The 68,194-nt window shown below is 34.5% G+C and overlaps 7 protein-coding genes across 10 annotated transcripts; 5 read left to right on the top strand and 2 right to left on the bottom strand.

The window, feature by feature from the left end:
* The first annotated feature begins 16,150 nt into the window (after window positions 1-16,150).
* On the top strand, window positions 16,151-17,874 carry LOC144565628 (ephrin-A3 protein). Its single transcript, XM_078315437.1, has 2 exons — window positions 16,151-16,369; window positions 17,393-17,874. Exon 2 carries the CDS (start codon window positions 17,401-17,403, stop codon window positions 17,689-17,691), a length of 291 nt encoding a protein of 96 aa, XP_078171563.1. The 5' UTR covers window positions 16,151-16,369; window positions 17,393-17,400; the 3' UTR covers window positions 17,692-17,874.
* Window positions 17,875-20,030: 2,156 nt separating this feature from the next.
* Window positions 20,031-23,949, top strand: LOC144565626 (nuclear protein). Of its 2 annotated transcripts, none has more exons than XM_078315435.1 (5): window positions 20,031-20,450; window positions 20,857-21,074; window positions 21,912-22,040; window positions 22,422-22,553; window positions 23,539-23,949. In XM_078315435.1, the coding sequence occupies exons 1-5, from the start codon at window positions 20,117-20,119 to the stop codon at window positions 23,650-23,652; spliced, it is 927 nt and encodes a 308-aa protein (XP_078171561.1). In that variant the 5' UTR covers window positions 20,031-20,116; the 3' UTR covers window positions 23,653-23,949. The 2 variants fall into 2 exon arrangements, with proteins under 2 accessions (XP_078171561.1, XP_078171562.1); XM_078315436.1 differs by having other exon boundaries at window positions 20,114-20,450; window positions 20,874-21,074.
* A 746-nt stretch (window positions 23,950-24,695) lies between these two features.
* LOC144565259 (uncharacterized) lies at window positions 24,696-25,419 on the bottom strand. The gene has a single exon (XM_078314968.1). The coding sequence runs from the start codon at window positions 25,354-25,356 to the stop codon at window positions 24,835-24,837; it is 522 nt and encodes a 173-aa protein (XP_078171094.1). The 5' UTR covers window positions 25,357-25,419; the 3' UTR covers window positions 24,696-24,834.
* A 1,798-nt stretch (window positions 25,420-27,217) lies between these two features.
* Window positions 27,218-33,363, top strand: LOC144565023 (sister chromatid cohesion 1 protein 3-like). Its single transcript, XM_078314632.1, has 14 exons — window positions 27,218-27,341; window positions 27,668-27,929; window positions 28,553-28,599; window positions 28,785-28,834; window positions 28,954-29,009; window positions 29,402-29,964; window positions 30,065-30,170; window positions 30,268-30,410; window positions 30,747-31,381; window positions 31,872-31,965; window positions 32,089-32,131; window positions 32,349-32,484; window positions 32,745-32,884; window positions 33,002-33,363. Exons 1-13 carry the CDS (start codon window positions 27,218-27,220, stop codon window positions 32,841-32,843), a joined length of 2,358 nt encoding a protein of 785 aa, XP_078170758.1. The 3' UTR covers window positions 32,844-32,884; window positions 33,002-33,363.
* A 103-nt stretch (window positions 33,364-33,466) lies between these two features.
* On the bottom strand, window positions 33,467-36,907 carry LOC144565623 (aspartyl protease family protein At5g10770-like). Its single transcript, XM_078315426.1, has 3 exons — window positions 36,549-36,907; window positions 34,983-35,284; window positions 33,467-34,637 (listed from the first exon to the last, which is right to left on the bottom strand). Exons 1-3 carry the CDS (start codon window positions 36,730-36,732, stop codon window positions 33,660-33,662), a joined length of 1,464 nt encoding a protein of 487 aa, XP_078171552.1. The 5' UTR covers window positions 36,733-36,907; the 3' UTR covers window positions 33,467-33,659.
* A 10,394-nt stretch (window positions 36,908-47,301) lies between these two features.
* LOC144565152 (uncharacterized) lies at window positions 47,302-51,386 on the top strand. Of its 3 annotated transcripts, XR_013514847.1 has the most exons (7): window positions 47,302-47,538; window positions 48,054-48,329; window positions 48,731-48,904; window positions 49,152-49,258; window positions 49,537-49,865; window positions 50,217-50,655; window positions 50,744-50,925. XR_013514847.1 is itself a non-coding variant. In XM_078314817.1 (6 exons), exons 1-6 carry the CDS (start codon window positions 47,422-47,424, stop codon window positions 50,270-50,272), a joined length of 1,059 nt encoding a protein of 352 aa, XP_078170943.1. In that variant the 5' UTR covers window positions 47,302-47,421; the 3' UTR covers window positions 50,273-50,925. The 3 variants fall into 3 exon arrangements, 2 of the variants coding, with proteins under 2 accessions (XP_078170943.1, XP_078170942.1); XM_078314817.1 differs by having other exon boundaries at window positions 50,217-50,925; XM_078314816.1 differs by lacking the exon at window positions 50,217-50,655 and having other exon boundaries at window positions 47,309-47,538; window positions 50,744-51,386.
* A 1,407-nt stretch (window positions 51,387-52,793) lies between these two features.
* LOC144565275 (uncharacterized) lies at window positions 52,794-61,143 on the top strand. The gene is made up of 15 exons (XM_078314987.1): window positions 52,794-53,251; window positions 53,644-53,712; window positions 53,793-53,900; window positions 54,436-54,501; window positions 54,606-54,743; window positions 55,968-56,015; window positions 56,355-56,464; window positions 56,603-56,674; window positions 56,771-56,822; window positions 57,656-57,999; window positions 58,416-58,691; window positions 59,510-59,716; window positions 60,215-60,332; window positions 60,521-60,622; window positions 60,850-61,143. The coding sequence occupies exons 1-14, from the start codon at window positions 52,901-52,903 to the stop codon at window positions 60,581-60,583; spliced, it is 2,022 nt and encodes a 673-aa protein (XP_078171113.1). The 5' UTR covers window positions 52,794-52,900; the 3' UTR covers window positions 60,584-60,622; window positions 60,850-61,143.
* The last annotated feature ends 7,051 nt before the right edge of the window (window positions 61,144-68,194 follow it).

The following is a 68,194-nucleotide window of genomic DNA, read 5'->3' as shown; positions in this document are numbered from 1 at the left end:
ATCCGAGTGCCAGTTGCCAAGGAAGGAAGCTTCTAGCTAGTGCTAGCTAGCAATTATAGCACAGATGAGTTTCAATTGTTCAAGAAATCATGAAATTATGTAAGAGGAGCATGAAGATCGAGTACGAAGGATTTTTCAAGAATTTTCTTTAAGCTACAATTAATTGGTGGAGTGGATTATGAAGTGGATCCACTTTTCATCTATATTTTTTTTTTCAGAATGTAGTAGATTTAGCGTTAAGTAGATATATGGGTTGGAAATCAATTCATGCCTCATGCGCGCTAAAATTAATTATTTCAGACTAGTATATGTTTTCAGAATGTAGTAGATAGGCTACATGGATTTTGTTTTGAGCATTTACGTAACTTGGTTCTTTATGGCACCATTTTGGTTTTTCTTTTATTTTTTGTTGATAGCTAGGATCCCTTTTTAATTTGTATGAAAGGAAAATAAAAAAAAAAGTCTGCTTAGTTTTGTCTCTGAGATGTCTTTGATAAATTAATTAACCATAATTAATATTAATTTTCATCATGTGATCATATATATGCGACGACTTGCCGGCCGGTTAAGATGGCATGTGGTGTGTGTGTGTGTGTCCGCGCGCACACCATTACAATTGAACTTTGTTTATTGTTTTTTGAGTGTGTGTGTGTGTGTTCATAGCAAGGATTGATCCGTGCTACGGTCAATAGAACAATTTTTAAAGGTTAAGCGGTCAGTTTAAACTGTTCAACATAGTCTTCATATGAAAATATACTTGCAAACAAAATTTTATATTTTTTAGAATTATTTTACTTTTTTTAGATAGATAAAAAATCACTTTATCTAAAAATCTAGATCAGTGATTTTTATCAATGTAAATAATAGTAAACAAAATATAAAAAATATAATATCTGTTCTTCAAGTATATTTTTATATGGAGATCGTGTTTAATGGTTCAGATTAACTATTTAGATTTTGAAAACGAAAATAATGATCTATAATATGAATTAATCCGTACTATGTATAGTACCCAGATAGCCTAACAAAGGGAACCTCCTTGGATAACCCCGAAAAGACGAGTTAATTAAGGCTTTTTTTGGGAGTTCCACACTAAAGCTCATAATCTATTATGTACAAACCTTATAAATAAACTATATTTTTTATTTCGCTTCAAAAAAATATTTTGCATGCATCTAGAAAATTTTAGATACATATAAACATTTTTTTTCTGGTATATATTAAAGACTAATAAACAACATGATTAATTGAGAAGTAAAAAATAGAATACCATAAAAAAAAATTTACTATTTTAAAAATTACATGCATCTTAAACATATTAAATGTATACATTTTAAATAAGAAAATAAGCACGACATAAGAGCACCAGTTAATTTTTGTCTACTTCACCTATAAATCACCAACCGCACTCAATGCAGCCATCATATTACTGTAGAACTGTCAACTTCATTTGTGTGTGCATGCATGTGTGTGATCCACAATAAATATGTATGTGCATAGATTGACTAAGTGTAAATTTATGCTGTACCACATGTCAAGCATTTCACAACATTAATGTTTTTGTGTACGTCAATCCAATTAGTCGCACATGGTCGACCTATGTATATATGTATATACTTACAGTAAACTGTCACTCGCCTAAGGACACGTTTGACTTACAATAATAATAGGCTTCGTTTTTTTCTTATGGAGGGACCGTGTTTAATTATCAAACAAATATTTAAAAAATATATATTCAAATTAACAGGAACTCTTATTAAAATATATATATATATATATACATACACAATTAGTTATACAAGAATTTTAACATTCGGTCCAGTAGCTTAGCCCATTTTGTAAAAATATCGAACCACGGCGTGGCCTGATAACAGATAACTGCATCTATCGGGCTTTTTAAAGAGATCCAAAATTGAACCCTTCGTCCAATATTTACTATCCAGTAAGAATCAAGTTTGGATTATTGGCAGTTATGAAAAGGCCGTTTAGAACTGATCCAGACTGTCCAAGCTAATTATTTTTTAAAATTATTTACTTTTTGTTAACATCAAGACAGTAGATTTATTTATTATGGGTGAAAAGCTGCAAGCGATTGCATTGATCCAACAATCGCTTGCATTGATCCAACAATTTTATAAGATAATTATTACATAAGTTTTTATTTTAAAATTAAAAAGTATGAAAATTTACTAGTAAAATCGTCTAATTTACTGTGTCAGAAAATAATACATATGTGAAACTAGAGAATACGAATTGATTTATTTGCGTCCGATTAGAAAGTAGGTGGGTTTACTGAATTTCTTCTGAGAATGTACACACAACATTATTTTTTTCGAGTTACATAGCGGTGGACTGCACCGTATCAAATCTTTTTCCTTGAGGACAGAACGTTTTCTTTTTTTTTCAAAATCAACGTCACCCAGAGGAATGCACAGTCAAGAGACACTGAATTAAATAGGACTATGACAGTCATTATTCAACTGAAAAAAACCAGTATCAAACAAGATCCAAAACTGAATCAACCGAACAAAAACAATCGCCACAAAGAGAAAAAGAAAAGAAATAAAAAAAAGAGAGAAAAGAGAAAGAAGAAGACAATTCTTTACCTTCTCATTATCGACAACAATCAAAAAAATACATAACTTATTTACATGTAGTTTCAAACTATTGTAGATCTAGCATACGCGGATTTAGGCCTGTCAACGGATGTCTAATTGGATGATTCGTTTTAAATTTGTATGCTTGGAGCTGCTTTTTGAGAGGAGTTTTGGATCTTGATTCTTGAACATGAACCTGCGGCTATTTTTTTTAATACCCAAAAAAAAGAAGGATTTTACAAAAGTGCCTTCAATGTCGGTTTTTCTTTAAATCTACCCAGACCGCTAGGGGCATGGCCGGTCCAGTTTTTTAGCTGACCGTCCATAGGCCGGACAGTCCTCTATTTTTATTTTTATTTTTATTTTTATTTTAGAGAGAGATCTTAATATTTTCATGTTTTCTTATTTAGGGTATATGTCAAAAAATAAGACATTTGATATAATTATGAGTGAGATGTCGTAACTCTTTATAACTTTGATTTGATTTGTCAGTTGGATATCACAAGTCTAAAGATAATACTAGTTAAGGACTTGGCATTGATTCAAAATTTTCCAAATTCTGATAGCTTGTTGATATTTCAAAAAAATTGATCAAATGATATCTTGGAGCTTTGATCTTCTTCTCTTTATTTCTGATAATAAAACAGTAGTTTAGAGCTACTAAAATATGTTCAAACCTCAAATTAGATCTCTGTCCATGCACAAAGCACCCTAGACTGATCTCTGGTATGGTACCAAGTCCAAACTCAGTAGCCAAGCACTAAGCAAAGACCACTGGTAAGTGCAATGCACTAAAAATATCAAATTTGATCTCTGCTGGTAAATCAGCAAGCCTGGACTGATACAGGTACCAAACTGCAAAAGTGATTACACCAGGATGTAGAGCATTCAAAAATACACATAATTGACACAAATTTCAATTTATTTGAATTTTTCTACAGTTAGTTATGAATTTTCAAAGTTCAGTTTTCGAAAAAACTATTAATAAATCTCCACTCTATTGGTTCTAGTGTTTGAATTTTGAAAGCTTATACGGTCGGAAATAATGAACTTTGGGAGCAAAGGTCAGATCCCAACTGATTTTCTTTAGGTTAACTTAGAGATTGGCTATGGTGAGTTGCGAAGTAAAGATTTTGTTTTACTTCATGCTTGTATTTATGTTTTCAAATATCAAACAAGCGATCCAAAGAGCTCAATAAGATAACCATATTAAAATGTACTTGGAGACCAAATTTAATATTTTTTGAAAAAAAAAATTACTATTTTTTTTAAATATTTCAAAATAATTGTTTTTGATGGTCCGAAACCATTAAAAACAACAGTTTTCTACCTATCTAAAAAAAATAAAAAAAAATGTAATATTTAGTCTCCAAGCACACTTCAATATGGATATCTTGCTGAGCGGTTCAAATCGACTGTTTGGTCTTTGAAAACATAAATTATAAACGTGAAGTAAAATGAGATCCTTACTTCGCAACTCACCGTAGCCCATCTCATAAACGTATATGTTGTTTCCACATAACTATAATCTTACTTTATACAATTTTCAAAAATCGTAGTTATAGTGTAAATTAGATTGGAAATCAGCTATAATAATAGAATGAAATGTAATATGTATTTTAAGATTTATATTTTTAAAATCCAACCATTAAAATGCAATATATTTTTTGACATTTATATTTTTAAAATTTAAAATCCAGCCATTAAAAGGCAATATATATATTTTATCCAAATCATATAAATGAAATGATGAAATTTTATGCAAATTCCATTATTAATATCATTCGTAGTTGTCCAATTTAATATCATTTGATAGAACATAAAATGATATTTAAATTGCATGAAAATTGATACACAACAAATCTATAATGAAAATAAATAAAAATGTCTATAAAAAAATTTGCTATTTTTTAAACTGTATTCAGTCTGTTTTGGAAACGTTTGTTAACATAAGTCGTTGTCAGCATAAAAGAAATATATCTTCATTTAGATGTCACCTCATTGGATCGAAATCACACATTTGGATCCATATTGTTTTCAATAAATTGTTTTTTTTTTAGATAAAGATTAGGGTGAAGTCTCTCAATTTTAAATATTTATTAAAATTCTTTATTCAATTTTGAAATCTACGGATTTTCACACAGAAACATTGTCTCGATTACTTGACTAAAGATTGATTATTTCAATAAACCGTAACTTGGTTACAGAACTTGTTCAACATAACTATACAGAGTGAAACTGATAACTTATTGATTTTAAATGTATATCAATAGAATTATATCCAAAACTCCAATATAAACAAAAAAAAAAAATCTGAATAAAACAACAGAAGAAAAAAAAAACAGCATATAATATTTGAGAGCGCGGAGCCTTGGCCTTTGAGAAGAATTTTTTTTAGAAACCATAAATGAAAAAATAAATTTTATGAAACCAACTCAATTGTTTTTTTTTTTACAAAAATTATAAGAACCGAGATGCTATTTCGGTCCCCCATTTTTTTTTAGGGAGTGCTATACTAAGTGCACAAATTGTGATTTTGAGAGTTGAGATAATTTTTTACACTACAATACCCAATTTACCCTTAGTTTTTCAATTCTTAATAATCTCACATCTTTTTAATTCTATATATGTCTTCATTCATTAATACTTACAAGTATGCATGAAAGGAAGCGATTAAATTCATTTATATACTAATAAGGAAGTTTAATTCACAATTTTTTTTAACCCGCTGAAATAGTGAAATGATTACACAAGGATATTAACTTTAAATCTTTTTGGGGACCGAAATGTCATTTTGGTCTCATACATTTTCATAGATTTCGAAAAAAAAATATGTTGAAAATTATAAAAACACGTGGGACCGAATTAGCATTTCGGTCCTTATGATTTTTGTAAAAAAAAAAAGTAATCATGTTGGTTTCATAATAATATTTTTTCTAATTATGGTTTATAAAAAAAATTCCTTTGAGAATGTATGTTTTATCCGGCTTTATGAATAGTACCAATCTTGAAGCAAAAGCTAGCCTAGTAAAGATTTCCAGATAGATACACACTTGATAGGCTGTGCAAAGATGCTATGATGGGAGTGTGGGATCCACTGTTCACACACTAAATAGGCAAGGCATAATTTTAATTTTAAGACAGATGGAATTAGGTGGTTCATCAAATACTAATGGCCTGAACTAACTTTGCAGGTACAGTTGTAGTCAAAGAGAGATAAAGTAGAATAATATCTGCACAAGGAGCTCAGTCTGTAAATCATAACCTCTCCACCGTTCAGCCGTTGGATCTTATCATGGCACGTGGTCAAATTGTCAATGATATCCATTGAATGTACCACTGTGGAGTGTGGAGGCGTGGAGCATCATTATTAATTTGGGGTAGCAGCACAGGAGCACAGCGGTTGAACTTGAACTTGACGAATATTGCGGCGAAGTCACGGAAAAACAGTAAACAGTGTATTTAAGCAACTGGGAGTAAAATAACGACTAGGGCCGGCGCCACATATTGTTGAATTCACATCTCCTCAGGTTATCTGACTGAGTACAATTGAATCGGACAGTCTGAAATTGGAATTTTTAAATTGATACGAATCTCAAAGCACAAATAATACTCCCCCCCCCTAACGCCATCCAGAGCACCCACCGAAAGGATACAGATCCATATATTATTTCCATCTGCTTATTATTTTTGTTATTAAATGTTTTGTGTTTTATACGTTATAGGCAAAATTATATATTGTGTTTTGATCAACTTTTATTTTTTTCAGTGTTTACTGTTATTTAATGCATCGATTACTATTATTGATTGTATGTTAATTTATATTAATACAGAAAATTTTATCTTGCTACTTTATGTATAAGAGGAACAAACTGAAATTTAGGCAGTTGAACTGACTTTTCTTGTAAAATTTAACATAGATTTTGCCATTTTGGTCTAAATGCCAACTGTAGTTACTGGCTAGTGGCTACTGCCGACTAAATTCAGAGGAACAAATTGGAACGAGTGCATTATTTAGTTTTAAATACAATTAGATCAGATTTGAAGTTCAATAATTAAGCATTGCTAGATGCAGTGCGTATCCAGGCAGAGACGGTCACCTCATTTTCCCATCTAATTCTCCATTATCTTATCCATGTTGATTAATTGAGACACTCTGGACTCTGGAGTGTCCTCCCCGGGACCATTATTTAATTGGACGTCAAAGTATGAAAACGATATATGGCCCCCACAATTGACACTTCAAACCCCACCTCAACTGAAAATGAATGAAAATAAAGATCTGTTGTTCTTACATTAATAAACTTGAGCAAAAAGGATGGCGACGCAGGCGAATAGAGAGGCGACGCAGGCTAATAGAGAGGCGAATAGAGAGGCGACGCAGGTGAATAGAGAGGCGATTTTCAACGACAAGTGGAAAAGAAGGCGTATTCCCAGAAAGCAACAACCACGTTTGCATCCTTCATTAGCTAGAAACCAACAGTTTGGTGAAATCAAGGGAAGCATTCAAGAGGGTGCTAATGGAGAAGGGGAATGGCAGACAGTGGGACCCAGAAGGGGCCAAAGGGAGCATCGAGACTACAAAACTCGCAGCAATAACTACAGAGAGGAAGGCAAAAATCTGGTTAAGAGAATGTTCTCATCAAAGGAAACTGAACAGGCGTATGCAAAAGCATTTAATGAAAGAAGGTGCCTTAGATGTTTGGCAAAAGATCACAAAAGATCTCAGTGCAGGGAGCCGATCAGGTGCTTTAAATGCAAGAAATTGGGGCATAACTCTGGTAGGTGCTTTCTAGAGGAAGGGAACAAAGAAAATGTGGGGGTTATAAAAGAAGGGGAACCCAAAGAATTGAATAAAGCAGTTGAGAAAGAAAGAACTTACGCTGGAGCTGTAACATCTCAGAAAATACACACAAAAGGGGAAGAAAAAGAGGTTGAGATCAGACAACCACAGTCTGATAATAGAAATCCAATGGAGCCTTTTATGGATGTTAGGCCAGAAGAGGTTCATGTGTACATGCCTTATAGACAAGGCATCCCACCACAAAATGAGTATCTCTACAGGACAGGGATGGTGTATATGGTGGAAGGACAACCAACGGCAGATACGCCGGCTAGGTTGGCAAGGGAACTGGCAAGGGTAGTGGGATGGCGACCTGAAGACTACCAAGTACTAGAGATAGACCCAACACATGGAGCTCACTTTCAGCTCATATGCCCAGGTGAGACTTGTCTCAGAAACACGGTGTGGAATAGTCCATACGACATTATACCGGGTGTCCAGGTAGGCATTGATGCCTGGGATTTAGACTATGGCACGCACTATGATCCACCGCCGTTCCAGGCATGGGTAAGACTGTACAACCTACCACAACATGCGTGGAATGATTCAGATATCAAGAAGGTAGCCATACCACTGGGCAGGGTAACCGGCATTGCACCTTATGGTAGGCAAGCACAGCACTTCAAACACATTACGGTAAGATTAGCATGTCAGGATCCAGAGCAGTTGGCAAAGAATGTGCAGTATCACGATGGAGTCAGAGCAACCAGGGTTAGGGTTCAATTGTTGGGTTGGAGGCAGTGGCAGCAGGGACCATACCCGGTCCCACAGCCGGGAGGGGGAGAGGATCAACCACCAGTGCAACCTGAGCAACCACCAGTTCAACCTGAGCAACAACCATTGCAACAAAGTTCAGAATCTGAGACAACCCAAACCAACAATACCCATCCAGGAAATAGTAGTACTGGAGGTTCAAATAACGTCCATGCCTCACCACGAGGGGGAAGGCAGAGGGTGTGCTATATCAAACAAAAACTCAGGCAGTCTTGGAAGGAAAGGAGGAAGGAAGAACGAGCACGAAAGGTTACACAGGAAAGGCCGCAGGGATCTATTCAGGGTGCACAGGAGGGGCCACAGGAAAGGCCACAATTCATATTTCAAGAGTGCAAAAAGAATTTACAAATTCTCTCTGCAGGGCGTGCAGTAGGAACGGTAACAATAGAGTTGACAGAAGCTCAGATATCGTCTCAGTTGTTCGGCGCTCTTAAATGTGCTGTACTACAAGGTGTGTTTTCCAAAGAGGAAAGTCAGAACGAAAAGGAAGTGCAGATGCAGATGGGTATTTATGATGACAGCGACATGGATGACAAGGACATGAGGGCACGTAATAGGGAAGTGCATATGGATCTCACAAAGGACATGGAAACAGAGGAAAGCCCAAATAAGGGCCCGACAGAAGAATTATTGAGCCAGGAAGGCCCAAATAAGGGCTCGTCAGATGAATTATTGAGCCAAGAAAATCAGGCCACTGAAGAAAGCTTGAATGAAGTGGGCCAGGGCGAAAATAATCAGAATGATAAAGTGTTAGATCATCCACCGGGCTTTCCAATACCAAAGTATAAGAAGAAGAACATACCGCTAGTGTTCAACCATGCAAGGCAAAAGAGAAGCCAAGGGCCCATTAGGAAAAGTCCAAGGCTTACAACACGAAAGACTTATGCGGCGCAGAGGAAGCCAAGGGAAGAGAAGATGAAAATTGAATTCAAGGGCAGGAAAGAGAAGATAGGAGCAGAGCTGGCAATGGAGATTATCAAAAACTCGGGTGTCAAGCTAACTGAAGAGGTGGTAAGGATGTTCAAAGAGGCTGAGGAGAAGGAATCAGTCACGCTCAAGCAGGCATCAGGCAAAAATACTGAATTAAATGCGGAGGCAGGAGGTGTGGTCATACTGGCCAGCACTTCCACGCAGACGGGCAACACTACTGATGTCTAAAAGGCAGAGGAGGCAAGGTACGGGTGTACCAAGGAGGGAGGGTGTATCTTCAACAATGGTTGTATGCAGAAGTAGGGATTGTGTAAGGTCTTCTAAGTTGAATTTTATAGCAAGGAAGGGGGGTTTTTTTGTAGTACGCTGTGCGTGGAAGCACATAGGGAACCACTCTATATTTTTCCTTTTCTTTCTTTTGGATGTGTTTGATGTTTTTTACTTTCAGCAGCCTGCTTGTGTACGTGGGTATGGCACAGCAGGCTTGCTTAGCCAACTGGGAAAGAGTTACCTTCAGAAAAAGGAACTCTTGTTTTGGAAAGATGTAATCCCAGGTTATTAATGAATGCATTAAGAGCTTATAAGTTTTTGTCTTGGAATGTTAGAGGGTTAAATGAGAAAAATAAAAGATCCTTAGTGAAACAACAAATAAAGGCAGAATTCCCGGCAGGTAGTATGCTTACAAGAAACAAAATGGGATGTAGAAAACAGGGCTTACATCAAAGAAACAACAGGAGGCAGATTGGATGAGTATCTACTTCTGCCAGCGAACCACACGGCGGGAGGAATTTTAGTGGCATGGGATAGTCGAACTTTCACAAGAATTGACCATGTAATTGGTACATACTGTGTAACAGTGGATCTGGTAGTTAATCTGGATAATTCGATCTTTAGATTTACAGGGGTATATGGACCATCCACATACACACAAAAGAGGGTTTTTTTTGGGGAGCTCTCTCAATCAAAGCATGCACTGCCGATACCCTGGATCGTAGCTGGGGACTTCAATGTTACTTTGAACAGTACTGATAGATCCAACGCACAATACCCAGTGCAGCAGATGAATCAGTTTCGAGAATTGGTTAATAGGCTGCAGCTTATAGACATGGAATTGCAAGGGAGGCAGTACACATGGTCAGGTACACGAGACAGTCACCAAACACATGTCAGGTTGGACAGATTTCTTGTCACGCCTGAATGGATACAAGTATTCCCAAATACCATACAGAGAGCGGTTGCAGCTACCGTATCAGATCATTGCCCAATTGTCTGTATTAGTCAAACCAAGTTCCCAACACCAAATGTTTTTAGAGTGGAGAACACATGGATAAAGAAAGCACAATTTCAAGAAGTTGTACGTAATAGTTGGCACGCACAAGAGACAGCAAAGGATCCATATCAGCTGAGTGAGAAGTTCAAAAAGCTGACAAAGCAAATCATCGTATGGAAAAAGCAGTTCATAGAAATGACAAATTATCAAAAAAAATTATGCTTGGAATGCATAAATTGGCTACAAGAACAGGCAGAGAGAAGAGAGATTACACAGGTGGAACAACTGTTGCAAGAAGAGATGAAAAAAAGATTTGCAGAGATAGTGTTAGACCAAGAGGAAAAATGGCGACAGAGATCCAAACAAACATGGATAAAGGCAGGGGACAAGAACACTAGATTTTTTTCACCAAATGGCATCAATGAGGAAAAGATCGAATAGCATAGATGTCATAATGCAAGGGGATATACAGGTACTGGATCACAACCAAAAGGCAAAAGTTCTTTTCCAACACTTTGTAAAACTCATAGGATCACACCAAGAGCATAGTATGTCTTTCGATTACCCGACATTATACGAGAATCAGCATCAGCTCATGGGCCAATTGGAGATAGAAATCACAGCCGCAGAGATAGAAGCAGTAATACAACACCTACCATGCAATAAATCCCCGGGCCCAGATGGATATACAGGCGAATTTTTCAAAAAATTTGGAGACCTCATACTACCAGATTTGTTGGCAACGTATAAAGCAGTCATGCTGCAGCAGGAGCCAAGTTTGCATCCGTTGAACGACTCATTCATAGCGCTCATTCCAAAGAAGACAGGATCCTGTACAGCAAATGACTTCAGGCCTATAAGCCTTATTAACTCAGTGCAAAAAAATTTCTCTAAGTTAATGGCAAATAGACTGAAAGGCATTATGCAGGACCTGATTTTGCCAAACCAGACAGGATTCATGCAGGGAAGGCACATTAATGAAGGTTTCCTGTATGCTCAGGAGGTGGTCACAATGGCCACAAGGCAAAAAACGCAAATAGGGTTATTCAAAGCAGACATTTACAAAGCTTTCGATACCCTTTCATGGCAATTTCTAGTGCAAATTATGCAAGTGCGGGGATTTTCAGCAAGATGGATTGGTTGGGTGGAAGGGGCGATACTAAACGGGCATTCCCAAGTGTTGCTAAACTCAGTAGCCGGGAAAAAGATAATACTAAAAAGGGGGCTGAGACAAGGTGACCCAATCTCGCCGCATCTGTTCATATTGGCCATGGATTTCCTAGCAAGATGGACTACTAAACTAGCTCAAATGGAACTGTTAGAGCAACCATTCCCAAATTGTCAATCATGCCTATTATTTGCGGATGATACCCTATTCATGGTACAACCAACACAGCAGCAAATGGAATTTCTCAAAATAGTGCTCAAAATCTTTGCAGGGCTATCAGGATTAAACGTCAATTTGCACAAGTCGGAATTCTTGGTCACATGTATGGATGAAGAGCGAATAGCGCAGTTAGCCCTGATCATGGGATGTGGCAAAGCAAAGTTCCCCATGCAATATCTGGGGATGCCACTCTCTAATAAGAAACTGACAAGAGCTCAGTACACGCCACTGATACAGAAAATTGCAAGCAAACTGACGATATGGAAGGCATCTATGTTATCAGTTGGAGGAAGAGTCACGCTGCTAAATGCCACATTAACAGCCATGCCAGTTTACATGATGCAAACCTTCTTATTGCCAAAATGGGTAATCCAAAAGATAGATAGGATACGGAGGAAATTTCTATGGCATGGCCATAAAGAACCAGAAGCAAAATACATGAGCCCTGTCTCTTGGGAAAAGGTCATAACCACAAAAGAAATGGGAGGCTTAGGGGTAAGAAACTTATGTACTTTCAATCAGGCACTCCTGGCTAAAGTTATGTGGGGATGGATCTCTACTCAGCAGCCGGCATGGATGCAGATAATAAATCTGACAAATAGGGCAATGAAGCCATGGGATAACACAGCGTCAACTCAATTTTGGAGAAGCCTCAAGAAAATGGGAGATTTTTTCAGAATCTCAGTTATGTATAATCTGGGCCAAGGGCATTCGATAAGTTTCTGGAATGACATCTGGATGGATACAGCACTCAGAAACAGCTACCCCAACTTATACGAGTGCATCACACAAAAGGATATATCGGTGAGGCAGGCGATGCAGCAACAAGTATGGAATTTGAATGTGCACGGCCTGTCAGAGATAGTGCAAGAGGAGCAACAGAATTTAATAGTGCAACTAGAGAGCCGGAACTTTCAATGGCAAGAGAACCGAGATGTGCCAGAATGGAAATGGACAAGGGAGGGGCAATACACGGTCAGGTCGTTCTACTATGCCATACAGTCAACACCCACGATTTTGACAGAACAATCAAGAATCTGGAAGATTAAAGGACCTACAAGGGTAATGGTATTTATCTGGTTAATGTTAAATAACAAGATTCTTACCGTAGATAATTTAGTGAAAAGAGGATGGACCATGGTCAATAGATGCATATTGTGCAAAAGTCAGGCGGAAACAGTGATGCATCTCTTCACAAACTGTCAGTATACTCATAGAGTGAGGCAACAAGCAATGCAATTGGTCCAACAAGTGCAATGGGATGATAAGTTCATCAGAGGGGATTACAAAAATGTCATAATTAAGGAAGGAAACAACAAACAAAGGGAATTTCAAGTAACATTGTGCTTTGTAATTTGGAGAGAGAGATGCAAACAGATTTTTGCAGAAGAAAGAAAGTCGCCAATGATATTGGCAAGAACAGTTAAGGATGAATTCCAAAACTGGTTTCACAGTAGCCAGCTGGGTGAACAGGCATAGCACAACATAAAGAAGAAACAGGGAAAGGGAGGCGGTGCATTGATTCGCTGAGGTTTTTAGGATATTGGCTAATAGTGCAAATCAATGCTCAATTTTAAATTCACGTTTTGTAATTTATTTTCCACTTCTTTATTTTCCATTTAAACTGTAGTTGTAACTTTATGACACCTCTGGTGTCGATGAATGGAATCTGGGAGCATGACTCTCAAATTTCTTTTTCAAAAAAAAAAAAGATCTGTTGTTCTTTACGCAACTTAGCATTTCAAGTGCATATCATTTTGATAGCTGCTATCAGTTTTTCAAAAAAAAAAGTGCATATCATTTTTATTATAGTACTTCTTTAAATAAAATGTATGTTATATCACAAATCTTAGTAATATTTTGAGGTTATTTGATGCTTTTCAGGTAGAGGGGAAACAGAGCGAATAATGTTAATATTAATTTTGTATTTGCCTATCACTGAGGGGATATAAATACAAACACACATGATAAATAGATGTCAAAATTTAAAACAAAATCCTCTTAAATAGATACGAATACAAATACAAATACAAAATGGACAATTCACAAATACATATACTAACGAATAATTATCAGATAATTGAGTTAATATGACAACAAATATTAACTCTAAGAATAACATATCAAAATTCGGATAATTTAATAATACTTAGGAGCATGACAATATTTCATAAAACTTTCAAAGTCCAAAAATAACTAGTAGGTACATTACATATTGGTCCAAATTCCTTGAGTTGAATTGGCAACAACAACAATCAAACTTTTGGTCTCAAACAAGTTTGAGATGGGCTAAAAATGAAATTCAATCATAATCATAAAATCAAGATAGATAGATAGTAATGAAATAATAATAAAGAAAATAATAGTAATACTAATACTAATAATGGTATTAATAATAATAATAATAATAATAATAATACCGATACTAACTATGTTATCTAAACTATAGATCATAGGGATCAAAGTCCCAAGCTGAATTGACATTTAGCAATAATATGAACTGAGTTCGCATAAATTTTAGTAGGAGCGTCCGATATTATCAATGTTTCTTTAGTTCCATATTTACAAAATAAAAGAAAGACCGCTCGGGAGTCTATATTAAAGAAGCGAGGACTATTGAAAAAAAAATACTTAATTGGACAAAGTCTGAATGAGTATTCGGAATTGAGTTCTGAATAATCCAATCTATTTTTCCATTAATAAAATTATCTGGATTAGAAACAAATTCGGATCTTAATTCGCAAAATTATTCATTTTATTTATCCATATTCAAATCAAAAGCGAATTCAGATAGATAAAATCTGGGGAGCAGATCACCTGCCCCCCGGGGTGCAGGATTTTCCTGCCCCCTCAGTCACTGTGGGGGTGGGGTCGGGTTTAGGGTGGGTGGGGCCGGGTTTAGGGTTTAGAGTTTAGGGGGCCCATTAACAGTGACTCTGGGGGCAGGAGATTCGATCCCTAAAATCTGACCTATTATTAGTCATATTTTTGGGGTTAGTTTAATCATTGCTTTTTAAATAAAATATATGTTGTAGCACAAGATTTTTTTTATATTCACTTTGTAACCTCATTCAATGCATATTTTGTTCTAACCGGAATTTAAACATATAATCTCACTACATGAATTCATACATAGTTTACACGATGAAATAGTGACAAATAAATAATTAAATTGTACAAAGTTTATCAAATTACTAAATAGTGCAAAGTCTGACAAAACATTACATAGTTTACCAAGTCAATGAGTCAACTGAGTTGAGGCAACTTGGATTCAACTCACGAGACAACCGAGTCTATAACTCGAATCAGTTTCAACTCAAATTATTGGCGAGTTAAATCCAAATTAATTCCGAACAAATTACGAGTCATGAGTTTTTTGTACACTCCTACATTATACATATATATCTACAATATCTACTTCCAAACAATAAAAAAGTAAATATAGATTATAGAGTTTGGCTAGTATAACATTAGTGTCATTTCAACCTATATAACACCAACTTTAAAACCTATCAAATCGGCTTCAAATGGTGAATCCAAATCGTTCAAACCGATCTACTTCATTAGTTGTGCATTTACATGCAAAGTTTATAACTTTTCGAATTTATTTAGTATTAAGTCAAGTGGTCAAATGTGTGACTTTTTAAGTATTTTTACCGCTTGATTTGATACTAAAATAACTCGAAAATATAAAAAAAATTGTATGTAAACACATCACTCATAATGTAAATCGGTTTGAACGGATTGAATTAGTTGTTCAAAGCCAATTTGATAGGTTTTAGAGTTGGTGTTATATAGGCTAAAATGACACTGATGTTATATTAGCCAAACTCTAGATTATAGACTTGTCAAACAAATATTTCATATGAGCTATAGATTGAATGTCAAATAACTCTGGCAAATCGCATCCATACGACCATACCGATTAGATAAGATACTATTTTACTTGATATTTCTTTGGCAAACAAAAAAAATCAATAATTATACAAAAAGAACCTAAAAAGGGGAATCACAAGGGGGTGAAAATGTGTATCCTTAACAAAATTACTCTCTCCCAAAACAGGAGACAATAATAAGTGGCACTATACCTTCCATAAACATAAACTTACTGAGATTCCCAATGGAACATATAGACACATTTAACGTGTCATTCTCCACTGACTATTTGGTCCCACAAAGTAAAATGCTTAAATGCATATATAAAGAAGTAAAGCAAGAATAAATTATCTGTCAGTTGAACAACGATACATTAATCTGACTGTATGTGCCACAGACAAACAATAATAGTTTATGCCGCGTTTTATAATTGTTGGTTCCGCTCCTCAGGCCTCAGCCTCTGATCCTCTCTCTCTCTCTCTCTCTCTCTCTCTCTCTCTCTCTCTCTCCAGAATCCAGATGCGTCGTTTCTCTATCGACAGATCCATTTTCTCTCCTTAATTAACGAAACACGCATCACCTTATTCCCAAACACCTCTTCCGATCATCAATCGACCAGATCCACCTTTTCTTTTGCCTTGAAGAACCGATAAAAGATAACATCTGAAGAATAGGCGTCACTCGGACATAAGGTGAGTCTCTTCCGATTTAAGCGTATTTTTCGCCTAAACCGCTTTGGTTTGGAAAATCGTCAAATTATCGGATGGATCGTGGGCTGCTGATAGATAAATTTTCCAAACCATGGTAGCAACGCAACAATGGAATGACCATTGCTCGCTATGGTAGAAGGTCCTAAGTTTAAGGGTTGTACTTTACAAAACAATAGATCTGAGGTTTGGCAAGTAGTACTCATTTTCAGAGGAATTATTTTTGTAAATTTCAAATCAACCTCTAATAATTTAAAAAAATTTATAATCAGAAAACTGAAAAGTAATGGAGTCCAGAAGTGTCTGATTTCGTAATTGTCAAGTGGTTCAAATGATTTTTTTTTACTTTTTACATATAATGTATCTCCATAAGTTTGAACAGATTTTATATTCTTTCAATTATATTAATTGCGTACGATATATTAATTTTAAAATTTTAGAATAGAACGGTCCTCACTCCTCATTTTGTTTCCACATTATTGTCACACTCACTGACTAGTCCATGTGATATGTATTCTGGTACTTCATGTAGAAAGTGTGATAAGTAAAGCATTTAAGGCATTAGGCATGACCTGGTTTAACTGTTTCTAGTATATACATGTCTTTCTCAATATTGCCTTTCTGATCTTCTCTCTTCTATAGTGCTAATTAAAAATGTAATGCTCTGATGAACAGTTAGTATACTGCAAGTTTTATACACATCACCTAACCGGGTTATACCACATTTATGCCAACTCCAAATCTACTAACAATAAAACACAACTTAAGCCAAGAAATTAACACCTTATTCAAAAAAGATAACAATACCAGAGTATATATTTTTTTTAATAATGAAGGTACTGGTAGTGGGATACAACCTAACTGCTATGGTGAAAATCAGTACAGTATAACAAATGCACCTAGAGAAAAAAAAAAACAGAAATCTCGAAGCAGAAAAAGTCTGCATTCTTTTCTAGTTTTTTTATGACCACTCTATGAGCTTATAAGATATTTTATTCTGTTACGCAGATTGAAAAATGGTGCTCGATTCGCTTTCTTCTCCACACAGGAGAAACCAGAACACGTTTTTCTCATCGCTACCAAAGAAACAATCTTCACGAGATGAGGCCGGCACTTGGGTAGCTCTTCTTGAGAGACACCGATTTCTTCTGACGATGCTTGTTGTCTTGGTATTCTTATGCACTGTATACCTCTATTTTGCAGTCACTCTAGGGGCAAATAACAGCTGCTCAGGCTTATCTGGTACTCAGAGAACCATTTGTGAAGCCAAATCCTCTTTAGGAAATGGAAAATTGAAATTTCTCTAGAATTGAATTGACAAGTTCTAAAATGGACAGTTAGATATCATATCTTTGGATTGGTTATTTTTTGTTGATTCTTCTACAATTGAGTATACATGTAATTTTGCAACGTGTCATGTAAGGCATGGATGGACCTTGTTAACTGTGGATATGTTTCACGAAGAATTATTAATTGGTACAATATGTCTATATTTTCTTTCCAATCTTTATGCTTAGTAAACTGATTTTGCGTCAACGTTTATTGGGAGGCATTGTTTCATTCTATATTCCTATTTGATGGCCATATCCCCATCTGGGATCTAATGGCTGCTGATTGCAAATAGCCAAATACAGATCTGTTTGGGAAGAGTCAATCTGTAACTAGTTTTCAGTGTTGAAATTTTAGAATTTAAGTGATCTCGTTGTTTGTTCTTTTAGAAGGAAGTGCAAACTATATTTTTTTAAGTGAGTGCACTCTAGGTTTTGTACAAATCGAATGATTAAAATAGGTCATTTCTTGTTATGATTGACGACAATACGGTTCGTTCTTTGATTACATAACATCTTTATTGCATCTATCACTGACAACATCTTAGGTAGAATGTAATCATTTTTATTTCTAGCACTTGCACTATTAGTGAATTTTCATTGTATCTATTCAATATAGATTTAACTTCACCTTCAAGAATTAATTTACTAGTCTTATTTTTCAAGTTCCAAGTATTGATGGATTTTAACTTTAAGTCTGCTAGTTGGCGGCTCTGCCGCACACTTGTATGTAAAAAAATAAGTGAGAGGCAGTGATAAACTGCATCTGTGAGATGCATCATGCATCTATATCTTTAATCCTTGTACATAGATTTTAGATGTACGAGTCTATGGTACTATGCATATTACGATTTGGCACCGTTCTATGGCTCTATATTCGAGTTTTCAAATCCTAACGGTCGATCCGAACCGTTCATCTTGTTCTCCATATTAATATGTGTTTGGAGACCAAATTTTATATTTTTTGAAATTTTTTTACTATTTTTTTAGATTTATTGAAAATCTCTGTTTTTGGATGGTCCAGAATTTTCAGATCAAGTGATTTTCTAAATATCTAAAAAAATAGTAAAAAAAATTTCAAAAAATGTAAAATTTGGTCTCCAAACATATATTAATATGGAGAACAAGATGAACGGTTCGGATCGGCCGTTAGGATTTGAAAACTCGAATATAGAGCCGTAGCACAGTAACAACCCGTGATATGCATAGTACCATAGACTCTTAGTTTTTTACAAAAATATTTGTACTCGATTATAAGTTTGTTTATCTGGTGTCAATAGAAATATAAACCTTGAAAGTTCTACTTATTCACCAAGTTGTTTGGCTCAAGTTTTCTTATGATCATTCTGATAAAAATGATTATGAACATTTTACATACTTACTGCAACAAATATAAATTTAAATGTGAATAACTTATATGTTAAGCATAAATATTTCTTTGGTATAGATAAGCATTGCAATTAAGATGTCAGAAAATTAATTCATATAGTAGAAAATAAACCAAATAAAAGCCACAAAATCAGAAAACTATGCTTGGTAAGAACAAATAGACATTGACAAAGAACTCTAACAAGTAAATTTTATGAAAAGACGCACTGAATTATAATTTAGCTATGTCGTGATTTTGTGATAAGAACTATTAAAAAAAAAAAAAAAAACATTTCGTCCTGCAAGGGCATCTTCATTACACTGCATTGGAAATATTGTTATGACATTTTAAAACAAATCGACGAGTGTACAACATTTCTATTATTGTAAAAGATTCATTTCTTTGTTAATTTTAAAAATTATTTCTGTTTGTGATGCAAGTGAAATTCAATTTGGAGGATTGAAAATTTTCTGTAATTAATGTGAAAAAAAATACTACGTTCTTTGTGACAAATTTTTTTTCATATTTACAATCGCAGGATGGAGATGCGCTAATTTGAAAAGGCATTGTAGTCTGTACATAGTAGATACTAGAACGACCGAATCAAATACCAGTTCTGGAAAAAAAAAATTAATAACTGTGACTTCTGCGGAAAGATTAAAAGCAAATTATTGTGAAGTTAGAACACAACTCACAAGTAAAATCTCAACTAGTAGAGGTGAAAATTGGTAAGATACGTATCAGACGGCAATAAAATTATATTGGTATCCGTTTTAATTTTTACAAAACATATACCGATAGATAGGATATTAATCAGATATTGATATGATATACTTCGAATATGGAAATAAAACTATCTTAAATTTTATAAAATACATTGAATTTATTATATATATATATTTTTAAACAAATACTAAATATTACAAAATTAAAACGATAATCGATAAACCCTGTACAAAATGAGTGGCTGTCATTTAACGGTCTCCGTTACATAACGCCGTAAATCAGCTGATCTCCAGTACCCACTCACTCCCAATGGCAGCCACTGCACTTGCCTTCTCCGCCTCTCATATCCCTCGTCTCCGATACTCTTCTAGAAGGTTTTCTCCTAGGATTAGGGTTTGTGCTACCATGTCGTCAGACGCTACAGCGGCCTCTATGTCTGCAACCTCCACGGCCGTTGCTCCGGCGGTGATTGTCGGAGGTGGCCGGGTGGGGCGCATGCTGATGTCATTGGGTTCAGGCGGAGATGTGCTCGTCGGTCGCGGCCAACAGGTACCGGCCGAACCGGCTGGACCGATATTGGTTTGTACCAGGAATGATGATCTGGATGCGGTTCTCGATGCCACTCCTCCATCACGCTGGAGCGGTACAAATCTATATACTTTTGTCTTTTCCTTTTCGATTTCATACTTATCCACGCATTTTTACGGTTGCCTTGCGTGCAAATGGTAAAAGGTGATAAATCCCAATTCTAACAACTAATACATTATCGTAGTTATCTTACCATCTTAGTTGATCAGGTCCCTATTCACTCCTATAGTCTTAAGAGGTTTTGAAGACATCTTTTGTGCGTATGAGATTTGGTTTTGAGCATTATCCATATCTGCAACTGCATTACCCAGCAATTAGTAATTAAGTATTATATTTTTGTTTCCGGAGTTTATGTTTGTGTGTATAAATCTGCATTAAGTAAAGGAAGTAACAGTTGGATCTAGATAACCATTGATCTGACACTTGGCATTTCACAAAAAACTAAGTTAACAATAGAGCAGACTTGGTTTTTTTCCAGAATGGGATGCTGGAACCATGGTTCGAAAGCAAGGGTTTGGTGGATGCAAATCAAGTTTTGGCATATTTTGCTGTGTCTAAACTCGGTGAACCGCCTGTGGATGGGAAGACAGACACAAATCCTGAGGGCCTGACAGCAGCATTTGGCAATTGGGCCCCATTAGTGGCTGCTCGCCTCCACAATGGCGGCCTTTCTTGCAAGGTAAACTTGTCATAAGCAAAGTATTTCTCTTCCCCTTTCTCCCATATGTATTTTGATTTTGTATCCAAAAACAATGATAACTGGTACCAGTACATGTCTACCATTGTACTGGTTGCGGCTCATATGTGTTTTTTTTTTCCGTAAAAGATCAGGTATTCTTATTGTTACAGTATTGGAAAGTATCAAATGCAGTTTTGGGTCTATAGTTAGGAGTCCTTAATTTATTTGAAAGGAAATGATTATCGTGTCAGAACAGGAAAACATGCTAGTAGGTCCAGCACGTTATTGTGCTTCAGTAGAGATGCATCTTTTTCAATGTCTTAGTTTTATTGAAAGAGCTATTTTAAAGTAATAAGACATTTTCTATTCCTTCGTTATTTGTTTCTATAATGCTCATTTCGAACTTTTATAGGGAAATACTGAGTTTAAGGGTTTATGGAAATTTATACATTGTATTTCAGAAAATAAAAGTATACATTTTTTTCCTTTTAATCCTTTAATCAAAAATTCAAAATATTTGGATAGTAAAAGGCTCTGAAGCCTAGAAGCTAGGAGCTGCAAGAATTGGAACACATATATGAGCATCATCTTCTTTTCTTTTAAATAATTGAGACAGCTCAGAAGTCCCACGTTCATATATAGACCTAGAACTTAGAAGCCTTGAACCCATGACCTCTGGAGGCAGAGGTGTGAATCCAGTTCATCCCCACTTGAGCTACTAGGTCTATTGCACATGCATGGATACTATTATCATCTACCGTACTCAAAATTATGCTCAGTTTAAATGATAATTTGGCTCTTTGATGGTTCTATATTGTACCATACTATGGTTATTAGGTGCTTGAAAAGGAAGCATTTCAAAAGCAAATGCTCGAGAAGTTGATTTGGATTGCGGCTTTCATGCTGGTGGGGGCCCGCCATCCAGGTGCAACCGTTGGTGATGTCGAAAAAGACTACCGGTCTGAGGTAATTACTATGGCGGTTCTTTCTTTTGCAAAAGTAGGTGAAATGTTATTGAAAGTACTACATTTCTGCTCGTTAGACCCAATGTTAATAATTTTTGTTTTGGCCCTAAAAGTCTGTGATCTTCTCGAATTTGCTTGTCCTGATCTCATATGATATCATTAAGAATGATTTTATTTCATTGAAGGAACCAGTGTCGTGGCGTAGGTTCTAAAAAAAACTACTGATCCTTCTTTTATTGCAATGTTTGAGGTAAAACTGTGATCCTAAGAATTTGAACCTAAATGAAATAAGTATTACTTGACGTTTTGAGGTAACAAGTACTTTATTCCTCCACTTTTGTTCACTTAATCTAGAATGTTTCATATGCGGTCTGTTCTCCAGGTTACGAGTCTAATAGCAGAACTGGCAGCAGCTGCAGCTGCAGAAAAAGGACTTACATTTGACGAAGGCATAGAAGAGAGGCTGTGTGCTTATGCTCGAACCGTCTCTCACTTCCCAACTGCTGTGAAAGAGGTATCAATTTTCACACCATTTTTAAAACTATTTACACTACCAGCTGCTTTTTCTATGTTGCCTTGCAGAAGTAAAATGTGTCATATAACCCTACAAATGTAAGCAGCTAAGGCTAAGCTTTACTATTTCTTACACTTTTTTCAAATTTGATGCCTGCCAAAACTATCTTCTTTGCTAAGTTTGTCTCTTTAAGTGAACACTAAAATAATGGTATTCTGAACTTTTATGTGGAAAGACAAGGAGAGAGTTTTGAGTATAGGGGTGAAACAGAGTAGGTGTGTACTGGGTATTGGTGTAACATATTTATGTCCATATCTTTTTATTGGATAAAGGGGATGAATATGGAAAAGACTCAGATTTGGATAAATGCAAGCCAGATATTCGCAAATATGGTAACATATAGCAACTGTTGTTCTGAGAGTAAAATTGATGCCCTGGCGTAATTTTGTAAAGAAGTCGAGAGATTTTATAATGCAGGATGTAAAATGAGGAAAATTAGAAGGCTACTTACCAGGTGATTTTGGAATGATTGATAAAACTGATATAATTAATTTGCTTCTTAATCTCCCTAGATGGTGCTCAAGACCAAGCGTAGTGCACAATTTGAGTCTGAGTGTATAGTTTAGACCTGGGAAACCGCAGTTGAAATTAGAAAGATCATTCTAGAGCCCGAATTGAATGCTTCAGTTTCAGGATGGTTTGGATTATACAACGGTATCGGTATCTGTACACTTCTGAAAATCACATGTTGTATCAGTAACATATATACCTGGACTTTTGGATTTGTACTAGCAGGTAGCTGACCTGGATAAGGACAGTATTATTTTCTGGTGGAGGTATAATATGATATTTTTTTGTTTACAGGGTATATTTTGATACTTTGAGGTTTTGCTGAGTGTATGAAAGCTTTCCTTGATAGATGGTTTTAAATAATATTCATTATTTACGTGTTTTGTACTGAGCAACTAATAAAATTCTTGTACAGTTCAAATGGAGGAATGGATGGTTCTATTCTCTGACAGAGAAGGCTGTGGCACAAGGGAAACCCGATCCATGCCCACTTCACACTGCTTGGCTGAAGGAATTGAAGGTCATCTGAGCAAGAATACCAGTCGTGGAAGTTCAGTTCTTGATTACCAACGAAGAACCAAAAAGGAATTATCAAATTAGTTTTTTTAGTTTATGTTCCAAATTACCACATAGTATTTTTATGAATTGTTTATGTATAGACTAAGTCATTATAGGGTTCACCTGACGTGCAGCATGAGATACACGAAATACATTGGTTTCCTTTTCTTTTCATTTTTTGTTCACTCCTGATTATTATAGCGTATTTTGTGACAGCTATTGGCAAATCATCTATTGAAAGATTGCATAAAGCTTAGAGATGCCGGTATTCTGTTTTAAGGTCCGATGATCATGTTTTATGGATTCATCTCCTAAATATTTTTAATGAATTTTGTATGTCTTGAAATTCATACTTGTCTCCCATGTAGGTGCACATCTGTCTTTTATTTCAATGCATTTTTATCTGTTTGAGATGAGGCATAACTATTTATAGTTGTCGTGTGATTTTGATGAAGTCAACATGCATTTTGAGAGCTAAGTACAGCTGTTTCAATTTTTCATCTGTTTCCCGACCACTTAAATACATACTTTGCTGAATGCAAAGTTGAATATTACACTAATATACAATTGGCTATTGTGGTAATGAACATTTGTTTATTCGGTTAAAATTGTTTAAGACATCAGAAATTGAGGTCACGTATAATATTCCGTTGATCATGTAATTGATGTAAATTTGTAATTAACTTGGAGTATTTTTAAAACAAAAGCGTTTATTCAAATAGCACAATAAATTTCTTGCACCTGTAATAACAAAGACCCAAAGCAACGAAGATTAAACTTTCAAATGGATCGTGACATGATAGTAATGGACTGGTACTCTGGTAGCAGGTTTTTGAGTAATTTGACGAGTATGTCATACAAAAAAATAAAATTGTTCACTGCATGTCACAAGATTTAAAAGCTCAATGGGGACCTAAAATTGCAGCTGAGCAAAACAACTGCAAGTTGCATTAGAAACTTCAAAATATTATAGCCAGTAATAGTCAAAAACTATTACTGACCAATACAATCAACTAATTGCTATAAAAATATGATCTCACTAAAGCTCAATTGTCAATTCTCAAAATCAAAAACAGTACTACTGTCTACTGCCATTTGTTCAAATAACTTAAATGAATCCAACACAATTGCAATAAGCTCTCTAGCTAACTTTTCAATTTTCCTCGATTTCCTTTCGTTTCTCACTCTTTTTTCTCTTTTTCTTCTTTCTACCCGAATCGGCCTCACTATTAACCCTCAATTCATCTACCAAATTCCCAGTTTCTCTCTCTGTGTTAATTTCCTTCTCTACTTGATCGAAGCCATCGTCGGATCTTGTATCCACGTTCTCTCTCCTTCTCTTTTTCTTCTTCTTTTTCTTCTCGCTCGCCCAATCCCCATCTCCTACTTCTCTCACCGCACCGTCATCTCCGCCGTATTGTTCGGACCCTAACCCCACAAAACTCTCCTTCCTCCCCTGCTCCATTTCTTCATGTCCTGCATTCTCGTCTTTCCCGCGTTTGATTTTGTTGTGGAATTCGATGAGATCGTTAAAGGCAGCGGCGGTACGGCGGAGATAGGCAGCGATGTCAGGCTTCGCTGCCGTGTCGGACTCGACGAACTTGCGAAGCGTGCGTGCCGCACGGGAGAGGGAAATGCTTTTTGAGGAGACTATGCTTCCTGTTACGGCGCTCATGTCTTGCACTGGAGCGAGGGAGAGAGACGAGCTAGGGCTTCGGAGTTCTTTTCATATCAGAAGATGATACCCAAAGTAACCCCAGTTTTAGTTTTGATCCGGACCGTCCGATCAGAAATTTGGGCCAATCCGGTCCGTGACGGAATTCAGGGGCTCCTTTAATATTCGCGTTAGAGCAGATCGGACGGTCAGGATAAAAAATAAAAAATTGGGTTATTTTAGGGGATCCTAAATAGTTCGGTTGTTGCAACAACCGGCCATTTTTATTAATACCCTTAACTAAAAATTTAATTTTAAAAATGTCATTTTGTACCGTTTTTTGTCAAAATTACCCCGACCGCCAAGTCCACGGGCGGCCCAAAAATCCAACCAAACCGATGGACCGGATTAGAATCGAGATTGGGAGCCAATAATGAATTAAATATTAGTTCTTGGTCTGTATTCAATATTAAAGATAACACCTTTTTATAGCAATATTTAAGATACTATACATGAAAATGTTAAACAATATTATATATGAAAATGTACATTACATGTGGGCAGGAAAATATACACTAGTTCTTAGCTCTTTTTTTTTTTTTTAATCTTCTGTCCAGAAAAATTCTATTCATTATTGAGTTTAACAAATATCTAATTAACACACGGTATTCAACTTTCATCTAATTAATAAATTTTAGCAGTATTAATTTTCTCAACTGTAAATCACAACTTTACGTTAATAAAGATAATTTTATTGGTTATGGATGGATTGCACTCATTCTTTCCTCCGTTTCTTCACCTCCCCTTTCGACATTAATAAAATATACAAATTACGACAATTCGTCGGGTCGAATGAAAAATATAAATTAATTTGATTAAATAAACAATTCTCTTCTATTACATAATTTAATTTGATTAAATAAACACATTTATCATTTTTTTTACGTACAACGTTTTTTTCTTCTTCTGCTATATAATCAATTAATTAAACAAACAGATCTCAACAAAATGTTGTGATTTACAGTTGAGAAAGTTAACACTAAACTCATTAATTAAATGAAAGATAAATGCCGTGTGTCAATTAGTCACTAAACTCAATAATGAGCAGGATTTTCCAGATTCGGTTCCATCTTTTTTTTTCCTCATCCACAATTTTTGTTTTCTTCAGTCGAAAAAGTCAATTAGGACTGACTACCAATAAAAATGGAAATCGAGGCGTCTATTAAAACAGCAAACAGTTTTTTTTTTTTTAAATTCTCTTATTTCTTTCCTGTTTTAAGCGTTCAAAAAATTCGCTGTTAAAATCTGGCTCCATATCCTCCCAGGTACCTGACTCAAAAAAATTGAAACGGACGGCCCAGATTTAATATCATCCGCTGCCTGTTTGGGATGATGATGGAGCAGTATTTTTTTTCTTTGAGATTCGTGCCAAGTTAAAAATTCCAATGTTGGATCGTCCGATTTAATTGTACAACCTGAGGGGATGTGAATTCGCTGCTAAAATCTAAGCCCGAACTTTGGCTCGTTCCCGCCAAGGCGGCAAACCAACTTTTTTCGCCCAAAATTTATTTTTATTCCCGCCTCCCCGCTCCCGCTCCCGGTGTCTTATTGAACTTCTCTCCTTCGTTCTCTCTTCTGTCCGTTCGAACTCTTCAGCTGCAGGAGCAAGAACTGCCGCAAGAGAACGGGTGAAATTGTAGCAACCCCACTAATTTACTCTTATAACCGCCACTGAACCCACTGATTCATCTTATAACCGTCCACTGCTGCGCCGCAACTTCCTTAGAAAGGTGACCAAAGGCATCCTTCAAGACGCTCTTTTGTTTCCGCCCTCTCGTAACTTTGAACCCTAGCAAAGTGATTGCAAAAAGAGGAAACAAAGATGTTCTATTCACCTACTATGCTCGGCAAGAAAAGCCCCATGGGTACGGTCTGGATGGCTGCTCACCTAGAGAGAAAGATAAAGAAAGCTCAGATCGAGAAGATTAATATCGCTATTTGTGCAGGCATTAGATTTTAACCATTTATTTGTTTTTAAACTTGTCTGATTCGTTTAATTTTTGCAAGACTGTGGTTTGCTTTTGGGACGGACTTATTAGAAAAAACAAAACAAAACAAAACAAAACTGACGATTAAGTTGTGAAATGATAATTAAATAGGCCTAAAAGGAATCTTCCTTTAGGAAATTATATACAAACAAATCAAGAATTGTTTTATTTGTCAAAAACTTGAATAAATCTTGAACAAAGAATAGTCAAGAATAGATCTTGAAGTTCCTTCCACAATCAATTATCTTTAGCTGTGCTAACAACATTTCTTTTCCCTTTTGTAGAGAGATTACTTTTCCCAGAAACGCCAATAGCTCTTAGATTGTCGGCTCATCTGTTGCTGGGGCTGGTGCGGATATTCGCATGGAAGGTGGACTACACATTTAGTGATTGCAACAGATTGCTCACGGACATAAGAACTGCCATTGTCAATATTAAAATTGATCTCCCAGCTAATGCGAAACGAGCACTGCCCCAATCTGTAACCCTGCCGAGCAATTTTCAGCTTGACAGCATTGATTTGGATGACTTGGCAGATGATGCCGAGTAAGAACTTTGATTATCTTTTCTCTTTTTCTGTCATGTTCTGTTTTTTTTTTGTGCGTGTGTGTGGAAGAAATAGTGTAATTGCAATTGAGCATAATATGACTCAAAGCTGATTAGATTATTACCAATTTAAAATGAATTGTTACATGACTGAGGATGTAAACCAAAATTTCTATGACAAGGTTTAGTTGAGGCTAAAGCGAATAAAATTACAGTATTTGAATCTTGCCTGAGGCTTCGTTGCACTATCAATGGTTTTTCCAAACAAAATGCCATTGATTGCAGGACCAGCGAAGCACAATTAATGCCTAATTTACAACATACAAACTGGGTTATATTTTGGAACAATTGGATCTTGATTTTTCTTAACAGCCAGATATTGTTTTTTTGGCATTGTGGATTAGTTCAATGGCTTGAGAATGGTCTCATAATAGTCGGGTGCAGTAGAGGCAGGGTAAGCATAATCAAACTGAGAATGCAACAATCGGTCAACCTTGGGCAATTTACCAAAGAAACAACTATCATCTGGTGGGACAATGAAAATTGTCCTCTTTTAGTTATTTTGGAGTTAGTTAAATATTCCATGACTTGTATTAAACAATGACATTACCGATTTTTGGCAGGGGGTTAGATGGTCATCAGAAAACCTTTGATCAAATCACCACCACAGGTCAGCATCAGATCCTTTCCTTCATGGTTAAATTTTGCAGTTTTTTTCATGAATTCCATACTTTCATCATATTTACATATTTACCTGACTCAATGTCAAGCACGAACAAAACAAGAAAGAAAGAAAGGTGTGACTTTATTTACATATAAATCAAATGCTAACAAATATGCAATTTTTTGTTGCAGATTTTACTGCAGGTGGAGGAGAAAACTACGTGCTTTTTCTAATCGAGGAGGTATATAATTTGTTGTTTGGTTTAATTCTTGCTGAATTTCTCTGACGGTTATTGTTTATTCAAACTTAATTATTCAAAATGATTGTTTAAAATTGTTACTTCTTTGTTTAACAATACAGAATGATTCACCAAGCCTTTCCAATCATTCTATCGGAGGTGCTGGACCAATGGATGAGTATGTATTTGTTCTATTCCATTCTAATGTCTCTATAGTTTTTGGTTTGTATTCTAGTTTCCTTTTTTGCAGTTCGGGGACTAAGCAGATGAGCAATCAAACTAATATTTTCTGATACAAAATCTCAGTTTAGCCATTGTTTCAACTAATTGTTGTTTTAGTCTGGTTCAGTAGTGGTATCTTCCTGCAGAAGTTATTCTCACTGACATTTCATTATGGCTTGTTTGTTTTATTTATTTTATTTCTTTTCAATGCATTGCTCAGTTGAGGGTAGATAAGCAGCAAATAAGAGGATAAGAACCACGACTTAATCATTAACCAAGTAACAATTGCATATCTAAATCTGATATTGTAATGTACTAATTTCTTGGAAATTTTATTTCTGGGTACAGCATTCTGCCACCCTGCAGTGATCACATGCAGGAACTGATAACAAATGAGAAAAACACAGAAGGTGCTTCAGGACCTACCAATTTAGATGAGGGAGAAAGTCAATTTCATGATACTTACATGGACAATCAATTTGAACATGCCCCAAATGAGAACCAAGATAATCCCAGTGAGAATCAATCTGATGAATTTCATGATATTCTTAGAGGAAGCCAATTCGACATTCCAAATGAAAACCAATGTCAAGATATTCCTAATGAAAATCAATCTGATGCTCTTCCCAATGAAAATCAATTTCATGATAATATCAGCGAAAACCTAAACCGAGATAGTCCTATTGAACAATTTCGCAGTCTCCATCCCATTCCCCCACTTGTCGGGAACAGCAGCACTGGTGCAACTTGCCAATTCTCTGCTTCTCCTAATAATGATTGTAATGCTCCAGTTGAGTTACAACTGGATGCGTCTCCGGAGGATATTATTCTGGTCAACCAGAATGTGCCTAGGCCCTCTCCTCAGAGGGGCAATGATGTCCCTTCTCCTCTGAGTGCCAATATTCAACAAGGTATGTATTACTTTTTATCCAAGTCAGTGCCATAAAGTTGATAAAAATAATTCACTAATAATCTTGTATAAAATTTGAAATTTTTAATTGTATTTCACAGATGCAGTGGAGTTTGCAATTGCACCATCTCCTCCCCCTGTTAGAGAGAAGAGAAAGAGAAAGAAGATACAATTTTATTATGACAGGCACAGAGTCTTATCTAACAAGTATGTGGTTACTTGTTCCTCTCATTCCTGTTAGATTGAAACTGCAATTTTCTTTAACATAATTTTTTAACTGAAAATCTATTATGTTTAATTGTAGGAAAATGAAGGAACAGTTAAATGATGGGGCTGTTAAATTGTTAATGCGCAAGAGAAAAAAGCTACCCTCTTCCCCACTAGATGTGTGGAGGTATCAGCGGGCCCACATCAAAGACCAAATTTTTGATCAGCAGCTAATAAATTGTATGCCATTTATCTTTTAAAATAATTTATGTTCTATTGGATTTATGGAAAAATAGTTTATTGTGGTTTTATTGCATCTCAATGCTGGCCTGCTGGTACAAGTAACATGTCAGTGGGTGTGACCTGTGCTGCAGGAGCGTAGAGCTCACCAGTTCGGTAAGTACCAGTGCTGAACACATATTGAGTTTGCCAGCAGGAGTACCAGCTCTGTGTTGTTATCTATCAGATTTGTTAGATTGTTAGGGGTGTGCACATCCTGTACTGGTACAATGCTGTAAGATTTTACTAATATTTATTTTGTAAACCAACTATTAAGCATGGACATTTCTATTGTAGGGAAGTTTGCTAGTCTACAAGAGAAAAGGACATATCCTCCTATAATCAATGAAGAACCTGACATCAACCCTCCTGTTGGACCTACACAACAGTCACCCAATCATGGCATATCCATTGAGGAGTCCTTCATTAACTCTCCTGTTGGCACCATGCCACAGTCCCCCCACCATGATATGGAAACTGTTGAAGAGCGCCCAATAAAGTCTCCAGGGGGCCCACTTTACCATTCCCCTAACCACGAGATATCTATTGAGGAACGCTCCCCTCCATATGGTTCTCCTCATTATGAAACATATGTTGATGAACCCACCATAAACCCTTCAGTGAGCCCCACACAACGGTCACCTATAGATTTTGATGCACCACCAGAGAGGCTTAGGTGCCAGCATGTAAACGAAACTATACCTGCACCATCTCCTCCAGTGGATCTAGGCTGGAGAACTCCTAATTCCAATAATAACCTCCTTAATACACCATCTAATGCGTTGCCAACTTTTGAGCCAGAAGTGCTTGATAATTTTCGCAGAAGTCCTCCAGCAAAGCGTACCCGGCGCATGTCTCAGTCTCCTTGGACTCCTTCCCCTGAGAGAGACAACTTTAGGACCCCTCCACTCCACTGGTCTGCTGAGAGAGAGGTAGAGAAGTATAAATAATAGTGCCTTCCCACAGCGGTGTAATTTTGCATCAGTACATGCACTTTTAGTTTATATTGCTGAATTGTTGTGACTTAGCCGATTACGCTCACTTGTCCTTTTAAGCCTCAAGTTTCATTTAATTATGCCTCTGCTGGGACTAATTGGGAAACCAGGGCTCGGTTTGATATAACTTGCCTCAACTAGTGTTCGATTGAAAATTAAGCCTCAATTTGTTCCATTTCACCTAGTTAATCCTCAATTTGCACAGATTTAATTTTGTTTAAATTTCACCCAACTTGGGTTTATTATTATTATTTTTTGATTAAAACTTGGGTTTATTGTACTACAGTTGTAAGACAATACAATCTAAAAGCCTCAAATGCCAAAATAATATAGAAAAGTGGTAATCAAACTCACCGTTTAGATCATGTACAATAATCAAGGTGGCACTGAATTCCAAGATTGATTACTGTTTCAACTCCTTGTGTAGGATTTGAATTTTCTTGAAACTCCACCAAGTGTAAAAGCAAAGAGGGCTCGTATTGGAGATGGCAATTTATCTCCAAGTGTTCTTCTTGGAGATGGTAATTTCTACCTTGGATGTTTGCCTTATTTTATAACTATAAGAGTTGAGATGAACATAATCTTTTAAATTCTGACAATATATTGTTCCTCTGTTAATTTCCTTTTTTCTTTCTTTCCTGAAGATTCAGAAAGAAGAGAACGCAACAGCTGGTCTGCTAGGTCAATGTAAGGAAATATTGATATTTAACTAATCTTTGGTAGTGTTTTGATTTTAGATGGGTTGCATAAATACATTTTTACCCTAATTTTATACGATTTATGTTTCTATAATGAATTCCCAATTTTTAAATGAAAAGATCAGTGCTGCAGCCCAGTTGTGTTGAAATTGGTACCATTTTTCATTTTTCTAATTAGCCAGTAATGAAGAAATAATATGTCGCAGGGGAATGGCAAAGTACCTGAGAGAGCACTTCCCTGTAGTCCCTAACTTAGAAGGTCAAAATGGTAATATTTCTTTGAATAATATCCTGGAAGAGAAGCCCAGAAAGCACTGTGCCAGAATGTTCTTTGAAACCTTGGTAAAATACCTTTCCCTAGATATATTCTTTTTGAAATTTTTGGTTGTATTAAGCCACTTGAGGCACTTTATATAACTTTTGGTAGACATGTAAGATACTTCTGTTGTGTTGTAGAGATGTTTTATTTTTAAACTAAATTCCTTTTATTAGGTGTAGTTATTACTATTTTAGAAAAATGTCTGAGCTACCCTCCTGAAGAGGTTCTGTTTTCCAGTTGTTTCCTGGAATATTTTACAATTTGCAACTTTATTTTCCATCAGGTTCTGACTTCTTGCGAGTATATTCAAGTCAAACAAGAGGAGGCGTATGGTGATATTTTGATTATGCCCAGGCCCAGGCTCACTGCTACTAAAGATTGAGGCATTCCAGCTTTTTTTGAACTAGTTATTTTAATATAGAGGTAATTATATTATCTTAACTAAAAGAATTGCTAGCTAATTTGTTAATAATTAACAATACTTGATTAGTTGACAAATGAAACTATCGGCTCACATTTATTTTTGTTTTTTTAATGTAGGGGGGCTTTTAACTTCGGAGGCATCACTCAAAGCTTCAATAGGCTGCTAATTTGTAGTGGATAAGAATTTAATTTTGGTCGCAATTTAATCTTTTTTTCTCTTATGTTGCTATAAATCCAGTGGCTGGTGTTTAAATCGTTCCTAATTAGGGTTTAATTATTCCATCTTAGGAGATGATGCTTGCCTATTTTATGTATAAATTATAAGTAATATATATAAATCTTTATCCGTAGCCAACTAATGTGAAGTTGCTTATTGTCAAGAACAAAAAACATAGACATTGCTATACTTTTCTAATTTTCTTTCTGATTATGTGAACAATCCAAAGGTTGCCCAATATAATATTTGTTTACTAGCAATTCAATGGTTGCTCAAACACATGAACAAGTTTCTGCCAAAGAGAAATTCGAACAAACAAAGCAAATAATATTTTTGCAGCCATCCTGTACCAATTGACAAGAGGCTTTTATAAAGGCCTCTTATTGGGATCATTTGTAGTTTATAGCTATATTATTGAATAGTAAACTCTGCATTATTATTTTTTTTTATTACAGTGCCATCAAAACTACGTGTAACACTATAGAAACAAGGAGTTTCAGAATGTAGAGGATCTCTGCTTTCTTACCCCATATACACCAGCAAATATTACATTTTACATCAGCTATAACTACAAGGCTCCTTAGCAAAACCAAGCCTAGACCCAACTGTGTCATAAACAACCCTCTGATTTTTCTGTTGGTAATTTCCTATTATGCCAACCTGATCCTCATAAGATAAACTGGCCATTGCTAAACACACTTGAGAACCATCCTTCTTGACAAAGTACAAAATTCCCGAAACATCAATGCTGACTGTTACCTCGCCTTCAAGCTCAAGCTTCAGAGTTGGGACTCTCACTTCATCATAGCTGCTTAGATTGAAACATGTATCCAAAATTGAAAACCCTGTGACTGCAGGATAGGAAGAGAACTGTGCCACGAACTCTGCCTTCAAAGCCTTATAAATTGAAGGTGGAAGTCGCGTAATTACTGTGCCAGAATCAATCAAGATTTTACCATTTGAAAACCCGGAGGCATTTATTGGCACCCCACCTACACTTGCTCCAGTAAGGTTCAGGAAGTAAAATGGTGCCATTGTAGGATCTACAATCATTCTAGTGTACGAAACTGGTGTCACATTCTTAAAAGCACTCGTGTCATTTCCAAGCACCAAAGAGCCTGATGAGTTATATAACCTTGTAGGTAAACAATACGAAAATACACCTCCAAACTGATCAGTTGTTTGAGACACCAGGGAAAGCTGTGTTCGACCGAGGCCCATAAGGCCTGATGTGCCTCCAAAAAGGCCTCGGTTGCTTCGGCCACACCCAAAAATGAAGTTTGGAATTTGGACATCTCCAAGGGCGATGGTTTCTTGGGCAAGGATGCCACGCGTGTAGGAGCCATCACCATAGCCCAAAGCATAGAAACAACTATTACGGTCTGAGCTGCAGCTGCCTGAAATGCCAGTGGCCGCTTGCAGGGAAGCGGTACAGGTGGTAGAATTGCACGGTACAGAGTTGTAAGTTGGAGAGGAGGATGAATTAAAAATGGGGTCTTGTTGCGTGTAACAGGCCATGCATGGGGTACATTGCACCTGTAATAGTCCCAAAACGCCAAATGTTGAACGTGTTCTTATAATTAACAACCCATTACTATATATGTATTTAGGAAAAATCTATATATATACAACCCATTACTATATATGTATTAAGGAAAAATCTATATATATAATGGAATAATTATGGGTTTGCATAAAACATTTCTTTTGTCTGTTTTTCTAACTTTTTATGTCAAAATAAAACGAGGGATCGATAATGAAGCGAATATCTGTAAATTATTGCCATACATACTAAAAGGAGTGATCAGAGTAAGCATGGATTCCACCACTTCCCAATAGCACTGTTTCATATAGTGAAATATATGTATTAAATTCACTAACCCAAGTAAGGTCACTTCCTGTGTCAACAATAACCGTCGTGTCTGTGCTGCCAATTTTGATAGTCGTCACGTAATTGAGCGTCTGCAACTTGACACCCGAGCTGAGTGGCAACTGTACAGCTTCTGACGAAAACTCTACATTTTTCTCTTGGAATTTGTAGTTCTTTATATGGTCTTGAATGGATGTAGCCCTTGCTTCATCTAATATAAGCAAATTTTGAATGTACTTGGCATGATTCTTTTTGGGTTTGGACAATGGAGGGTTGTGCTTGAGTTCTAGTATGGTTGCTCCATTTTGTTTTCCTAAAAAAAAGGAAGATGGAACTGTTATATATAAGCAGATCAAAGAGACGCTCAATTAATAATATTCCCATGCAATGTTTTGGGGACCTTCCTCGTGTATTATACATATTATACATGTATTATGAATTTTAAATTTTAAAGAGGTGCATTTGCATATTATACATGTATTATGAATTTTAAATTTTGACGAAAATTTTCAAAAAATTGAATTTGCTACTATCCCTTCCGTGAATACACTAATGTTGACAACTCAAAAATTTCTTCGTTCTTTTCCTATTTAGTGTTTAAATGAAAAAGTTCAAGTCACAGACTTTCGTAAAATTATGCAAAGTAGATCTCTTTAGAATTAAAATCTAACTTTTGTGGATTCTATTAATGGAAATGCAGAGAAGCTAGATGTATATGTTACATACAGATGCTTTACTATAGTAATTTGAAACTTTAATAAATACAATCTTTACCATAATAATTACTAAATAAAGGTAACTGATCGAAAAGAAAAAAAATACTACAGTAATTTGGAGATGGAGGAAAGGTAACTGAAAAGACAAAATTTGGAGCCCCAAATAGTATTAGTCTTTAGGGTTTACTAGATGATTCAAAACAAAATTTCTCAAAAAAAAATGATTTTTTCTACAGAAAATTAATTTTGCCAGGCTCACCGGTATTAACAGCTAGCAATTGGAAGCACAATTGGTTATTGAACTATATTACATTTAAGTGTGACCTAAATATAAAAAAAATATAGCTAACCATCGACGATTTTTTTTTTTTTTTTTTTTTGAGTAAAGGTTGGGGTCAAGCCACCCAACTATTTAATATCCATAAACAATATAAAGAAGTATCATTTACTAATTAATTGTTGATAATACCAGAAGTTATATGGCAGCAAGCGTACAACAAGTTAGTTAGAACGATGGTTATCAAGTCTCTATTTCTTTTTTCTTCAACAAAAAAAAAAATTGAAGCTATGTTAACTCCTGCATTCTTTGAATGACGCTTATAACAATGAAACCTACATCATTTCGTAATAAGATGCAACGCATTAATTACAACCTGTACAAGCCTCTATTCTCCATATAGAGTTAAAAGATGCACTCAGTACTCACGAGTCAGAATAGCATCAGCTCGTTTGATACATTGAGGAGAACTAATAAAATGAATAAGTAGTTGAGAAACAAATAATTCTTTGAAAAATGTCAAATTATTGTTCGTAGTTGACACTAAAAAATCTTTAAAATGGACCTTAGGGATGATAATTTACTTGGTATTTGAGAAGCACTCATGGAAGAAAGCCTATCATCATCTCCAAATTTTAATTCATGCAGAGAGACTACAACCGCATTGTCTTGAACTACACCCGCACTGCTGCCTTGAGCCAGTACAGTAAATAATACTAAAACAAAGAACGGAAATGACAGCAGCATAGGAGAAGGGAGACGCGCCATTGACAGAGAGAGAGGGAGAGAGAGATGGGAAAAAGTGGGAGAGATTATTTATATATTTTGTTTTGAGGAAAAGACTTAGGCGTAGTGGGAGAGATTCTAAGGAGGTGCAGAGAGCGGAAGAGAAGAGAACAAAAGAAAGAGGTGCTGGCGATTTGGCGGCATTTGGTGCGTGAGGAGTGAGGAATTATTGAACAACTCACGGGCACTTCCTTATAGCAAAGAATCATTTTCTTCAGCTGGACTTGGTCTATTATCCATCTAACTTAAACTTTTAGTCAGATAAACAGATAGTCTGTGATATGCCTGAGAAGGTAACTTTTGAGTGAGGCTATTATACTCTGCAATGTGCAGATGGTTTCGTTCATTGGATTTATATCTCTATCTTAAAAGTTCAAATAGTCGATTCGAGCCACTCAACATTATTATCATATGAAAAATATACTTGGAGATCAAATTTTATATTTTTTGGAAACTTTCTACTATTTTTCTTAGTAGGTAGAAAATCACTACTTTCGGATGGTCCAGAATTTTTAGATCAGTGATTTTCTAATCGTCTCAAAAAATAGTAAAAAGTTTTCAAAATATAATTTGGTCTCCAAGTATATTTTCATATGATAATAATGTTAAGTGGTTGGAATTGACAATTTAGACTTTAAAAACAGAAATATGAATTCAATGTATGAAACGATCCACACATTGCAAAGTACCGTAGCCCCACTCGTAACTTTTATAAGCTATCGATATTTGACATTGAAGGGGCCGGCAAAGAGACTCCAACAGAAAGTATGAAAGTTCTTGTGCTATTGTAACAACACATCTTAATTAACAATTTAAAGATGAAATAAGATCACTGTTTTAAAAAAAATTAGAGAAAAGATAAGTAAAATCTTGCTTTATAGGATCCTAGAGTTAACTCTTGTATGCTTATATATTTACAAAATATTCTTCAACATTTCAAAGTCAAAATATATACTTACTATGCAATTAAACATTCTTTTACGACTCAACTAAAAGAACTAAACATTTTTTGTCAAATGATGTAAATATTTTTTTCTTTCTTTCTAATTCATTCAATCTCATTTTTTGCAATGAATCGTTCATTGCATCAATTTCGAATATATTTTTTTTCTTTTTAATAAAGAATGGCACTGCACCCTAGCTGGAACAGGCACCAGATGCACTTCATATCTTTTCTGGAGCAGCATCTTAATTTGTAGTCAACGTTGGGAGATATTAATTCTTGGAGATAATATATAGTATGGAGACCACGTGGTTAAAAGTTTGAAGCACTAGATCTTAATTTATAGTGATTAAGGAGTTAACTTTCCTCCGAAATTAACAAAGGCAAAACCAGTTCTAGCCAGCAAATGCTGCTCTAGGCGGAGTCATCTATTTGCGCCTCTGTGCGTTCTGTCTCTGAGTACAAAGTCTTTGGTTTCAGAGTTGTTTCTTGTTTGTTTTCTGAAGGCTTCATTGCCCCGGGTATACCTTCCGCAAACTGCCACTGACAAGTGGGGCCTCGTATGCTTTGAGAATCTAACTTTTTGTGAGAAACGTCATTTGAGATGACAAAAGTAAGTCACTACTCGTTTTTAAATTAAAGCAGCGTGCAGTCTAATCTAGTAAAAATGCTAAGGTGGTGGATCATTTTTCTACTATTACATTTGTTTTTTGTTCAAGTCAGTATTATAATTCTGAGAACTATGTATTGAGAAACAAATGAAAAACAGAGCAATAGCGTGCGTGAAGTATAGATGAACTGGCTTTTGTTGATAACAAAAATTAATGCCGTAAGATGAACGAAGTATAACTATTTACCTCATTAGTGCTAATCCAGCCCCCCTAGGTGTGGTTTTTTCATTTCTTTTGTTTTCGCTCTTTTTTATGGTAGGCTTTTCTGTTTCTAAGGCCCAATACTCTTGAGCCAGTATTGTCTTTTACTATCTTGTGTTACAGAAACAGAACCCTTGTAACAAAATCTTTATTAATGAATGAAATGAGGGCATTTAGGCTTGACCCAAATTTTATTTTCTATTTCAAAGTTATATTTGGAAGCTTTTAATTAGATATTTTTCCTTTAGTCCTTACCTGATTAAAAAGAGGTTTCAGGTTTTATGGAGATTTTGTGAGGATTATTAGTGATACTGAAACATACGATTCATGTAAAAATGGGTTGATAAAGATATGAATTATACAGAAATATATTTTTATGTAAAAATGGGTTGATAAAGATATGAATTATGCAGAAATGTATTATTTTTGTTTGTTCGATTGTAATTTGGGCCCAATTTAAGTTGGATCGGATAGGCAGGCCGACTCCAAATATAGACTATAACATAATTTAACACCGGTAAGGTACGTCTGAATATGTGATTATTTATGTTCTCGCTGGGCCTTTTAGGTTTGTTTCTCAGAAATTTAAAAATAAAATGAAACGAAGAATCTCTTTTCATTATTTTACGACCACGGAACAAATTAGTTAATCACTATTATACGTTAATTTCACCGAAATAATTTTTACTTACCATCATAATATTTTAAAATTATGACTTTCTCATCGCTTGTTGAAAAAATTATAATGTAACACCTACGAACGCTAAAGCTGTGCAACATCAAGAGCGCAGCTTTCTTCTTCAAAAAAAATCAAGAGCGCAGCTTTGAATTAAGTGTGACCTTTTCCAATTATTCAAAGGATTTTGGATAGAATCTCATTCAAAATTGAGTATTACTATTTGATTTGCTTTAAAATTCGTGTCAACATATTTAAAATTTAATAACTTGAAATGTCTCCGTAAATCTAAACCATCCATATAAATTTTAACACAGATAAGATGGTTTATAACTGACTTTGGATAAATTTTTATCCACAAAAACTAAACCCTTAATTTGCAACCACTAGGAATTGAATTCGCATCCTCTGAGATATCTCATATTTTGCGTGACTTTTTGTAAGATCACAATTGTTCAAATACATTCTGCACGAACTTTAAAGCACAAATAATACTGGCCCCGCGCTATTCCTGAATAGGCACCGGATACGTCGGTCCCGCAAAACATGAGATATCTTAGAGAATATGCACTCCCAGGAACTTATCTAAAGATAGCATGGGGAATTTCATGTATACCCCTCAAAAACTTCAATATTACGTATTTTCTCTTCTAAATTTTAAAATTACGTATTTTCCCCTCTAACCTTCAAAAACTCATATATTTACCTATTTTATTGTCTTTTATATTAAAACTAATTCTAAATTTATAAAATATCTATTTTACCCTTCATTAAAAGTATGAAAGGTTGAATCTGAAGGGTTCCTATACTGTTCAATCCGCGCGCATCGCAATAAGATTATTGCATGTTCGCTTCAAGATTTCTGCTAATCTAGTCCACACGGATCTCAAAGCAATTTTGATCCGTATGCATCACATTAAAATCTGTGCACATTCTTCAATATCCGTGTGTGTTCGCTTCAAGATTTGTGTTGCTCTAGCGTGCACGGATCTTAAAGCAATTCGGACAGTAAAGGAACCTTCATATTCAAATTGGAGTCAGATGGGCATTTTATGCTTTTTAATAAAATAGCAAAATAGGTATTTTGTAAATTTAGAATGTGTTTTAATATAAAATACAATAAAATGGGTAAATATGTGAATTTTTGGAGTTTAGAGGGGGAAATACGTAATATTGAAGTTTTTGAGGGGTATACGTGAAATTTCCCCTTTAATCAAATACAATATTTTCAATAAAATTGATGGAAAAAAAAATACTAAATATAAGTTTCCAAAACAAGGGTATTTTAATTTTTTTTAAGAAATTGTGAATAGTCAGTCTATGATGTAAAAGGTCATGAGTTAAAAATTCATATAGAAAAATTCTTTATTATAATAACAATAATATTTAATATTTAATTGATTTAATATCCCATAAAGCAATAATTTTTTTTTTTCTATTTTTTCTCCATTTGTAATTATGATTCACCTCTTAACGCAAAATAATTATTTAATGGATATCTTCGTAGATATCTTGTACATCCTTAATATGAAGTCCATAATAGTGGAGCCGATGAATGCATGCAAATATTAGCGCGCCAGTCATGACGCATGATATTTGTAGGTAGTAGCATCTTGCATAAAAAAACTTGAATTGCCTAGCTAGCTAGATGTATCCATTATACATCATTTAATTCGATGCTTAAGTAGGTAATTATGTACGATCATATATTTATTACTAAAACGATAAAAATAAACTTGTACGCGTAGGATGTATAACGGATTAATTAAATACAGACGGATAATATGTAGTTTAATATTTTTGGATATGAATTTAATTAGATACTGAGTTACTCGAATACTAATATATTTGAATATTGCAATAACAAATATTTCACTCTAAGATTTGTATGTTTCTAAGATCAACAACATAATATTTCCATTACAAATTTTTAGATAACTTATCAATCGCTAATTGTCATCGTACCATTAATTAGCTACCAAAAACCAATCGCTAATTGTCATCGTACCATTAATCAAAATATACTAAAAGATTATAAATCTTACACGAGATAAAATATGAGTAAGTCTACAGATTATTAATTGGTTTGACAACAATGGTTAATATCAGGCTCTAAATTCAAGTTAACAATAATATGAATAATCTGAATACTAAATTAATATGGATTTCGAGGCATATCCTTAAAAAAAAAATTCTATACATAATAATATTTATTTTTAGATAAGGACTGTCTGATCAGAATCTGTACGAATATGATCAGAATATGTACGATTATTAGAAGTTGTGTATTCTGATCGAATCAGTTTGAATTATGATCAGACAATCTGAATCTAAAAAGAACTATTATGTTACCTCAGAGGATATAGAATCCATCTTTACTGTATTGATTAACAATTCAAGCACAAAAATATAAGGAGTCATCGTGATGATAAAGGGCCATAATATGAACTTCAAACAATGAAAAACCAAAATTCACTATGTACTGGAACTCATGAAGGGATGAATTAGATTTTGTTGTAAATAATGATATGCGCTTGTTGAACGAACAAGGTACAACTAAATGATTAATTAGAAATAATCACTTATAATTAAAAATAAATGACCGATTAGTCGAAAAAAATCCGTGATAATTTTATTGCCGTCAATGACTAATTAACTAATTAATCGGTCTAAACAGCCGTTTTTTACCACACTGATACAACCAAGACCTTCAATTCGTGGTTGCAAATGGTCAAGGATTTGCCAATTGGGTACGACTGGAGGAGATGAGGACCCACTAAATTACCGAATTGAGGTCTACATTCAAAGCACGAAATCAAAATCTGGTGAATCTGATACCTGCCTGATATGTGATATCCGATATGGTATTATGAATATGATAATACATACAGCGTTTTGAAAGCTCGCCTCTTGTTTTTTTACTAGGAAAAAAGGAGAAGAAAGCTTGCCTTTTGTTTTGTCGCTTTATGGCAACCTTATCCATTACAGAGGTACAGCTACAGCTAATTTCCCACGTCATCGGCCCCCACCTCTCAGCCGCCCCCAGCCCCCCACCAACCTTCTCTCTTCCACGTGTCACATCCCAGCCTCGTGAGTCGTGACAAGGTACACAGATTGTCTGGTGACTCATGGTGCACCATATAGGTAATGTTCGCTGCTAATTTAAAAGCCGAACCCACTGGATAATGTAAATTTACTTCAAATTAATTAAGAAATCTAGAGGAGTAAGTTTTTGCATGAAACTTGGTCATTTTTGCTATCAAATTTAGTTATTAAATTGATATAAAACAAATTCCTTTATGTTAATATTCAATTGTATATATTGTCTAGTGGACATGACGTTGTTGATAATAATGTACGGACTATATTAAAAAAAGAAAATTCAATAATAATATGTTGGATTGTTGTATCTTCTGTATTAAAAAAGGAAGCAGCTAACAGTCCTCCAAAAATCTCCGGATATTTTCAACTAATTATATAAACATCAATATTAAATTATGTAAACATCAATACTAAATCCTGTAAACTAATTCAACAAATCATGTAAACATAAAAACGCGTGACAGCTGTTGGGGACCACCTTCTGTGAACATACACATAATACCCTATAAACATACAAATATAATCCTGTAAACATACACATATTATCCTATAAACATACACATATAATTCTGTAAACATACATACTGTACTTAAAATTATAGCAGTTAAAATTATGGCAGTTGTGGCAGTTAAAAACGCGTCATAACTAAGCTAAAAAGATAAGACTTTTATACACGGAGATTTTTGGAGGACTGTAGCCCGGAAGACATTACCTTTTCTCATTAAAAAAATATGAATATATAATTGTTTAATAACAATAATAACACCGACAAACCAACAACAATATTTGATTGTATTTTTTACTATCATATTACATTTACATGTCTACTAAAATTTAATTGAGAAGTTTGTTGTTGTTTTTTCGTTGACACTATTTTAAGAAAAAAATATATTGTTAAAAATGTTGAGCGATGAAATTTTGACATATAACATATTTATCCGAGCAAAGATAGCGTGTGATGTGCTCATCAAAAGAGTTTGATGAGCACAACTTCAAAAGTATACTGAATCGGCTTCAAATAACGATTTCAAATAATTGAAATCCATGTACTTCATGAATGATGCATGTGCATGCAAAATTTTGAAAGTTTCAAATTTATTTGCTACAAGGTCAAGTGTAAAAAAAAAATTGAACATTTTATAAGTTATTTTATGAATTTGAAACTTTCAAAATTTTATATGTAAATGTATCATTCACGAAATACATGGATTTAAATGGTCTGGATTTATTGTTCGAAGCCGACGATATGCTTTTGGAGTTGTGCTCACCAAACTCTTTTGGTGAGCACATCACACCCTAGCTTTGCTCTATTTATCATATATAAAAACATCATAATATAGAATCGTCAACATGTATGATCTTTATTAATAGTGTGACGTAATAATAATAATAAGTAAAGTTAATTTGACCCATAAAAAATAGGAAAAATTGGTTATTTGCCAATTCAAAACCTTCAAATTTGAAATTGTAATAATGTCACTCTAAACTTCATTAATTTTTAATTTTGTCATTTCAAATAATTAATGACTAAAATACCCTTCCTTCTCCTCCTCTTTTTTTTTTCGAGAGCTTTTTTTTCCGATTTGCCGAGCGAATGCAGAGCCATTCAAAAGTTGTCTGATCTTTTTGCCAGAAACTAAACATGGAAAATATTTATTTTTATCATTTGACGTTTTCTATTTTATCGTTTAATTTTTTTATTTTAGGCATTAAGAAAGTCTTAATTTGTCACTTCACATTACATATGTAAATCTCTTCTGATCTAATCGTGCTAATTATGCAATAAACATGCTGTGGGGACTATTTAAAGATAAATTATAATCTAGCCTCATTTTGGGAGGCCAGTAACCATCAACAATTTATTCAAAGACCTGTTGTTCAATAACAACAGAAAAAAGGACTATTAATATAGTATTGCGAGATTTATATATTACCACACAATTAAGGGTGCGCTACAGTTAGGGGTGAGTAAATTGCTTATAACTCGTGAGCCGCTCATAACTCGCTCATTAAAAACTCGCTTAAACTCGCTAATTAACAACTTGCTCATTTACTTAACGAGCGAGCATGAGCATATCCCAACTTGCTCATAACTCTCTCATTAATAATTTGCCACATCTAATCCCTGCCACATTCAATCCCAAATAAATTTCTGCAGCACTAAATTTATGTAGCATTAAATCAATGAACTAAATTTATGCAACATTAAATCATCATTGCGGCCTTGCCTCATTAAATCCCTATGTTTCTATTGGATTTCTGTTCTATTTTTGTAATATGTTGATTGTTGATGCTACTGTGGAGAATGTAATATGTTGATTCTATTTTTATTAATTTTTGTTGGATTTTTATTTTATTTAAATGAATTATGACAATTTGTTAAATTTTGGTACTCATAACTCGTGAGCCGCTCATAACTCGCTCATTTAGTAACTTGCTTAAACTCGCTTATTAACAACTCGCTCATTTACTTAATGAGCCGAGCATAAGCATACCCTAATTCACTCATGCTCGCTCATTAATCACCCCTAGCTACAGCAGCATATAATAATTAATATCCAACTATGAAATCAGCAACCTAATTAGTAATTAATCACCTAAAAAAAAATGTACATGCATGTGTAGTACCAGTTACCATCCAAACCAAGGCTACTGTCTTTCCAAATCTTGAACGACCTCAATGGATGGATGTGCACCTGACAAATCCCTATTCACTGCAGGAGGATCAAGTGGCTCTTCATTCGCTCGGCAAATTGGACAATTATATTCAACACTCCAAATAATTTGAGAGCTTTTTTTTTTTTTTTTTTTTTTTTTTTCTATTTTCAACATGGCCATGTCCATAGAAGGAGAAATAACCATACAAACTTTCGATCAACTTCAAATAATAAATATGAATAATTGTTCTGATCTACTTCACACACAGATAGAGCTACGTTGCTTTAGAGACAAGCGGTTGTCTACCCTGAATATGAACTAGTACGAATTTCAATGGAATATGAATTGTTGCCTTCTGCGGTATAAAAAATTTCCTATCTCTGCATTTGATTCTGGATATCTAACTATGCTGCTAACTCCACACGTTAAGTATTTGAATTTGTTTTATATAAAAATAAAAGGTTAAAATTTTATGAAGAGAAAATATTAAAAAATAATATTTATTTGTAATTCGTAACTGAAAATAAAAAATAAAAAAATTAATTGATCTTAGTGAGAGAGATCGAGAAATTTGCAGGATCGGGAAACATTTTATTAGTGAACCAGGTGTATATGGATTATTCTTGGGAGGCGGCGTGACCAAGAAGGTTCTTTGGCCTGGGGTGTTAGAATTATTTGGCACGTGTCTCTGTCCCTCCTGCCCTTGTGCGGCTGTGCCGACATGCTAACTTCTCAATTCATTTTATAATCGCGCTTGATTGAATTAATTATGTTACATCTACAATACTACAAAAAAACATGCATTATTTATAATATTTAATTTTTCTTATACACTAGTTTGATAGTCACATATAGCGCCTTGGTTCAGATGAACTGAATTTCGTGTGTGACCTTCTTTGTTTCCACGGACTAGCTTTTTCACAAATAAATGCATTTTATTTAAAATTTAATCCATTGACACCAAAGTTGATCAAGTCCAATTTAGACTTCTCACTTCTGCAGGGAAAGTAGTGAATACATTCAGTACTGACGCCGTACACTTCATAATCATATGGTACTACTTTTCTCTATTTTTAACTTTTTTTTGTCTTTTCCGTAAAACACCGTAGAAGAACTGTACTGGTTCATGTCTGTTAATTTCTTCAAGTATCTGTTATAAATTAAGGTGGACAGATAATTATATACATTTTTAATGATAACTAGGGGTGGATCAGCATACTCTATATATATCTGAAATTTCAGAAATATTTTTCACTCTAATTAATTGTTAGATTGAATTTGTGATTCGTAAAATAAATTTTCAGGTCTTAGAATTTTAATAAATTTGAAATTTATTAATATTTAAATCTGATTCAATAATTTCTTGTCCTATAATGATAAACTACACTAGTCTATGATGACTTAAACACATGTATTATTAGCTAATCCGTACGACTTTTTTATGATAGTGTGCAATGTTTCTCAAAAAAAAAAAAAGGGAATTAAACCTACTTTCTAGTTTGATTGTACTCAGTATAAATTCGATTCATCTTAATTAAGTCTGGTTTAACATAATGAAATGACATGACTGTAAAGTATATATCAGTATCTAAAATCTTATCATATGTGTATTAATTTAGATAGCCTAGCTAGGTTATAAGAAGTTGACTTATAACTGGTTGAAATCTAATTAGGTAGAATTGTAATTATGATGTATGATGTATCTCATCTTTCTACAAAAAATGCATGCTAATGTTATTAATAAAACATAATTAAAAAAAACGAATGTAATAAACTTTTTTATTTCAAAAGAGTTACAATACAGTTAAATTTATAAAATATTATATGTGAAATTTGTTAATCAGTTTCCGGTGGTTTAAGTGAATATTTGATGACTAAAAAAAGAGAAATCTATAAACATGGATGTCCTGTTGAAATATCTAAAATATTTAGAAACCTTCTCGAGGCCTTTAATTTTGTTTCCCTATATATAGAAAAAAAGTGGACAAATATTATTTATTTATTTAGCGACAACTTTGTTCTGCTCACATATTAATATTAAAACAAAACTATTAATAAATATTCATAATTCAGTAAATAAATCCGAATCTGCATAAATGAATATAGAAATGAATCTTGTTACAGCTCCAGCCTCCAAGCCTCTAACTAAATAAATGATAATTTGACAAAACGACACGAGCGCCGCACCAAATTGGCACGTGTGGTCTCCACCTCATGATATAATCATTATAATATCGCCGTCCCCATAATTTTCATTGTCGTAATCATTATATATCCTATCTCTAGTTAGTCTGAAGACGAAAAAAATAAATATCCTATCTACTTTCTTCTTAACAAATCGAAACCAAATTCTCTCCTCTTACTCATAAGTAGAGCTAAACAGAGAGCGCAATTTTCTTGTAAATCACAAATCCAAGCGATGGTGCAGTCGCCGAATTTGGGAAAAGTAGCAGTGAAATCTGAAAGAGAAGATTATTTTGATCAGGATTTTGGGTTTAACAGCAAAAAGCCTAAGATTGAATGCCCTTTCCCTCAGGTTAGCATCCGAGATCTTTACTGTTTCTCTGTGTGCTTGTGTGCGTGTTTCTTATGATTGGGTTTTTGTCGTTGTTAGTTGGAATCGGGGCTTGACCTAAGCATCTTTGCTCGGAATCTCGGATGATTTCTTTAAGCTGGTAGCACGTCTAATTTCATATATGTAATTGGATTCACCTCTTGTTTCCCAAATTGGAGTAATGTCGTCTATTTAATACTTTTCAGGTCATGGTGCGGCCCAGTGACTTTTTATCTGTTTTCCTTTACTTTTTGTTAATTTTACGTAGGAAATATGATAGAATATAAGCAAACTCTCGAAGATGTACTAAGCAATCGTTTGTGGAATTGTAGAGTTTGTAATTGTACGAGAAGTGATTAATTTTACAAGAAAACAGTATTGGTGCTTCATTATTAATAAAATCAGACAAGTTTATCTCCCTATCTCAACACCAAACTAGTAACTTAAATACATCAGTATTCAAATCAATTTCAAATTTTTGGTCCTCTTGACATCAGCAATGGAGCACAGACAAGAGCTCCAGTACACTACAACCACAAGAATTGCAACACAATTTGGTAAGTGAACCAAGTCCGTTGGGTCTGAGGCTAAAAAAGAGCCCTTCCTTTCTTGATTTTGTGCAAACAAAGCTTTCTCAATCAACCCCAACAAGCGGAGAAAGGAAATTAGTTAAAGACAGTAATAGAAGTAAAGCCGGGTCATGTTCTAGTTCGTCTGAGAAGCTGAAAGCCTCCAACTTTCCCGCTTCCCTTTTGAGAATCGGCAATTGGGAGGTATGTTTTGTAAATTTCTTTGTTTATCAATCTTTCCTTAATTAAATATAATGTTGGTCGAATAGGATGTGTATATGTAGCTACCCCTCCAAACCAGTGACGCTGATGCAGTTCCCTTTCTTACAAAATTGGAAGTTCCTATTGCAAACTTGTTAGGCCTGTTATATGCACAGGAAGACATGATGTGCAATTTGGTCCTTTGTTGTAGAAAATGCACAAGGCATAAGTTGTTTAGCATTTATAATAATGAATGGACTATGCTTGCACAAGGCATAAATGAAATTCTACTACATGAGTAATTATTTTTATTGTTGTTGTAAAATATAACTAGCTTTGGAGATCTGTATATAATTATGAAGATCCCATTGATACATTAATTTTCACTCTTCGTTTCATAGCAGAGAGTGTCAAGGTATGAAGGTGACTTGGTTGGAAAATTCTACTTTGCAAAACACAAGCTCGTATGGGAAGTACTGGATGGCGGCCTCAAGAGCAAAATCGAGGTTCAATGGTCTGATATCGCTGCCATCAAGGCTTCCTTCACTGAAGATAGACCTGAAACTCTTGAGATAGTGGTAAGTCTCCAATGTTAATGTTATATTTTGTTTAGTGTATAGATTTTGCCTATACTATTAGGAGAATATCACCTTTTTTGGTGCTTATTTGGCAGTTGGGGTGTTATATCTCTTATACCTTTTGTTGGTTTAAATTTAATTACATTTCTCATTCTGTGTTTTTGTATTTTCTTTTTGGTAATGGTCTTTTTCCCTTCAATTTTTCTATATTTTGGTAATGGTCTTTTTCCCCTCAACTTTTGGGCAGTTGTCGAGGCAACCTCTATTTTTCAGAGAGACAAATCCACAACCAAGGAAGCATACTTTATGGCAAGCTACTGCTGATTTTACTGGTGGCCAAGCTACCATACACAGGTAAAACTGGTCCTCGCTGATATAGGCCAGCTTTAATAGTGCAAATCTAATGGGCCAAGTAGTTAATTGGTTAGGAAGGACCTCTGATTACTTTTATTAATGCAATTCATACTTGGCTGGTACTGTTCATAGCAAGTGACATATTGTTCATTACAAAACTAGGAGAAATTGAATTGTTATTATCCTGTACTGTTATAATCTTGACAGATATGGTAGCATTACTGATGTAGTTAATTTAAACATTTTATTTTGCTGATCAAAGAATGGTTGTTTGACAGGAGGCATTATCTGGAGTGCCAACAAGGTTTCATGAGTAGGCATTTTGAGAAGCTGATACGTTGTGATCCTCGCCTCTCTGAGCTGATTCAGCAACCCATTATGAACTTGGACAACCCTTTCTTTGAACAAAAGCCCTCCATTTTTGAAGAAGGGGACAAGTTCGACTCGATGTCCTTTACAAATTTCAGGGATGCATACCAGCTTCCTGAACCTGTATTGCTGATACTGCCCTCTCTTGACAGTTCAGTATCTGGTACCCATGCTGAAATGAGAGAATCTGATAGTAGGGTATCAAATGTCAATCCACATGACCAAAGCTGCAGCTCAGGTATGACCTTATCTATTTCTTTTTGGCTGTGAAATGGTTACTTGCATGCATATTTATGAATAGAAGCGACATAAATAGGTGCAGGCAAGAAATAAAGATAATGGTGCTTTTCAATATTTGACATCATTTGAATATTGTAAACTAGTGCTGTAACGTAGGGACATTGTAAATATTTTTTTCTTATTAATACAAAATTTAGTGGGCAAATTGCCCGCTGACCTTCAAAATAAAGAAAGAAAGGTAATATCCTGTGTCTGACCTTGAAGAGGTGGAAATGTGCACACCCTGCCTTCACTAATTTTTCATTAAAAAAAGCTCAAATTATGATGCTTGTTCAATTACTGCAATTAGGGAGAAGGGGCAGTTTGGGAATTCTTGCAGGAAATTGGTCAGATGGGTTGACTTAGGGGAAAAGGGGCAGCTTGGGAATTCTTGCAAGAAATTGGTCATAAGGGATGCTCCAGGATTGTGGAGTCTGCATCGTCTGCATTAACTCAAAAGAGCATCTTTTGAGTTAATACATATCGGCCGTCCGATTGTAAATGGAGCCCATCCGCCCCCCCTAAAACATAGGAGGTCTTTAATATTAGTGTAGATCTAATATGCACGAATCTTGAAGTTGATTGGACGGTCCAGATGCATTAACTCAAAAGATTCCTTTTTGAGTTAATGCAGAGGATACGAATTCAGGATTGTGTGCCTTGTGCTCGTTAATTTGACTAAAGAATTAAGCTACTTGAACAACATTATTAGTTTCCATATGCAGCATTTATAGCTAGCTGGAATCCCAGTAAATTTCAAGCACACACCATCGCTATAAAATATATCCAATTCAATATTATGCTTCTGTTAATTTATATCAATTTCTTCCTTTTCAGCGATAGAGCACCAGCCAACTGATAGGAATACTTCGTCCAACATGCAAATTTTACACAATATCCAAGACCTCTCAAACCATTTCAAAGTACCAGGCTTACGGCCATCTATGTCTAAGAGCGAAATCATGAACCAGATAGGCCACCACATCTACAAGCAACTTAACAATTCATCACAAAACCAACCAAATACAAGCAATGAAGATGGGCTGATCAAGGAGCAATTTGAAGAGCTGGCCCAACACCTCCTAGCTGAGTCACAAAATCCGACTGCTTCCACAGATGAGCAGTACCTCATGTCAAGAGTTAATTCTCTCTGCTCTCTGATTCAGAAAGATGGGCACGAAAACAAAGATTTAGTGAAAAATAACACTGATTTTAAAGCAGATTTGAGGCCGAATGATTCGTTTGGCGATCTTCTCATGTCCCTCCCTCGTATAGCCTCAATCCCCCAGTTCTTGTAAGTGAGTGCCTTTGCCTCTTTATTTGGTAAAAGAAAATGTGCAGAATTTTAGTTTTGAATGTTTGTGTTGACTTGGGACTATTAGTGGAGATGTCACTTATACTGTTGGTGATATGGTGTAAATAGCATGTAAATATGCATGTTTGTATGTTGAAAAGTACATGGTCAGTTGTTAAGATGCAACACCCCCCCCCCCCCCCCCCCCCCCCCTGTTGTTTTCGTTTGCAGGTACATTTAATTGATTTTCTATAGATAAAAAAAATATATTCAAATGTATCTGACTAGTAACTTCAGTTAAATCAATTTACTCCAGATGCATATTTAATATGGTGACTTCTGCAGTTGATCCGTATATACTAAAGTATTTGCAGCCGCCAAGCATCCCAAATTCATCTCCTTTCTGACAACAATTTCAGATCGCAGTCATGATTTTGCAAAACTTTTCTTCTTTTGATCGTGCATGTCGGATGCAATTAGGGCTAGCAAAAAAAGCTCAAAGCTCATGGTTGGATTGTGACTTGTAGCTGACTCGCTCGTTACTTGAGTTGTCGTTAATAGTTCGCTTGTTACTGGACCGAGTTTGGGTCTAGTTCAAGTTGGGACTTAGCTCGCTCATCAGTTCACGAGCTAGCTCGGCTAGGTATAAATTTGTGTGCATTTTATATTGTCTAGTTCGGTCTAGCTCGATTTAATTCGGACCAAAAAGTTTAGAGAATTTTTTTTTTTTCTTAAAACAAAGTTTAATCAAGACTCAACAAGTCCAGCTTGTGATAATTTTAAGTTCAAATTTCAGCTCGGACCTTTAAACTCAACTTGCTACTGACTCAGACAAGTCAATTCATGACGAATTTGAGCTGAACCTAGCTCATTGCCACCCCTATATGCAATATAACTAGTTAAAGTGGATGCTATCCTTTTTTATTTTAAGACATGTTCCACCGAGAATGAAATCCTTGTTCTCCAAAATTTTTACTCTTCTTCCTATCCGCTCTCTCCTCCCTTTTTGAAAAAAGAGAGAGAAATGAAGAGCATCTGCTATTCCTCTTACAATAGCAGCATATTCGTATCCGTTTCACTGAGTATCAATGTATATACGAAATGGTTCCCTATCCGTTTCACTGAGTACTGATGTATATACGAAATGGTTCCCTTACAATTACAAAGGGGACAAAAAAAGCAGATTCGTATCCGTTCCACACTTCCACTGAGTATCGATGTATATACGAAATGGTTCCCTTACAATTACGAAGGGGACAAAAAAATCAAACATGGCTTGAGGTGCGGTTCTGTTATGAACTAACAGAGACCGGGCCCAAAAGTTTTCATATTTGTAAATTTGGAACCTCTCTTTCATTTCCCGAGATACTGATAACGCAGGACTCGGGAGGCGAAAGTAACAGAGAATTATCAAATTATTGAAATAGAAAGTTTATTCTTCATGATTATACGGAAAAATGTAAAAGCTAATCAAATGCAACAAGTCAGCTCTTATTTCTTATCATGTGATCCATAAGTCATTCGACCCACTTATTAGACAGCCCACTTCGCTAATTGACAATTCGTCGAACACTCTGACAAGTGACAACCCTCCTCTCTCTCTCTCTCCGTTCTCTCAGTCTCGAGTCTTCTCTCTTCAGAGAAACTATCAAATTATCGAGAGGGAAAATAACTCCCGGTTCTATTCCACGAAATTAACCATGGCCGACGGCATGGACTTCGAGGCAATCATGGCGGACTTCGAACTTCCTTCCTCCTCTACTACCTCCACCAAGTCCACCTCTTTTAAACCCTCGCGTTTCCGTCCCAAACCCAGAGGTGCCACCACAGCCCCCGCTGCTACTGCTAAAACCACTGTTAAACCTAAAATCGAGCCCAAGGAACCTACTCCTATTCCTCCTGTTCCTACGCCTTCTTCTCCGAATACCGACCCTAAAATGGAGCTCGACACCAACCCTAAGATAGAGGCGCATGCTGAGCAGGAGGATGAGGTGGAGCGGGAGATTGATGTGTTCTTGACCCCGTTTCCTGCTGATGAAAATGAAACTGATGTAATTTTTATTTTTATTTTGGGACTGCTTGATAAGGATCACATGGCTGTGTGAAGCATGCACATGGCTATGTGAAGCATGCAGATCATAGTCTCTATTTTGCCGTATAAAGCAGAGATTCTAACTTGACTTTGATGCCATGTCAGATCAAGAATCCAGAGTGTGTATATTTTCTTTCAAGAGGACAGACATACATATGTGTCTGGAATTTAAATTGAGATGATAATACAAGATACAAATTGCTCAAATCTATGACATTTTTTAACACCTGGAAGATATAAAAAGATTTGGAATTGCAATCCCAATTTTCTCAAGGAATTGTTGCGTTTTGAATCAAAATGTTCAAATTAATTAATAGGAATTCATTTTGCATTCTTTTTCCCCTCTTGTAGGTCTATATCATGCAATATCCTCTCAGACCGAATTGGCAGACTTATGAGATGGAGAAAAGGTGCACAGAGGTAAACTTAGTCAATACTTGTTTTTGTACTTTTGAAATTAATATGATTGTGTACTTGATTAAATTTTTTAATTATTGTAGGTGCGAATGATGCCTAAATCTAAAAAAATGGAAGTGGATCTCCGTATAGATGATGACCATCGAACTTTTGATGCTGACATGGCGAGGCTTTCAGGAATAGACAAGCAGGTCAATTGCATTTTTCCTCCCTGATATGGTGATACATTGACTTAGTGTCCTGACCTTTCACTCATAATTTGATCACTTCTCTTTTTCCAATTACAATTCGTACTTTATTATATCTTTAATGGAAATCTGGCATTACAGACTTTGAATTTACATAATAACAACCAACAATAATATGAAATGAATGTTTCAGAACTATAACAATTTTAAATTAATCAGATGACCAAATTGCCTTCAAAAGGAGGGAAATGATGCCATGACTTGTCGATCAAACCATGGGTCTCAGCTACCAAATTGTTTTATTTTCTTTATTTTAGTTAAACTTGTATTTGTACTGATGGAAAAAGAAAAATATCTTGTTGGGTCTAAGCATTAACTTTTTAATATTTGATGCAATGTGCCATTTTCTGTTATGCTAGTCTTATTGTCTTGAATATTGCAAATAAGTGAAATCTTGGTGTTAGTTGAAATATTGTAAAATGTTGGGTTCGATTTACAGAAGGCCCTTCTTCTAACATTATTTCATTTGCTGTGACAGACTCTAAGGTCACTAGTGGCACCGTCTGCAACAGACTATGCCGTTGGTATCTTAATAAATGACGAGGCAAGTTATTCTCTTTGCATTTTAATTGACTTTCTCTTTTATTTGTTGTTTTTACTTTAGCATGTTTGCTAATTTAATAATTACTGTTTTTATTTATGTTACAGATACACCTGAATCCAATTAATGGAGTTGTTCAACTGAGGCCGGTAATTATGTCAGATCATCAAAAGAGAAAGCGTACTGCACAACAAATGGATCCAGAGAAAAATGTACAGGACTCAACACCTTCTAGTAGTAAGATGGTAAGTTTCTCTTAAGCTGTGACCTTTTCTTTTGAGAAACCTTTTAGTTCATTCCTGGTATCTGTACTGGCCATTCAAAGCAGCAGCTCAGACTGGTATAAATGGTACCAAATGTATGAGTTTGATGAATTGATTTTGCTACTGTGTTGCCGTTAGGCTAGGTCATTGGTCCTAGGAAACATCTTCATTTGGCCAGCAGAATATTTTGCTAGTTATCTGTAGTACTAGTTATTTTGTAAAGGTTTCCTTTACTGTTTTTCTATTGCTTTTCCATGATTATCTCCATTCTTATATTATGTATGTAGTTGTCCTGATCCGTCAACGGCTGAGATTAAAAGATGAATTTTTAAATTGAATATCAATCCTCCAATCACACAATCTGTATTCTTTTGATTAAATATATCTATTTTATGTGTACAAGTCTAAATTTAGTTGAAAACATATTCGCCACACAAACTGCTACATGGTTTGTCACAATTAAAATTGAATGAATCTCTAGCAATCTATTTCCTTATTTCTTCTTAGAGCTATCTTCGATTCTTGCAATTAAATTATTTCCTTATTTTTTTTGTTTCCTCCGTTTCAATTCTCCTCTTCCTCTTAGTTTTAATAATGAAAATGGAAACCATCATATATTTTCGAATTTTATTTAGGGCTATTGTATTTTTGTAAATAGATGAATAGCAGATATTGTGCTAATGTTTACATAAAAAAAAGATCTTGTGCTGATGGAAACAATAATTTCTTTCCAATTTGAAGAGAAAATGAAGAATATCTAAAACTTTTGTGTAGAGAAATTATCTGTAGATAAATTTCCATTGTTAAAATAATTTCCATCAAGAATATATATAGAGAAAATTATTATTTGAATCATTTAATCATATATTTTCCAATTTTGTTTCTTTACATATTATTTCTCCTCTAAATCGTTTAATGACATGTCTTGTTTGTGGAGAAAATTAGATATTAAATTGTAATGATACTTCAATAATTTTTTTCATGTTATATTTGATCCATTTTTTTATTTGTTGTGGTTTATTTAATTGTTATTTATTATTTGGATTTATTTATTTTCATTTGTGTCTTTATTTTTATTTAAATATATTTTTTCTTAATTTTATGTGAATGTCAAATAAAAATGTATCTTCATATTCTATTCAATCTTATAATATATTCCCGTTGCAACACACGGGCAAGATGCTAGTAACCTTGTTATGTGTATAGCCAAAGACAGATCCAGGCGATTCAACACAAACTGAAGATGAGGATGAGGTAAAGTTCAATTAGAACTCCTGTTTGTGATTAAACCATCTCTTATTTATATACAAAGTTTTTTAGGTGACTTTGAAGCTGGTCCTTTTTTTTTATTTTATGCTTGCAAACAATTGTTAAGGTCTGTTTAGATTCAATGAAAATGATTTTTCATTTGGTGGATGATCTTTCGTCCAAAGTAGTATGATCTTTTATGCTGTGATATTGAAGTGGGTGAAATAAAAAGTGAGGTTCAAATAAGGAATTTAGATTTCTCAGTTATATAGGATATTTTAGAATATTAAAGGTCTACCATAGTTTTGATATTTTATATCATCTTATGCTAATGTGAATGTGCAGTCATGGGTCCCACTTGAATTCCTTCCAGAAGGCAGCATATGTTCGAATGGATATCACAGGAAGATGGTTACAACTAAGCACACAAAAAAAATAGAGTTCACAATGACACAGTAGGATATTCTTTCGGACTATTTTATTATCTAGAATTCAATTCCTTCTATGCATTTTCTCTCACATAAAGAATAGTAGTTCAACTTGCTTTTTGTATTTTCCAAATTATTTCTTATATAAATAACCTATAACTGTAGGTCTGATTATATGGGAGCACTATGCCCTGGAGAATCCATTAGTCGTAGAGAAACAAAAGAAGCTATTATCAAGTTGATTCCCTATTTGATACAGTCAACTCTTTCTTTCTTATGTAAATTATTTTCTTTTATTTTTTCTCAAACGCAGCTAACAATTAATTGGTACAGGGAATTAAGAGAGCTACCCTTGGAAGAGCGTCTAAAGAAGTGGTTTACTGAGGTTTGATTTGCTTTATCTTTTTTTTTTTTTGCTTAAACGTGAAATTCAGTGCTAATTTAGAAGTATGTCAGAGGCTTATAGGTACTCCTTATGTCTCTGATCGAGTATTTCAATATTAGCAACCCATCTGAAATATCGGCTCAAAGCAGTAGTAGTAGGGGTGTGAATGCAATTGCTTCATAATGGACCATGGTGATTTGCATTTTATTGGGTGGTGGGTACAGATACAGATATGGATGTCAAAGTTCAAAACTAACTCTTCACCTAAAAGACGGATGCAGAACGGTAAATGACAGATACAGATATTGAACAGATTATTGACGGATACTACGTAGAAGTCGCAAAGTGTACTAAAAAGAAGCATTATAGATATAGATATACATAAAGGTTCTAAATTACAAAATAAAAACAAACCTTCATACGAGATATTCATAATATCTAACAAGTGTACAAAATCTGGAAGTATTTAGCAAAAAAGGAAAAAAGAACAAGGATTTAAGATAGGAAAATTTCACATCTTCTTAGGGACTACAATTATCCATCGCCATATCTGCATCTTTTTATCTATCAATGTGGATACAGATAATTAATGCTGATATGGATGTGGATATAACATTCTTTATCTGTATATGTTCCATTTACACTCCTAAACATAGTTCATATTATTATGGCATGAGTCAATTCTCCTGACTTCTTAAGCTTAGGTTATTTTTCAATCAAGCCTCAATTGTATGAAATAATTTCCTTGATCGTTTCATTTTTGTGCAATTCTGCCTCAGTAAGGCTCGATGTAACCTCTGCCCATTGAATTCCTTTGTTTAAACTCAATACAGGTTCAGTTGAACCGATTTGACTTCATTGAGTATCTTTTGGCTCCTGTTGAGCCTGTGGAAGAGGTTTTACAGCAAGTTCAGATGCTAGCAGATCTTGTACGTGGAGTATGGGTCACCAAAACCTCTCTACTTTATACGGGATACGTGGCCATGGTAAGGGACTACATTCTCTTACAGTTCACAAAAGGCAACTCAATACCTTGTGAGAAATTAAGAGCCAACCTTGGCCGAGAAGTTCTAAAAAATGAAGACCTAAGACCCTTCCTGGGACATTTGATCATTAAAAAGCCAAATGAAGACAAAGTCAAATTTAAGGGCTCGCCTGATCCCACATTCAGAAAAAGGTACTGTAAATAATATGCAGTAGGTAGAGATTGATTTGTTGTTCTTGCTGTTCTGTTTGTTACATTTTAAACATTCTGTAGGGGTGCCAATGCCTACCAATCTTTTTATCTTTGTTTTCCGTCTGGGTCAGTAGGTCATTTCCTAAAACCTGATCAAGTCTAGTGTTTTATCTTAACTTCTGAAGTAGTATGAAGGATCTTTATTAGTCTAAAAGTATGTACAAGAAAAGAACTGAGACCAAAAAAATTACACAATTTATTTTCTTCACAATTCTTGAGCCAGTGTGCTTGGTCGACCTATTTGTCTAGTAAATTTTTAGTCCTACTCCGGTGAAACTGGTATTGTATATAGCCAGCAAGTTGCACTTATAACTTTCTTTAGTAGGTATTGACCTATTAGTTTTCACTCTAAACAGGCATCATGATGTTGTAAAAGGGCAGGCGGAAGCATGGTCAGCTCGAGAGGGGACCATCTTGGAAAGGGTAAGAGAATTAAATAAAAATGGTGTTTCAGGGACTAAAAGAGTCGTCGTCATGAAGGAGGATAAGGATAAGAAGGTAGCTGACAATAGTCTCAGTCAAGGGGATGGCGGGCCTGCCATGTCCGCAAGCAAATCTATTTCTGTGCCTGAAACCCGGAAGCATCTGATTGAGGCACTTAACAAAATATTTGATGAGCAGAAAGTGCGAACGTATGTATCGATTGTTCAAAATTTTAATTTATCCACTGGCTTAAGAAAGTTCATATTTAAAATATCCTTGAATATATTATTTAAAATATCCTTGAATTATATATTTGCCTTTTTTTTCCTATTTGACAATTTACTGGAAGCACTGAAATTCAAAATTCCCTAGTACCTGTACATTACTGGTATATGTGATGTAGCAGCTGACTTTCAGTGTTTGGGTTCTACCTTGTATACGAGTTAAAGATGGCTGTCAAAGAACATCTAAAATTATGTGGCTAACTAAGTTACTTCAGGGACATTAGTGGAATTATGCATATCAAATAAATAAACTTATTTTAGATTGGTAAGTTGGACTTAATCATTCCTATTTGGAAGGGACATTGATTATGACTTCTTTGAAATTGGATTTTATACTTTCCCAATTGTAAATTTAAGTAAGAACAATAAACAATAGTTTCTAATTTTCTAAATATTATTTCATACTTATTTTAAGAAAGCCAGCTTTGATTGTGCCTGTTTTATTCTGTATTTGAGCAAAGCTAATAGAAAAGTTAGCAATTACATTTGAATTTAATGACATTGGAAGGTACAGAAATATAGAAGAGGGAATGGAAGAAAAATTTGGGAAAAACTGGATAATAAAAAAAAAACTTTCATGCTTAGTTTTATGATGGGAAACACATTTTGGGAAGAACAGATCATGTAAAGTTGTATAGGCTGTTACATGCATTGTGTTCATGAAATGAGCTTTATCTCTTCCAAAATGGATCTTTTTTTTCATTATTATCTGAGAACTTTTTTCACTTATTGTCTTCTTCCAGGATTAGGTCTGTGGTGAGAGACTTGCGGGAACTGGCAAAGCGGCTCTCTGCCTTGCCTAAAAGCAGTGACAAAAATAAGCACCTTATAGATGGGGCATTAAGTGGTGCATATGCTGCTCAGACTGAGCTGCAGACTGTTGTTCAAATTGTCGCTGTTCATGTCCGTGGTGTCTTTGTGATGAGGCCTCCGAAGCAAAACCATCTCAGGTTTGTTCCCTTTTTAACACCCGGTCTTGGTTGAGGAATTCTATTTTGGCTTTTTTGGTCATATCAACAAATCTAGCCTATATACATAGGGACTTTTTTGAGTGACACCTGACCAATGCAGCTCTCAGTGTATACATAGGGACCTTTTTGAGTGATCTGTAACTGTATGGGTGACTAGGCTTGTAGCATTCTGGTACTCTGGCTCTTGTATGAAAGTCAATACCAGACAAGCAGAGGGAGATGAACAACTTTGCAATTCTGGCATTGGCCCTGGATGGAGGGGTCCCAAATCTGAGGTAGAAATCATCAGTGTAGACAAGTTCATGCTGGTAGGGGATAATATTAACATACGAATATGGCACTTAGTACTGTGAAATAACTAGTTCAGTTGTATGTTATTTAAAGCGCCTGTTCCAACAGTACTGTATTATATTATGTACCAGTATTGTACTGAAATTTGAGATATAATGAGGTGTTATTCCAACTTCTTTGTGATAGAAACGTGTTCATTAAGCTTTTTCGGGACAAGGCTAAGGCAGTACTAAGAAAGAAGGAAATAATGGAAGTTGGGGAACAAATTTTCAAGAGAGAGATTAGCGAGTCTGAGTATGCTCAGGTTTGAAATTATGAATTTTAATTTTTCCTCTGTACAAGCAGGCAATTTCTTTGGTGAGTTCAATTCCCTGTTGTCTTTCATAGAGTTATAGACAGTGAAGTTTGACCACCAGAGATTTTAGATTTCTGGAATAACTGTGAAAGAAATTTAGTATACACATTCAAATTTATTTGTCCATATATATGCAGGTTGTGGATGATATATGTATCACAACTGAAGATGGAGGGTTGATGTTAAGAACGGGTGATTAGAGTAAAAAGGGCTACCCATATCGGTGTGCATTTCTCACGGTATGATTTTTGTCTGTGGAGCTTGATAATTAGAGGCAAACTACTTTCTCTATTTTCCTTGAATTTATTTTTGCAATTCAATACAAATTTCACCATAACCAAGGACCTGAGGTCATATGCATGCTCATTCATAACTGATTAACACTTGCATACATATCAATCCTCACTGACAAAAATTAATTAGCATGGTACTTGCTGACTAAATGTATATTAATTTTGTTGTGCAGTTTCCAAATTTTCCTAAATTGGGAACCAAATGTTACTCAGAGCTAGCTAATTGAAGAGAGATCTTAAACTAATATTTGTTTAAGACTGATGGAAATGGATTCTTCCGACTCACATTGTTGCTAATAGTTTCTAACACAGAATGTGGATCTTGGTGTTGTAGGTAGTGCGTTATTGCAAATCTTAGCTTAATGTTTGGAAAGCTTCTTCATTGTTAATTTGTTTTTCTTTTGTTTTTATTTGTTAACCATTTGGATATATATATATATATTCGGTTAAAAGATATATTCATATGACATGTTTTTCTAACAAGCTATACACTAATTTTGCATATGCTTGTGAAATTGAAAATCATGCGTGACCTTTATGACGTACTTGTCAAAGTCGTGACGGTATTTACCGACTGGATTCTAACCCGGGTATATCTGGTGTATTATTTAATGAGTTAGGTACGACTTCAAAATAAATAATAATATCAGAGTATTATTTTTGGCAGTAATAATCTAATATTTTATGGTGTATTACATTATTTTAGGAGTTAGGTATTCGACTTAAAAATAGATGATAGTATTAGATTATTAATATTTGTGAGAAAGTGATATATTCATATGACATGTTTCGATGATCTTCTTTGGACTCTTCCTTATTGGTTGTTTACAGGATCTTACCGGAAGCTGAAATCACAGAGCGGTAAAACCGTAAAAAGGGCACAGCATATTAAGCAAAATTTAGAGGGATGCATATGTAATTTTGAAGATTTTGAGAGGCATACGTGAAATTACCCCATCAAAAAAGGATTAGAAGTTATTAACAGTTGCTGCATACTTTTTAGTTCTGATATTACATGTCAGCGCCACATACCTAAACACATACTAGAAAATATTTATCAGCACGAATTGTTGTGTTGGTTATATCCACTGGCATGTGGTATCTGATATAAAGTGTCAGCTTGAGGTATAATGATAAAAAATATCGTTTGATGGACATACGTTATACAAAATCAAAAAATATTTTTTATATTGCTTGATGATAAAAAAAAAAAAAATACACGCATACATAACTTTAAATTTTAGATTGACAAAATATAAAGTTTTTTACTTGATATTAAAGAAAAGATATTAGATAGGCCGATGAAATTGTTTATTTTATTATCTATAGATTTTAAAATCATAACAAATAAGATTGTCCATTATTTTATAATATGAGATAGGCTACCATGCTTTGCAAATTAAAGTGGGTGTTTTAATTTGCGCTCATATCTCTAGTTACAAATTTTAAATTGTTAATTCGAACTTCTCAACATGTTCTTCATATTGAAATCAATTCAAAATAAGCAAATGAATTGAAGTGATGTTTTTGAGTTGTGGGAGGTAGATGCGGCGGGGTAAGGAAAATACTTTTGGAGATGTCGATTTCTTTTTCATCGAAAATGCAGAAGGTCGAGGGTCACACAACCTTCTTTAGGGCTTTGCCTGAACATTTAGAATAAAAGAATTCCGGCTGGGTCCGAGAAAGCGCTGGCAACAACATACAAGAAAGGGGTCCATGTAGCTGCTGCGCCCACCCACGGAGCAGCATGTTCGACATCTACTAAAAAAGAGAGAATCCATTTCAGTCAGATAACCACGTCTCTGCTAGGCAGCGTGTGGAATGACATAGAGCGGATCAAATGGATATACTTTTTCAAAATTAGTGTTTTTCATTAACTAAAAAAATAGTAAAAATTTCCAAAAAATGTAAAATTTGGTCTCCAAGCACATTTCAATATGAAGAACATGTTGAGAAGTTCAGATTGACTATTTAAACTTTGAAACTAGAGGTATGAGCGCAAATTAAAACATCTACTTTAATTTGCAAAGCATGGTAGCCTATCTCTTATAATATTATGAATCTGCCATTATTTTTTATATTTTGGTTTAGACCAGTACAAAAGAAGCATTGCTTACACAATTTTATTTCACAATTTGACATTATTTAAATAATTAAAAACAAAGATACACAAACAACTTTTTTTAAGATTCCAAATAGAAAAGAAAAATTTACAATCTATTGATACTAATTACACGATATAGAAAATTTACGGTATGCAGCTCCTGTTTTTCTATATATCTCACAAAGGATTGTCGGATTTAAACGAATTCAGTTCATCAATCTTTGTACTTCATTTTAATCACTATACTTATTTTTATTTTAAGAAATTATACTTGTTTTGATAGTTTGCCTTAATTTTTTAGAATATTCTTACTCATAAAAAATGGTGTACGGCAGTTTTGTTTGGATTGATCGGTCAAAATATGACTGATATGTTGAAACTAACTCTTTGTTTACTTTGCTGATGTCAATTTTTCAGTTTTAGATCAATCGGTTGATCTTAAGAAAGGTATATATTATACTTCTTTGCAGGATTTTTTGTGTATTCTAGAATCTAAAAAAATTGTGTTTTGTTAATTTTGTCACTAGCACTCAACAACTTTCTAAATATTTAGTAAAAAAAACAACATAATAATATTTTTTATTTTATTTCCGAATATAAATTTCATTTATGTATTTTGATTATATGATGTACTAAGAATAGAAAATGTATAACTTATTATATAGGGAAAATTTCAAATGTGTCCATATAAAATTTTAAAATAGCCAATTTCCCCATATATATAAAATCCCCAAAAAAACTCTACCAAAAATGAATTGACAACTATACTTTTTTATTTAGTTTCTATCTGCTTTGTATAAAAAAACCAGTTAGCATGACACAGGGCAAAGTATACGTTTTGGCAGCTTCATTCTCTGAGTCCGTCAGTTTGACAGAATGAAGGGAAAAAATGTACAGTGTTGTAAAATTGAGAAGGCAAAAAAAATAAGCCTGTGGGAAGAAAATTGGCTGATCCTTCTCTTTGCATATTAAAAGTACGCTACCTGTTGAAATATAATACTCAATTACTGCTGTATTACAAATTGGATCATAAAATCTCCGAATCAACGCCAGAACAATACTCTTCCCAGTTCCCAGACCTGAGAGGAGCACCAGTGCCATGCTCTCCCCAGCTTTCATCTTCAAATTGAAGTCTCTAAAAATTACCACCTCAGAGCGAGCAAGGTACCTGAACTCAACCACTCTCAATTCGATCACGCCAGCAACTGTTCACCTCCGAATCAACTGTCTTTCTGTGACTTCAAAGATCGAGGCTGCCATCTGATTGGCTTTAATGAGGTCGGGTGCCAATGCGAGGGTTCTCCTATGGCAAACGCAATTACAATCAGAACCATAAGGATTTCATTATTGATTTGAATCTCTTTCTCCTATTGGGCACATAAGGTGTTTGATGTAATGATGATTCCAATCACATGAATTTTATGTTCATATTATCTTCTCTCTCTGCGTGTATCTTACCCAGAGTTATAATGTCAAGCTTCAGTATTTAGTAGCAGTACCTATACATTCTTCCCTTGACTACGTACAACGAGAGCACAGCAGCACCGATACATTATTTAGAATGTTAAGTTTTTGTTGAGGATTTTGAATATTAGTGTTTTCAAGGAAATCTCTGCGTTTTGACCGAAATATCTATTAGTGTTTTGACGGAAATATTAGTGTCGTTATTATTATTTATTGAAGAATAGATATCTTTGCCTCAGATATTACTCATCATTGGCAACTTAGGCAACAAATAATATAGCATCCAAATGTATAGCTGTCACACTGATTAAGTATCTAGCTGAATATTAGCAACGGCTAGTAAATCTTGTAATTAAGGCATAGATTACAGCTTCTGTAAATTAGGAAACAGCCTAACGGCTAGTACAATTTTAGCCTATAAATAGTCATGTACAGACACTGTAAAATACATAACAATCAATAATACAATATTTTCATTATTCTCATCTTCACTCTAAAATTCTACATGGTATCAGAGCGGGATAAATCCTAACTCAAGAAAAGCAAACTCAAATCAAGCTGCAGATAACAAGAACTGCAAGCAACATCAGATAACCCACAAAACAAGAAGGCTCTCAGAATTCAGCAACAGTACTCAGCTGATTACTACTACTTATCTTGTAACAACAAACCAGAATTCATAAAATCAGAAAAACCCACAAAACAAGAAAGTTATTCAACTTAATCAAGGTGGTGTGTCTATATTTGATTTTGTGGTCGTATAAGGAATGGTCAGAACAATTTATAAATGAGATTTGAACAAAATTACCAATTTCATTAGATTGTTACTTTCTAGATGTTCAATTAAAATAATGCAAAAGAAGTGTGCAACAACATGTTAAAAAGAAATCATGTCGTGGTTTATTATTATTATTATTATTACTACTACTACTTATCTTGATTTTATGATTGTGATTAGGTTTCATTTTTAGCTTACTCCAACTCGTTTGAGACTAAAAATTTAGTTGTTGTTATTGTAGTGTTTTGACGGAAAAATTGACTACTTGAAAAGTTTGTATGAGCACACTTGAAAGTTTACCTGTTATATTTACGAATTATTCTAAATTGGAAAAAAATGATATTTTTGTACTATGAACAAAGGTAATCCTATCACTTGCTATAATTAAATGTTGATTTAAAGAGTAAATTTTATATTTTTAATTATAAATATGTTGTAAGAAAAATGTACTTACAAATAGGTCCGAAGAAGCAGGTTTTAAGCTTCAAATACAAGTTTAAGTTAGTCGATTGACCATAAAAAATATATAAAATTTGATCTCCAAGTACATTTTAGTATGAATGGTTCAACTTTTTGAACTTAAAAACAGAGATATAATTGTGAAATAAAATAAAGTTCTTATTTTACAACTCACCACAGACTCATTATTTGTGTTTGTCAAATTAAAAAAAAGAAAGTTCTTATTTCACAACTCACCACAGACTCATTATTTGTGTTTGTCAAATAAAAAGTATATTGTCATATTAATCACTGATCATCTCCTCTCCCCTCGGTGAGAATTGTCTTTATCCATTTCTAAGGTGAATGCCAAAATGGCCTTCAAACCGGGCCAGATTTATTAGGCCGTTTGGGATACATGGCCGAGAGAGTCCATTGATAACACAATACATGTACAGTAAATGAGGAATCTAGTGCTGCTTTTATCATACCAGTACAATAACAGGTACGGTTGGTTGGTGTGTTCACAATGCGGATCCAAAGATGATTAGGGATGGACACTTGTTATTTCTGAATTCTGATTTTTTTTTTTTTTTTTTTTTTTTTAGATCTGATAGTATTTTATATTGAGGAGGGTTCAAATGTTTTCATTTTTTGTGTCTCCACCATGTTTCTATTTTCAAAACTTAAAATTTGAAAGTCAAAATAAAACAGTTGGGTGTGATCTTTGTTATTTTATCTATGAGCTCATAAAAAATTATCACATTTTGGTTTTGTTTTAATGTAAATCAATTAGTTGAAAAATCAACGTCTAGAAATTATCCACATTAGTATATTTTTAGAAACTCTTGATGACAACCAAAACAATATTGAAATGTCATAATTTTTTACACGTGCATAGATAAAATGATGTAGATCATATCCAATGGTTTTATTTTGACTTTTAAGTTTTAAATTTTGAATTATTAAAGTTTTTAAAAATGGAGGCACAAAAAATGGAGGCATTTGAACCCTCTCTTTTATATTTGTGTTTATTTTTGAATGAAAATAATGTCTATTTCTTAATTTAATTCACGATCCAATAAAAAAATATTGCACGGTAAAGAAAATTAATTCAAACTTATTCGCGTAAAAGAAAAAAAATAAAGAAAGAAAAAGATGTGGTTTAATTCGCTATTCTACTCAGAAAAACTGTTGATTCACCAGGAGAAAAAAGAGATCCGCTATTAGGGATCTAAATATATACTGTGTCATGACTAGTCACGTCATGACTTTAGTTCATGTGTTGTACCGTAATCAAGTTAAATTTATACGTATCGTACCGTGATCAAATTTGAAAGGATGATCATGATACGTGAATGGTCACAATGTTAGTCACACCGTTTATAAACGTGACCGGTCACGTTTAATTTTCTTTTCATAATTTATGTTAATTTATTCAATATTCACTATTCGATCAAGATCTAATGGGACTAATTACAGGTGACCATGTGCTTTGTTGTGATCAAATATTTTGTGTGACGAGTCGTGCCAAATTTTTTAAGATGGTCACGATATGAGACACACGAGTCACGGCACGTATCCAACACACATGTTGTGTCGTGCCATGATGTATCCAGTCATACTGTGGCTTTTTTAGACCCCTATACACTGCTCTGATTTGTTAGAAGGGAAAAATTATATTTTTGTCAATATTTTGTGTTTATTCCTAATCAAAATTCTAGATCCAACTATGTGTGTTTAGTAAGATATGATGTTGTCTGTTATCTTGTTCTTGATTGATACCATGCTTATGTACATTATCAGAGTTATAAGTCTTTGAATCTATAAAAGCGCACAAATCACATTATTAAGAGAGAGAATATAACCTTTTTCTGGATTAGCATGATCTCTTTCTTGTCTGTTGTCTGTAGAATTCCCACTTCTATTAATTCGTTTTTTTAATTTACTTCTTTACCAAAAGAAGAAAAAAAAACAGAGAAAAGAAATTCGTCTTTTTTTCATCCTATATTTTATTAGGAAAAATACTTTGAAGAAACTAATTATTGATTGGGTGACAATAGTTCAAGCCTGTTTTCATCAAATTAAATTTTTTTGTAGCTTGTATTGGATAGCGAGGTAATCAATGGCAGGACTGTAGTTTGGGCGTGTTTCCCAATTCTTACCATCCAATGTAAGGAAAAAATTTAAAGCCCTGTTATTCTGTAATTTAATTTGGACTTACAAAATAAAAGAGCTTCTGTAGTCTGTATCAGTGTTATAAATAACGATATGCGGTCGTCGGATGAACGGATACCGTCAAGCGATTAATCGGAATTATGTGAACAATTTAACGTTTTTATTAAATTTATGTATATATATCATAATTTATTAAAAAAAAATTTATTTAACTCATTAAACTTATCAAATAAACTTAATTTAACTTAATTTCATTATTATAACATGACACTTATTTTTTTTAACACATAAGCACTTTATATGTGTCAATAACACATTTATTTAATGAAAAAATAAATTAAAGAGTTAAACTTTTTTCAAATACTAATATATTATATGAAAGAAATGAAACATTCCAACATAAAATCACTAAATTTAGTTTATAATAACAACTTAGTTTCATAAATAAATATGTTGTACTAATTGAAAAAATTACATCAGTAATTAGTAAGAAAAATATATGATAAATAAATAGAAGAAGAATTAATCAATTTTAAAGTAAGTAAGAAGAAAAAAC

Source organism: Carex rostrata, chromosome 14, assembly GCF_964058835.1.
Source record: "Carex rostrata chromosome 14, lpCarRost1.2, whole genome shotgun sequence".
NCBI classification, from domain to species: Eukaryota; Viridiplantae; Streptophyta; class Magnoliopsida; order Poales; family Cyperaceae; genus Carex; species Carex rostrata.
The sequence above is the reverse complement of the archived record's forward strand: the minus strand, read 5'-3'. Positions and strand labels throughout refer to the sequence as shown.

Bases quoted from the DNA above. Each gene is read 5' to 3' on its own strand.
- LOC144565628 (XM_078315437.1), top strand. From the start codon at position 17,401: ATGGTGCTCGATTCGCTTTCTTCTCCACACAGGAGAAACCAGAACACG.
- LOC144565626 (XM_078315435.1), top strand. From the start codon at position 20,117: ATGGCAGCCACTGCACTTGCCTTCTCCGCCTCTCATATCCCTCGTCTC. The intron at 20,451-20,856 runs GTACAAATCTAT...ACAATAGAGCAG, and splicing joins TCCTCCATCACGCTGGAGCG to ACTTGGTTTTTTTCCAGAAT. The intron at 22,554-23,538 runs GTATCAATTTTC...ATTCTTGTACAG, and splicing joins TCCCAACTGCTGTGAAAGAG to TTCAAATGGAGGAATGGATG.
- LOC144565259 (XM_078314968.1), bottom strand. From the start codon at position 25,356: ATGAGCGCCGTAACAGGAAGCATAGTCTCCTCAAAAAGCATTTCCCTC.
- LOC144565023 (XM_078314632.1), top strand. From the start codon at position 27,218: ATGTTCTATTCACCTACTATGCTCGGCAAGAAAAGCCCCATGGGTACG. The intron at 28,600-28,784 runs GTCAGCATCAGA...TTTTTGTTGCAG, and splicing joins TGATCAAATCACCACCACAG to ATTTTACTGCAGGTGGAGGA. The intron at 29,010-29,401 runs GTATGTATTTGT...TTCTGGGTACAG, and splicing joins GGTGCTGGACCAATGGATGA to CATTCTGCCACCCTGCAGTG.
- LOC144565623 (XM_078315426.1), bottom strand. From the start codon at position 36,732: ATGGCGCGTCTCCCTTCTCCTATGCTGCTGTCATTTCCGTTCTTTGTT. The intron at 35,285-36,548 runs GTAAATTATCAT...CCTTTTTTTTAG, and splicing joins GAGTGCTTCTCAAATACCAA to GAAAACAAAATGGAGCAACC. The intron at 34,638-34,982 runs GTTAGTGAATTT...GGACTATTACAG, and splicing joins CAGGAAGTGACCTTACTTGG to GTGCAATGTACCCCATGCAT.
- LOC144565152 (XM_078314816.1), top strand. From the start codon at position 47,422: ATGGTGCAGTCGCCGAATTTGGGAAAAGTAGCAGTGAAATCTGAAAGA. The intron at 48,330-48,730 runs GTATGTTTTGTA...GTTTCATAGCAG, and splicing joins TGAGAATCGGCAATTGGGAG to AGAGTGTCAAGGTATGAAGG. The intron at 48,905-49,151 runs GTAAGTCTCCAA...ACTTTTGGGCAG, and splicing joins CTGAAACTCTTGAGATAGTG to TTGTCGAGGCAACCTCTATT.
- LOC144565275 (XM_078314987.1), top strand. From the start codon at position 52,901: ATGGCCGACGGCATGGACTTCGAGGCAATCATGGCGGACTTCGAACTT. The intron at 56,465-56,602 runs GTAGGATATTCT...CTATAACTGTAG, and splicing joins ATAGAGTTCACAATGACACA to GTCTGATTATATGGGAGCAC. The intron at 56,823-57,655 runs GTTTGATTTGCT...AACTCAATACAG, and splicing joins TAAAGAAGTGGTTTACTGAG to GTTCAGTTGAACCGATTTGA.